The sequence below is a fragment of the Lynx canadensis genome, chromosome A3 (assembly GCF_007474595.2).
Source record: "Lynx canadensis isolate LIC74 chromosome A3, mLynCan4.pri.v2, whole genome shotgun sequence".
Taxonomy (NCBI): Eukaryota; Metazoa; Chordata; class Mammalia; order Carnivora; family Felidae; genus Lynx; species Lynx canadensis.
Window position 1 is genome coordinate 83,623,738 of NC_044305.1, and position 72,089 is coordinate 83,695,826.

General features: G+C 39.6%; 2 long non-coding RNA genes across 2 annotated transcripts; both read left to right on the top strand.

The window, feature by feature from the left end:
• The first annotated feature begins 26,210 nt into the window (after positions 1-26,210).
• Positions 26,211-32,413, top strand: LOC115510650. The gene is made up of 3 exons (XR_004343476.1): positions 26,211-26,318; positions 26,961-27,010; positions 32,280-32,413. It is a non-coding gene; the product is annotated as an uncharacterized LOC115510650 (long non-coding RNA).
• A 3,128-nt stretch (positions 32,414-35,541) lies between these two features.
• Positions 35,542-38,637, top strand: LOC116738007. The gene is made up of 2 exons (XR_004343477.1): positions 35,542-38,179; positions 38,284-38,637. It is a non-coding gene; the product is annotated as an uncharacterized LOC116738007 (long non-coding RNA).
• Positions 38,638-72,089: the final 33,452 nt, after the last annotated feature.

Genomic DNA, 72,089 nt, shown 5'->3' on the forward strand with positions numbered 1-72,089 from the left:
TTATCTTTATGTAGAAAGATTTCAAGTGATGTCATTCCAGACTAGATTTACTATAAACATTAGTAACAGTGTTATATTGTTTATTTTGGAAGTAAGAGGCAAATATGAGTAGCCTGTTTATTCCATGTCTTTTTCTTTAAGCTTGGTGATCCATTAAATTAGAATAATTATAAGTATGCTTGGAGAGGAAGTTAAGAAGAACTAATAATTTTGATCAAACAAGGAGTTACTTATGACCTTACCCAACAAAGAGAAGAAGGATTTGAGGAGTGGCCCGTTCTCACCCTCAATGCTGCCACATTCTGATTTTGTGGCGGAGAAAAGCCATTCAGTCTCTCAGGGTTTCAGTGTCTTCATCTGTAAAATAACAGGTTAGGAGTGACTGATTTCTAAAGTCAATTTTTTTTCTTTCCTCTAACTTATTCACTTATTCAAAACAAAATTATTGAAGGCATATCACGTGCCATGCATTTTTCTAAGCACTGAGTATAGAGCAGTAAGCAAAACAGACAAAAATGCCTGCCCCTGTGGAGTTTACATTCTAGATGGAGAAAGACAAACACCAAATACATAATAGAAAATATAATTAAATAGACATGCACACACATGTATATGTATGTGTATATTTCAGAGAATGTATCCGCGTGATCTAGAGGTTTGCCCATGATGCTTTGTGTAGCAGTATTTTGTACCTTTTTATTTTGGATTAGCATTGCACGTATAAACCTCCTTGGTTTTTAAATGGGGGTCTTGCAGAAATGAGAGCCTTTTTTTTTTTTTTAATTTTTTTTCAACGTTTATTTTATTTTTTGGGGGACAGAGAGAGACAGAGCATGAATGGGGGAGGGGCAGAGAGAGAGGGAGACACAGAATCGGAAACAGGCTCCAGGCTCCGAGCCATCAGCCCAGAGCCTGATGCGGGGCTCAAACTCACGGACCGCGAGATCATGACCTGGCTGAAGTCGGACGCTTAACCGACTGCGCCACCCAGGCGCCCCGAAATGAGAGCCTTTTTAAAAAATATGGATCCGAATCTTGCTACTGAAAGGAAAGTGTAGAATCCTAAAAGATCAGATAGCCTGTGTGGTGGCCTCATTGCCGATTACCTAACACATTTCTCTTGCTTCAGGGACACGCCTTTTGTTAGTGTCAGTGGGTTTCTTCCTCCCTCTGGGTGTCAACAAGAGGCCCCACCCTTGGCAGTGCTTTGGTCTTGCCCTGCAGACACTATTAATTCCAGGCTCCTATTCCTGTGGGCTGGACCCACTGGCCCTTCCTATCACCACTGTGTAGACAGACCATCCTCCAGCCAGGTCTTTTGCCTGATATCCTCTGAGATTCACTGGAGTGGGTGAGGTTCCCCCGCTCCTCTGTCAGCTCACTGCTCTTTTCCCCACTCTCCCACTTGTTGGTTTGAATGTCCAGAATGGCAGGGTTGGGTGTCTGTGGCTGGGGGGGGGGGGCAGGAAAGCTGCTTATGTTGGGGCCTGTCTTTGAGAAGCAACCTATCTTCCTTTCAATCCATTATTAAACAAAGCAACCCTGGATAATCCAGGGAAGTGTTTAGGATAGGAAAAGAGCATGCTTTACGGTTGTTTTGGGAATGCATAACTCCAAGTACACGGTATTAGTGAAGTGATATGATAAAATAAATGATTTTCCTAGAGAAACAGACGCTGCATTCTGAAGGCTGACTTGGCAGGGTGTGTCCAGTTGGTTGATCTGTGGCCCGTTATACGTATTACTTGGCATCCCTGGTGCCATTGACACTGGGGAGAGGCATGGGATTAGTAAGTGGTACTTGCCTGTCACCACCTGTCTTACACTCTGCTCGTGAGTTTCCTTAACAATTCTGCCTTAGCATTCCTGAGCTGCAAGGAGAAAAGACTCATGACCAAGCCCTGGTTTAGAACACGATGTGTACAACTGAAGGGCCCGTTTTACGTGATTGTCCTTTTCTTCCCCATGATACAAAGATTTCTTCTCCTCTTTTGAAAATCAGGCATTCAATGGATGACTATACTATATTACTCATGTGGTAGAATAATATGTGACAGTGAAAAATGAAGAAATTAGAACAACATGTATCAGTGCAGATATATTTTTTAAAAATATACCACAGTGTAAAACATGCAAAATGCTTCTGTATGTTGGCGAGAGAAATTTACATATGCATACAAGTATAAAGATATGCTTTAGGATGACAACCACAGCTGTGCTTGTAATATTTAACTTTTTAAACCTTCATGGCAAGCCCAAAAGAATTCTATATTGTTTTTCATACCAATTTCTATTTTCAAAAGCACTTTACAATAAGTGAATTAAAAATTATTAAAATAAGGAGTGCCTGGGTTGCTTAGTCGGTTAAGCGTCCAACTCTTGATTTCAGGTTGGGTCATGATCTCGCATTGTGAGATCAAGCCCAGCATCAGGCTATGTGCTGGGGGTGGAACCTGATTGGGATTCTCTTTCTCTCCCTCTCCCCCTGCCTCTCCCCCACTTGTGCTCTCTCTCGGTCTGTCTCTCAAAAAAAAATTATAATGAGATTATTACTGGGTTTTTTTTTTATTCCCTGACTCATTATATTTCTAAAGGTTTAAAGTTCACTCATTTTCACTAGTTGCCAAATTTCATAATTTGGCAAAGAAATGAACCTTAGGAGGAATGTTTTTTTTATTTCAAAACTTCTAAATGTGAATGAATTTTTCTTAGAAGTCAGTTTTACCCTCTGAAACAAATAGATGGTATTTTGTCAACCTAATTAATGATGTGAAACACAGGATTTTAAGTAAATATTGTTGTAACCCCTTCTCTCAAAGAATTCCATAATTCATGTATTCACTGATGAAGCATGTTACCTAGACTGCTATGTCTATTGCACTGGAGTAGGTATCACAGGGTTTGGGAGTAGAAACAATAAACAATTTCACTTTACAAAGTATGGAATACAAAATGGAAAAAACCACAGTGAATTCTAGCTGGTTTCCAAAGAGGATAATGCAGCAAAGTCCAATGGACATAAACCCATTTGGAGCATCTGTACCAGAATGAACGAGTGGGGTTTGCTGGGTCATTTCAGCCTTATACCCATTTGGAATGGGGTGGCAGGAGCTGAATTTGGGTCAGGGGCTTCTGCAGCTGAGATCGAACCTCTCAAACTCTGTCCAGAACCATCTGTCCAGATGGTTCTGTCCAGAACCATCTGTATCTTCCTTCCTTGTATTCCCAAGGTCCTGTGGCTGACATCCTATGAGAAGAGCCCTTTGTCCCATGAAAATCTCTGAAAGCCACTCAGAAGCGGGGCCCCCGCCAGCCCGGTCCTGACTGTGGGCAGTGCCGACATCCAGCACACTTGGGGATGCGTGTGGTGCCCTACCAGAATGGAGACGTAAAGGCAGAGGAGGACGGATGATGCAATTTCTTCCCCAGCTAGGGAGAAGGATAGCAGAAATGAACGAGATCTGTGAGGAAATTTATATTAGGGGATAAACAAATGAGTTTTGTGCCCGCCTCTTTAAGTCTCTTCAATGCCATGTTCATTTCTCTTTTTTGATTACCAGGTAGTGCTGTCCTCAGTCTCTTGGGGCATACTTCTTTCCCGATCTGGCACAAACTACCCCTCAGGGCTTAAAGACAAGCGGATGACAGATGATCAAGGCATGCGTCTCTTCATCAGGCTGCTGCATTCGCCCATCTAAAGAGCTGTTTAAAAAACACATCTAGCAGATCTCAGCCTCCAATGCTCTCACATCTTATTTAGTCCAACTTTCACTTTTGAAAAATCTAAAGAAATTCTCATGCCGTCTGTGACCAAAGGAGAGGGCAAGATAAAAATTTCCTATGCAGGGGAAGGACATTTCTTTATTTTAAATTCAGTTGCTGGGTTTATTAGCTGCTGTCTTGACCTTCTAGCCAACTTAAGGATTGTTTAGGTTAACACTGAAAATGCAAACTTGCATGGCCAGAGTGCTTTTCTAGAGGGTGCTATTCAGATGGCTTTTCGTTTGTTGGATGACAATGACTATTGTCTCTTTCTACTTCAAGCAGAAGGAAAACGCAATGGCACATTTTCATTCTCTGTTTACTTACTGAGCACCTACTGTGTGTCTGGCCCTGGGCTGGGCCCTTGCTACCCAATCCATACCCCTCTACCGAGAGAACAAAGATCACATTTCGACAATGTTATTTGTACATATCTGCAGACAGAAGAGACTAGTTAGTTATTGGAGATCATGTCAACACAAAACACCTTGAGTCCTGACATTTTATAAGCTTCAACTTGTTTTACTTTTGCTGACGTTTCCCTTTGGGAGAAGTAATTTCACAGTGAAATGCTATGGGTGTAGGATGGGACTCCACAAGTAGGAGGCAGGCCCACAGGTTAAAGACAGCAACAGGCCTTACCTAGCAAAGTTCCAGGTATGTCCCTCTAGAAGCATCCTGGGTGGGGGTGGTTGTGCTCTGTGGAACTTCTCCCTCACATATTCCCCTGCCAGATTGATCCCCACCTCTGGAAGCCACTGTGGGCTCCCTTTCCCACTCTGCGCTCCTGGGAAATGCAAAGTAGCTGTTCATCTTCCACCCAAGGTTAGGAGATCTCACTTAGGAATAGGAACATGGCACAAAATGAGGTATTTGACCATTACCTCCCATTCTTTTTTTGTTTAATATTAATCCTTTTATTTGAGTGTAGTTGACGCACAATGTCACATTAGTTTCAAGTGTACAACATAGTGATTGGACAAGTTTAAACCTTGTGCTGTGCTCACCCCACGTGTAGCTACCATCTAACTAGGAGCCTGGACCTTCCTCTCCCCTTCATGCATTTTGCCTGTCCCGCCAGCTACTTCCCCTCTGGCTGTCATCAGTTTGTTCTCTATGCTTACAGGTCTGATTCTGCTTTTTGTTTGTTTATTTATTTGGTTTTTAGATTCCACATGTGAGGGAAGTCATATGGTATCTGTCTCTCTCCTGCCATTCTTCCCAGTTGGAAAATTCAGATCTTCCTTCAACTGTTCATAGTGATGAGATGCCATAGTAATCTAGCTCACTTGGTGTTATGCATAATGTGCCTTACTGAGTGTTACAGAATCACTAATATATGCACCAAACTCTCCATCCAAAGCACATTAATTATCTAATGAGACTAAGATCGAGTGATCTGCTCCATCAAAAATCATTCACATCCTTGGAAAATAAAATTTACTGGTTTTTTAAAAAAATTTTTTTTAATGTTTATTTATCTTTGAGACAGAGAGAGACAGAGCATGAATGGGGGAGGGGCAGAGAGAGAGGGAGACACAGAATCGGAAGCAGGCTCCAGGTTCTGAGCCATCAGCTCAGAGCCTGACGCGGGGCTTGAACTCATGAACCGTGAAATCGTGACCTGAGCTGAAGTCAGACGCTCAACCGACTGAGCCACCCAGGCGCCCCAGATTTACTGCTTTTTTTAAAAAAATGTTTATTATGAGAGAGAGGGAGACAGATAAAGAGAGCGTGAGCAAGGTAGGGGCAGAGAGAAAGGGAGAGAGAGAATCCAAACCAGGCTCCAGTCTGTCAGTGCAGAGCCCAACGTGGGGCTCGAGCCCACGAACTGTGAGATCATGACCCGAGCTGAAATCAAGAGTCAGCCATTTAATGGACTGAGCCACCCAGGTGCCCCCAAATTTACCGTTTTAAACAATTTATAATAATTCTCTTTTTTTGGAGTAGTTGATATGTGTCAGGCCCTTACCAGGTGTTTTTCATATATTATTGCTAACTATTCCAACAATCTGGAGAGGTGGGCATTATCTATTCACAGATGAAGAAACTGAAGAGGAGAAACCTTAACGAACCTTCTCAAACTTTCGTAGACAGCAGCAGCACTGGGGTGAAATTGCATTTTTTATCTAATGCTGGAGTCAGTTCTCTGTCTTCTGCCATGTTCAAAACCTTCAACATGGTCAGCGGGTGCCTGGCTGCACGTGGCTGCTGAATCCTCTTGCCTCCTTTAGAACAACCAGAGAACAGACACACATTCCATTGCCTTGGCGAAGGATGAGTGCATTACAATAGATGCCTTTTATGTAAACGGGCCTTCTCTTCAGAGAGCATCTTTTCAAGGAAACTGGCTTTTTCTATAAAGCATAGGATATGAGAGGTATTCTGCCAAAATAATATACTTTCTAGTATTTACCCTTTGCGGAGAGTTTTTGTTTATTTCTCTTAAAATAACATGGGATATCAACCTGGAGACTTTGCTCTCTTAGCTAATGAATGCTTGGGCATTGTGAAGTTTTACTTTTCGGGCTCATCCGAGATGAAGGTGTGACAATTAGACCCATAAACGTTACACCTAACCCCTGTGGCACTTTCACTGGCAGAAGCAAATTGCTTCTTTGTGGTACAAGAGACTTCTATCTGCCACTTGGAAAACTTGTATAAAATAAGCCCCGATTTGGGGTTGTTTTTGGAGGGCAAAGGGTTATGCTGCCTATCTGATTGCACTTAGTGATACATTTTAATCTATGATTTATGCAACCTGACATTGACATTCATTTAGCTCAGATTACAAGTAAAGTAATTCACTCCTTAATGAACTGTACCCTGCATGACATATTGACCATGTGAGCTGACAATCATTGCTTTAAAACAGACCTAGGTTACATTTTCTTTTGCATTTGAAAGTAGGTTGTCAGTTAATAAACTTAAAACAAGGCCTGCTGACCTACTATTCTTCCAGAAGTATTTTATTGGACCATCAGAGAAGCACATATTAAAACCAACTACTGTAATGTAGGGAAAGAGTAAAATATGCATGTATTCAGTGTCATTCAGATGAAGAGCTTTTCCGTGCATTTAAACAAGTTTCCCTCAACTTAAGTTTTTTTTTTAATGTTTATTTATTTTTGAGAGAGAGAGCGAGAGCGTGTGCACATGAGCAGGGGAGGGGCAGAGAGAGAGGGAGACAGAGGATCCTCTGCAGGTTCTATGCTGACAGCAGACAACCCAACGAGGGGCCAGAACTCATGAACTATGAGATCATGATCTGAGCCCAAGGCAGGTGCTTAACTGACTGAGCCACCCAGGCGCCTCACATTTTACTCTAAGTTGGTGGCCATGTGGAAGTATCATCACCTATTCATAATTTTAAAAACTTCAATCTCATAGAACTATGATATGCTTTACCCTGTGGTTTCAGAACATTTGGAGGATTCAAGCCCCAAACCTAGAGGATTCATTCCAGCTCCACTCGCAAAGGGAAAAGAACAATGAACTTTCCTGCTTTGAGCACAGTTTTTCAGCAATATGTTTAGAATGAATTCTAAGTTTCAGATAATTGAGTTTCCTTCTAATTTAGACTTCTACTTATTCCTTTGAAAGCAAAATGTGTTATAATTAAAAATGGAAAGAAAAATTAATTTCAAAGCACATTCACTGGGGCAAATGATAGTTTTATTACTGCCGCGGACATTTGGAGATCAAGTTTAAGGGAATGTGGTTGAATTCAGTGTTGCAAATGCACTTCTCTTCTATAATTGTACGTTCCTAAGGTCTTGTAAAGTGGCTGTATAATTGCTTTAGAGTTGTGTTTAAAGGGAATATTGAGAGGCTGCATTTTGTGAATTACAGTTTGTGTGGATCATAGTACCCTATTTCATGTTGTGTTTTCATTAGCAGTGCAAAAGCTATTGCAGAAAATGGAAGAGGGAAACTGTGACCTTTTATGTTCACTTTGTGGAAGACAGCAACTTTGTTTTTAAAGGAGTAAAACAATATTCTCCTCTTTCTTTTTATTTTTTAATGTTTACTTATTTTTGAGAGAGAGAGAGAGAACGAGTTGGGGGGGAGGGGTAGAGAGAGAGGGAGACACAGAATCCAAAGCAGGCTCCAGGCTCCGAGTTGTCAGCACAGAGCCTGATATGGGGCTCGAACTCCCGAACTGTGAGATCATGACCTGAGTTGAAGTCAGACATTCAACCAACTGAACCACCCAGGAGCCCCTCTCCTCTTTCATATTAAATCATAAAAAGGCTTATGACAAATACAATGTATTTAACAACAACATCAACCCCACCTCCCCCAAAGGAATCCTTGTCAATTGGTGATTGCTATTGAGTTTTAAAATCAGCTGGAGGTTTCTTCCCACATTTTTTTTTTTTTTGATAGTAGGTAAAACATGTATTTTCAGCACACCTAAGACACATTTTTTACCCTTTTTTTTTTTAATTTTTTTTAACGTTTATTTATTTTTGAGACAGAGACAGAGCATGAACGGGGGAGGGGCAGAGAGAGAGGGAGACACAGAATCTGAAACAGGCTCCAGGCTCTGAGCTGTCAGCACAGAGCCGGACGCGGGGCTCGAACTCACGGAACGCGAGATCATGACCTGAGCCGAAGTCAGCCGCTCAACCGACTGAGCCACCCAGGCGCCCCATTTTTTACCCTTTAATACCTGAAATAAAGCCGCTTCTTAAAAGAGATGCTGTAAAATTTTTTAAATTAGGAGGTTTTCCCCCCCGTTCTTAGTGATATTACATAAAATCATTGTGCTTCTCATATGCCAGCAAAATAAGTCAGATAGAGAAAGGCAGTGCATGGTAACACTTATATGTGGAATATAAAAAGGTCAAACCTGTAAAAAACAGAGAGTAAAATGGTGGTTACCAGGGGGTGGGGATGGGCAAGATTGATGGTATTTCAGGGTATAACCCTGTGACGAGTAGTAGATAAGCCCTAGTGATCTAATGCACAGTATATGAATATAGGAAATAGTATTGTAGTTATGTAATTATCAATTAATTTTACAATGTAATAAATATTGCTACAATGCAATCATATTAGAAAGTATAAATTCATTAAAGTAACGCATTGTACAATCATGCACAGTGTTACGTGTCAAATTTGTTCAATGAAAAAAGAAAAAAATAGTAATTGTGCTTCTCAGAGTTGATGGCTTCTTAGTTTCAGTGACATGTAATACTGAACAATACAATATTATGCTATACTGTTATATACCCACCTATGTGTAATCCATAACAGAGGGGACATAGTTTTTTATAAGGGTTCCAGATCCGAGTAGTTGTACAATTGAGAAATTAGAATGTGGTCTTAAAGAACGTATATCACAAAGCATGGGATATCTTTGGATAAATCAACACACATTAAACTGGATTTACTCAAAAATATCAGTGGCTGATTTATCCAGTGCCTTTTTTGAGGAATATAATTTAATGGTTTTAATCTAGTCTGCTTCCGCATTTCTCTTTCTGGCTTTATTGGATTTATTAGAGAGCAGCAAGTTGCCATTCAGAGTGTCAGCCAGTTCTACTATCAGAAATAATGATTTCAAAGTCCAGGCAGTGTGGATGTCAGCCCGGTATCTACTTAGAGAGGATTGTTTCTGTAGACAAACCATTTTGCTACTGAGAGCAATCTTAATACTGGAAGAAATAATGTGTAGATTACTCTGAAGATAGTAAATTTGTCATCACAGCATTTCTTTCTACTTAAGAATGTTAAGACAAGCTGAATTCTCCTATTGGAAAATATGTAGCGGTTCAAGGAAAACAGCTGTTTCAATATTGTGGTTGATTCGGGTCACCCAGGATAACTTAGTGCTGCTACAGATAGTGGATGAGTTTTGTCGTGGGGTCTCCCCACCTGTTCTGGTCCATGGGTCTTCCACGGGTCCTGGTAACTAGGCACATGTCTCATGGAGTTGAGGGTTATTCTGACTTCTCAAATGAAAATTCTGTGTTTAAGATAGAGCTTCAACGTGCTGCATTGTCATTAACAGAACGGCAAAATTCTCACACGGCTCAGGTCAGCCTCGCCGAATCAGGTCGCGGCTCAGGAATTTTCAGCACACGCAGAGAACCTTAATCATTTCATGAGACACCAGCATTGTCCACACAATTTTTCTATCATGAATCCAGATCCTCCCAGAGAAACGTTTGCCCCAGACTCCTGGACTCTAAGGCTTGTATGTCAGAGGCTTCACTTGGTAAGAGAATTCGGATCTCTTTATTTTCAAGTAACTTTTCTCGAAGTATACCTATATACAGAGAAATATATAAATTATGTGGCTAGTGAATTTTCACACACTGAGTGTATCTGCATAATCAGCATCTAGCTCCAAACCCAGAACATTTCCAGCACCCTCCCTCATGTCAATCATTCAACTCGATCATCCTTCGGACATTACTGATTTTATTACCCATGAATGAGCTTGCTCTACATTTTGCTAGTCCCGTGAATCAAATGGCCACATGCTCTTCATTTCTAGTAACATCCTAAATACAGAAGGCATTTCCTCTGCACCCCAGCATTTCTCCAGGCTGTGTTCAAGGAGTTGGTAGATACGGCGATGCCTCAGTTTTTTCACAGAAAATTCTCAGATGCACATGTGGTTTTTCACCTTCGTGCTTGCCAGGAACTGCTACTTCATACTCTCGTTTCAGAAAGGGACCACGGAGAAAAAATGAAATACGATGTTTGGGGGCATCTCCCCGAAGAATTGTAATAGAGGCAGAAGGAACGGTCCTGGGGCAAGTACACTGTTGTATGGATGGAAGAATCTTAGTGATGGCAGAGGAAAAGCTAGGGTTTTCTGAGTTGAGTATGCAGAGTATTTAAGAGCATTAAATGCTGGGGAAATCTACAGTCAGGAGGAGACCTTGGATCATTAACTCTTTAAATGTGCAAAGGTAATGGGGACCACTTTCTGTATCCACTAGCTTATTGTCTACATGAGCTCCCGAATATGATCAGTGCTAGGATCAGAAGAATCACTCTGTGAAATAGCTGGGGTTCTCTTTCTTCCTATTAATGGGACAGCAGGACAGGTGGGGAGGCGGAGGGAATAGAGAGGTCAGTTAGTCTCAGCTCCGCATGCTGAAGTTGGTGATGTGGACGGAGGTGGACCGGAACCATCAATTGCTTGCCACGGGCTTATCAATACAAATTTTAGAAAAATAATTCTAGGGATGTTAATATTTGACTCCGGGGCTTTTGATTGTGTATGGCCTGGGAAGGGGGGTGGGTTGGGCATGTCACTGAAATTTGCCGTGGGTGCATGGCCACCGTTCTGAGAACTGTATCTCCTGGCTGTATGATTTAGCATGACAACCAGATTACATTTATACAATTAATTAATGTTTGCTTGACCACTTTTATCCAATTTCTTTCCATAGCACATAAAAGAGAACCTGACATAAATTTCTCTTTCAAAACAATTGACTTAGCAACTGCTGACCTTCTGTTCTGTCATTCTAAGGATTGATTGGATATTGTTGAATTGTTTCATTCTACAGTAATTAAACATAAAATTAATTATGCTAGTAACCCATTATTTCTCTGAACCAAGGACTAAGTCATTTGTTTTCGCTTGGTTACTCTGAGAATCTGCCATCAGATGAACAGGGGAAAAAAATCATACTGTTGCAAACAGAAGCTAAATATTTTAAGGCACATTTTAATGGCTAAAATATAATCTAAAAGCTTCTAATTTCCATATGCACAGCATATTGAATTTGTTTAATGTAATTTAGGCCATAAATCTTTTACCTTATGATGTGCTCATTTAAATATTTTCTCAGGTGGCTAATCATTTAGAAAACATGTCAAAGAAGAATATATGTTAAGAAAGAGAGACGGATGGATAAAACCACCAGCATCAGTAATGTCATCACGAATATATAATTCTTGATTTGGTTTGCTGCTCAACCGAAGTGAAATTTAGTTCACAAGTCATTTTCTTTGTTAGTTTTGTATAGAAAATGCTTACAATTACCCTGGTATTATGAACATTGAATCTGGGACTCGTGTGAACCGAGAGGCACACAAGTCTGACAGGACTAAATTATCAAAATGTATGTGCTGATAGAAACCAAAATAGGTTTTTGCGGTTTTCATTAGTGCAAGTCATATTAATTTAATTAACATGATTGAAGATAATATCACTGGATGAGGCAGCAGATACCTAGCCTTGACCTATTACTCACCCGTAGGCCATAAAATGATGCACCTGACAAATGGGTATGCAATCTCATATATTTCATATTTGGAATCGGCCTTTTGCTATGGGTTTCCCTGTGGCTTTGGGATACATTTTGAACTTCATCTGAGGAAATTCTTGGTGCTTTTCATGTTTATGATCGGTATTTTAAATATTGAACAGATTCTTGGATACAGTCTTGGATATAGCTGGTGCAATTTGGACTGTCATGATTTCTGTGGTTTCCCCTGCTGAGCTTCTGTCCTTTTTACCTGGCAACTGTACCTCCTCATTATGTCAAAAATCTTCTCCTAACCTTACTGTGGTTCTAGCCGGGGCTGTGAATCATGATATCCCACCACCCTGATCTCAAGGGTGGGTCTGGGGCCCAAGAGAGCCAATTAATGGCCCTTTTCAGGATTTGTCTAGTTGGAAATAAGGAATGTTCTGTGGTAAACAAGTTGCCTGCTCCATATCTAGTTTCCCCTCTTTTATTTTTAAGGATTTATTTATTTTTTAAAGTTTATTTATTTTGAGAGAGAGAGAGAGTGTGTGTGTGTGTGTGTCTGTGTGTGTGTATCTATGTGTGTGTGTGTGTGTAAGCAGGGGAGGTGCAGAGAGAGAGGGAAAGAAAGATATGTTGTCATTGCAGAGCCCAAAGGGGGCTCGATCCCATGAACCATGAGATCGTGACCTGAGGGGAAATCAGGAGTCAGACACTTAACCGACTGAGCCATCCAGGTGCCCCTCCACTCTTTTCTTACGAATAAAATTCTACCATTGTTAATTCATTGGTTGATTGATTTGAGTAGGAATGTTCCCAGTTGAAAATATCCATCTCCTCACACTCTCCTGGAGCCAAAGGTGACCTTGTCCCCCATTTCCAGCCAATGTGATATAGATGAAAGTCTACTGTGTGGGACTTCTGGAAAGTCATTGTCCTGAATAAAAGGGTCACACTCATCTGACAGGCGACTTTTAACCTTACTCCTTTCCCTTCTTCTGCTTGAAACATGGCCTGTCTGAAGCCTAAGAATGATAGAGTAGGAATAGGGAGAGCATTGAATCACTGAGACTGTCTTGAGTAGCTGTTCCAGCCTTAATCTGTTCAACTTCATAATTCTTGCTATGTGAGAAAAGTAACACCTGTATTCAGTTATGTTCCTGTGTGTGGGTTGCTGTTATATTCAGAATCACATGGTTATATCTGTGTAGTTTTTTCCCTATATTAGGGTAGCTTTATTGAGAAGGTCAGTCTGAGAAAGCAGAGTCAATCCACAAAAAAAGAGTCAAGAGACCAATAACAAGGCATGGTCTTCTAGTCTCTGGCATCCAGAATTTCTGTGCAGCCTGGGGCTGTATTATATGAGCCAATGGAAACCTGTTCCGTTCAAGTTTCCTAAATTTGTGTTTCTGTCATTTGCAGAGAAAAGAATTCCTGGGGATAGGAAAATAAAAAATGGCATACTTTCCATGCAACAAATATCCAAAACCTATTAGTGCTTCCCTTAACTCCCTATCTACTGGGATAGGAAGGAGGAAAGTTGGGTTCTTGGTGTGAAAAAAAAAAAAAACTAGTTTGGGGGCTTTGAGAGGTCACTTCACATTATGAATCTCAGTTCTCTCATCTTCAAAATAACAAGAGTGGGTTAGATGACCGCTAGGGTCCCTTCAGTTACAAATGATTATGATTCCACATTCATTTTCTGAAATGTGGGCTGGGAGGGCAAGTGTGGGAGACATAAGTCAGTTATGAAAGAAAAGTATTTAGGGATTTTCCATAAATGCCCACTCTTACAAATTAATGATAAAGAAAGAAGTTATGGCACAAGTAGGAATTTGCTATGGATATGGTCACATAGGCCCTACGTGTTATCTGTCTTGGAAGGTGGTAGGCATAGAGTAAAGGAAAGAAACAGGCTTTCCTGAGGATTAAATTACTTCTAAGCATCTAATTTTAGATCTGAAGAGGACTTTCATCATCACATACTCAAAACCATGATAATAATAACAATAATTACAGATAACTATGTCCTATGAACTCTGCGAGGTATTTTGCATGCATTATCCCATTTTATCCTCATAATAATGCTTTGAGATATATAATCATACTATTCCCATTTTGTAGCTATTGTGTGGGGTTTTTTTTGTTGGTTTTTTTTTTTTTTGGTTATAATCTGAATAAGTCCCCATTTGAAAATAGTTGGAGCTTAGTTAGTATTTGCTTTTTTTAATAAAGCGGAGAAATCTGAATACCAATGTTGACTCCAAAGCTATGTCTCCATTTTCTCACTGCATATTAAAAGAAATAATGGGCTCCAAAGGAAATGTTGATTAGGAGTTAATTACATAATTGCATCCAAAACAATTTAGTATATTAATGTACCAGTGCAGGAGAGGCTTTTTCTACCACATGGGTCAGTGAAAATTCAGAGGCATTCATTGAAGCAAAGTTGTGTTGACCTGGGAGAAAGATAAGAAGTAGACAGAATCTGTATACAAAATTGTCTTTGTAACAAGTGTTGAATCAGACTTAAGAGCCATCAGATGGCTCCTATCCAGACCATTTTCCCCTCATGGACTGGGTCTTGAAGGGAAACACAACTAACATTTGTTAATCTCCACCTGTGAGACAGGCACTGGGCTTGGTCCTCTGGACACCACATCTCATTTAATCTCCAAGGGAAATATTATTGACTCCATTTTATGGAGGAGGAACAGAGAGATTAACTACCTTGCTCAAGGTCACACAGGCAGGAAATGTGGATAGGGCTGTGAATCCAAGTTTTTCACCCACCAGAGCCCAAGGTCTTGAAATGCAGTGAGAGAGTGGTATGTCCATTTTCCCAGTTGCATGATGGGAACCATGGGAAAGTCCACATGTGTAATAAGTGAAGGGAAACGTAGGATGTAGCTTGAGATTTGTTTTATTCTGTGAGCTGGCCAACAGCTGAGAACGAAGAGTTTAACCTGAAGAAAATTAGTTGAGTAGGCTATATGACTAATCCTATTTTCATTCTCCAAAGGTTTTCTCAGGAAGCACTGGACCCATGTTGAAATCAACCTTTTGTAAATTTTACTGTGCTGATATCTGGGCTTTTTCCTCAAAGGAGATAGATGTAAACCTCTTGATTTGGTGCTTTGTAGCATAGGCAATAGAAAGTCAGATAAGAAAGATGCCTTGGTTGATCTTTCCATATCAAGGAAAGGGTATAAATTAAACTATTTCAATGTGATGTGGATCAGAACACTCTCCTTGAAGTGAGAGAAGACACAGAGAACAACTGCACATCACTCTGATTGGGGTGCAGAGGAAGAAAAAATATTTAGTTATCCCAGTTCACCAAAAGGTAGTGGAATGGGTTTGGGTTCACCTGAAAATAACTAGTGTCTCTTATGTCAACTCTTCTTCCTTCCCCTCCATTCAAGTTAGGTCTGTAAATTCTGAAAAATCTCCAGGGATGCTGATAACAAAAACTTCCTCTTAGTAACCCTCTAAGCCCATCTCAGGGCTTAATAACCCTTAAGTAAGGATGTTTTCCCTCTAGAGCAAACCTAAATCATTATGCTGCACGTTAATTCCATTTCCTCTCTTCTCTCTAGTGAGGAGAAAAAACAGCTGTTTACCATCTTCCCGAGAGTAGAATTGAAGACACTGAACAAAGAGGCACCAAATCACTCAGACTTCCATCATTTAGGCAAAATAGCATCGATATGTCGGTAGTTTTCAAGGTGGTTCTTTGACCATTGGCATCAGCATCTCCTGGAACCTGCTAGACATGTAGATTCTCAGGGCCCACACCAGACCTACTGAATCAGAAACTCTGAGTGTGGGTCCACCAGTAATTGGTGTTCTAATAAGCCTTCCAAGGGATTTTCATGCTCCCTGAAGTTTGAGAACGGCTGATACGGTAGCCATTTTGACAGATGTGGGTGATTATTATTAATAGTAATCTTAATTCAAAAGACATGTGATATAACAATGCATATATTTCTGTATTTATTTATGTCAGACTTTCTGGCTGGCAGTAGTTCAAAGATTTCTGTGTAATCTGACAGATGTATACGAAGGTACCCTCTGTCTAGGTGCAAACGTTTGGAACTGATAGTTTGGTTGCACCTATCTGGGTTTAAATAATGAAACACTAGCTGGGTCTCAACTTATGAAAATGAGAGAAAATATAGGTGGGAAAATAGAATGTAATGAGAAAGGAAAACCCCCTGAACAGATAACCATTATTCCCTTTTTTGTATTCTCTCTCGGACTTTTATTTTTTATGAAAACAGATGTGTTTTCCCAAATGGGGTCATACTATGCATATGGTCTTCCCACCTGCATTTTTAAGGTAAGAATATGGCACGAATGCCAATAAGACAAAATACACACACACACACACACACACACACACACACAGAGTCATTTTTAATAATTGTGTGACCAATTGCCTATTGACAGCAGTTTTTCTTTTTAACCATTATAGAAAACTGAAATTCTGTTAAGCACTGAATAAAGTGGAGATAAACATCAATATCCTTAGACTCGTGTGGCCAGGCCCTCACTGTTCTGTACCAGTTTTAGGAAAGTTAGAAAACCAGGTGTTATCTGGGCTTCCATTTCATTATAAGATCTTCCATTTCATGAGGGGTTTCCTTCAGGTTTTCTTTGGGCTTGTAATTAGATATGATTGGAAAGACTTTTCTTAGGGAATAATAATATGTGGTACATTCTACACACTGGCAGATCCTAAAGAATGTGTTTTGAAAGCTTTTTCAATTGATATGTAAGTTGATTTATTGGTATCTTTCCCTTGACTAGCGGTGACTGCAAATATATCATTTCAGAAAGATTATTTAGGTTTAGCATGAGTTGATAGCTTTGAGATATGGAAAAACTAACTAGACCAGTTTATACTTGTGAGATATGGCAAAACCAACCAGTTTATAGCTGTGAGATATGGCAGAAGCAGCTGGAGAGCATGAGAATTGCATCACTGACTTCCGTTTCATGAGTATGTGATTGGTGCCATCTTTTTTTTTTAATGTTTATTTATTTTATTTTCGAGACAGAGAGAGAGAGAGTGAGCATGAGCAAGGGAGGGGCAGAGAAAGAGGGAGGCAGAGAATCCCAAGCAGGCCCTGCACTGTCGCAGAGCCTGACGCGGGGCTCAAATTGACGAAGATCAATTTGCAAGATGGTGGCCTGCACCTAAATCAAGAGTTGGATGCTTAACTGACTGAGCCGCCCAGGTGTCCCTGATTGGCACCATCTTTAATGATTTCAGTTGCAGTACAACCTGTGAAGAAGAGTTATGGCCTGAGAGAAGTTTGGAGACTCTCCTGAACTTTCTAAATACTGTTGCTACAGTACATGTGCAGCTGGTAACACCCCCATTTTGATCCTTATCCTTTACAGAAATTTTCTCGATACCTTGATCGACAAAATGTTTAGCTGTTCTTGTACCACAGCCATACTTTATCTTTCTCTCTAACCCTCATTAGAATTGAGCTGTATTAAAGGACTCCCTCACTGTTTTTCATTCAAGCTTAGCCTTGGGAACTTGGTTATACTAAAGTGAGATTAATGTCTTGAAATGTTACCCAAATCTCCTAGTCAGAGTCCTCGAATACTCACAGATTGTGTTGCTCAGTCATCATAACCCGTATTCTTGAAGAGGCTGAGAAAACACATCCAGGCTGGAAGACTAGTGACAAGAAAGCTTTCCAATATTCTCATATGGGTGTATGTAGGGAATCTTTGCCAATCGTATGCTTGTGGGCATGGATTATGTCTATGTGGTTCACTGCTGTATAATAATATCTAGTGCAGGGCCTAGCACAGGTAGAGATTCAATGAATACTTGCTGAAAGAGGGAACGAAAGAAAATATTTTCATGACTATTTCAATGGGGCAACTGGGAGTGCTGGTTTAAATGATAGCTGGAAGGGTATATGAGAAAGCTTATGAAAACTTTATAGAAACTTCCACCCAGGTGCCATTTTATGTAATGCTTAAAATGATCATGTCCGTTAGGAAAAAAAAAAGCTACTAAGAATATTTGTTTTGGGATCTCAACTTAGGTTGTTAAGATGTCCCAAAATATGGCATTTATTTGCTCAAGCCCAGCTTCTAGTAATAAATATTTGCCAAAGTAGATATAGCCTAAATATACAACAGCTTATTTAACAAAATAACTTGCCTAGAATAATCAAGAGTTCTCAAAGCACTATTGGTTATGACTGAGGTAGGCTATTAGGACATGCAACACATCAGATCCTTTTCCGAATCCTTTGAACACTTAAAGATATATTTTTCATGTATTTCACATATTCACATTTTTTGGCTTACATATTCTTCCCTCTTCTGAGCAGAAAAAAAAATCTTCTCCCACTGTTTTATTTCTCTTCTTTCTATGTTGTCACCTTAGGATGTAGAGTGGTTTTCTTGGAGTAGAGTAGAAAAAGAGAGATCATATTTTCAAACTGACCCGGTAAGGTGTAATTTTTTTAAAAAAATCAAACATTCTGATAACAAACAGTGCTGTATTTAACAACTATTAATGCATTTAATATTCATATAAGTTGGGTATGACCGTTATTCTCATTTTGTAGGAGACATTGAGGCACAGAGAGATCAAGTAACTTTCCCAAGGTCACACAGCTAGCAAACAAAAGAACTGCGATTCAAGTACAGAGAGTTTGGCTATAGTTCTTGCTCTTACCCATACTATGTTGTATTACTGCTCTTACTTAGGTCATCTGAGGTCATTGCCTTCAACCTTAGGGTTAGGGTGGAAAGGTTCATGTTTGAGGATCTATGGATTAGGAGGCTGCAACAACTGCCCAGATTTTCTATTTTTCTTATATTAAAAGTGATGAGCTTAAAAACCTGAAAATTGTAAAAGATAATCATTTCTGAACTGGGGAGGGAGCCTTTTTTTTTCTTCACTGTTTAAGTGGGAATTATATGAGGATAAATGAATTTACTGAAAGAAATGTGATGTTTTGTAGCTGAATTCCAATTATATTTTTTTTTCCTAATAAAGGTTAACATTTCAAAGGGATGGTTGGCAACGAAGGCTTGAACTAGAATGATGATGTTTGCAGGTCCCTTTTCTTTTGCTTTTTCCCTTCACCCATCCCTGTAGAAAGTAAAAATGCCAGGAAGAAAAATGGGGAAAGAGATAGTATTAAATATAGTACAGGTGCTATTTTCATAGGTGTTTGAAAGTTTTAGGTTTCTTACTTTTGCATTCTCTATAAAACTTTACTGCCAGTTTTCACATACATATATATATATACTACAACAGAGCCCAAGATTTCTGGGGGAAAGCGGTTTTATTCACTTCACTTGTTTTAGGGAGGAGAACATTATGAAAGAGGAGGAAAAAAAGAGTGAGAATCTACTAGGTCAGAATCTTCTTTTTAATGTTTATTTATTTTTGAGTGCGAGAGAGAGCGAAAGAACAGGGAAGGGGCAGAGAGAAGGAGGGACAGAAGATCTGAAGCAGGCTCTGTGCTGACAGTATCGAGTCTGATGTAGGGCTTGAACTCATGAACTGTGAGATCATGAGTGAGCCGAAGTTGGACGCTTAACCTAACTAGCCACCCAGGCACTCCCAGAATCTATCTTGGCACTCAACTGAATGAAATTTTTGGAGTGAAGGGGTAGAGTTTTCTGATTTTATTATTATTTTTTTATGGTGACTCTTGTTCAACTTTCCTATAGGAAAAAAAAAAAAAAAAAGATAACTGCCATGAGTTAGTTTCAGCTTCCCTAAGACCAGAACTTAATTTGGCAGCTCTCTGGAAAATCCCCCATAGAAAAATTTAGTGATTCAATTTTCAACTAAAATTAGTAAAAGAAAGATCTCATGAAGTGTTGAAATAGGGTTTCATGTGATTCAACGTGCAGACTTGAATGCTTTGCAAATTCAGGCAGCAAAAAGTTGAAGCCTTTCAACTGTAGTTGATGGATAAAGTCTTCATCCTTAATATGTAATGAACATATGCAAATAATGTGAACTATTTTCTGAATGCTGATTCTCTTTTAACTGCGGCATGCATGTTAACGAAGACTGTTTCACAGTTTCAAACCAGTCATTGAAATTGGTTTTGCTTCCTTCTCTTACCTTAGTGAAAATATCCTGGGTTTGTGTGCAAAATCCCCATATCCTTTTGACTTCTGACTGAGAGTTGACAAATATTGCAAACAAGCAATTAAATCCTGTCCATTAAACTTTTTCAGGATACTGTTTGTGTACCTAAAACCTTCAAGGGTATGTGAGGGGGGTTAATCAGTCCCTCTGTTATGATCTTTATTTTTTCCCTTCACTTTTAAAAAGGAAGCTGACAAGGAATAGAGATGACTACAACCAGCATGATCGTGGACCAAGTTACCTGAATTTCCAACTGGCTAATATTCTGTTGAAGAATCATTTACAAGGGGGAGTCAAATGCACATGTTAATGGCAGTGTTGAGGAGGAGGTGGTCAGGAATGGGGAAGGGGGGTGGGTGGAGAGGAGAAGCAACACAAAAAGAGACCACAGTGTCCTACCATGCCTGATGGTGTTTTCAGATTAAGATGGGGGATTAAGGAATTTTACTCAGCAATTTGAGATGCTTTGTTAGGGACTGAGGAGATTTGAGCTGCTTTGTTCTCAAACCACATGTTAGTGAAAAAGCAAACAGGCACTTAATCCTGACAGACAGCAGAACTTGACATCAATTTGCCCCTTGGGAGGTGACCAGGAGTTCTAGCTGACGGGCTAAAATGGCCAGCCCTGGTTTTCCTGGAGCCTAATGCCAACATTCCATCCTAACCTGTATTTCCCAGCTGAGTAGCCATAACATAGATGGTTGAATGACCAAGAGTTTCTAGATATTAGAGACTCTTACATGTTTTCTAAAAAACAAAACAAAAAGCCTTTTAAATGCAAATAATCTATAAGGTACCAAATATTTAAATAGATTTCAAACAGGTCTAGTATTTTGGTCACTCAGTTTTGAAATGAAATATAGAGAGGCTGAGATTCTTTCCTTTTGAAAATAATGGATGGTTTCCTCTAACAATAAAATCGCAAGGCAACATATCAATTTTCGAGCCTATACATGATTGTGAAATAAACATCAATTCTTATGTAGATCTTTGAGGGAAATTCTACTGAATAACCAATTATATTTTAAGGTCATGTCCTTCAAAGTCACTGAAGTAGGACAAAAGCAAACAAAATGAAAAGGAAAGAAATTAATGGCTTCTTGAATTGGATTTGATACATTAGTAAACTTAAGTGTACCCAGTCATACAGTCTGGCACATAATCTGAAACTGTGGTGTAAAGGCTAATTTTGCCATCTTGAATTTAAGCCACCCTCAATTCGTTGACCTAAAATGCACTTTTAGTAGGCTCTTGATTTACTAAACTTTGGCATATGTAGGGAAACCATTTGAAAATCAGAATTGAAGCAGAAAATTTATAAAGCATATTTCAGAACAAATCTTATTACATTATAAAGATTTTCTGGTTGAATATTCAGCTAATCAATAGCTCCTGTACTCTGGTAGGATATAAAAATCTGCTACATCTTAACAACGAAGAAACAAGTTTTGTCACCAGTGCAAGGTTGTTTCATTTTTGCACTGTTTACTCCTCTGCTCCCACAGCTCCTACCCACTGCCCACCCCACAGGAAACTCAGGAAAACCTACGTCTTCATTAACCAACTACTAACTACTAAACCCACCTCTCCACTAACAATGTAGGTGTTTTTCTCCATTCTGCTATGAGTTCAAAAATTTATTCTTACGTAGACATGGATTTATTATTCAAATAGTCTTTCTCTTAGGAATGGTGAGACCCTCTATTATGTTTAAGTAGCACCAAACTCATTTTCAAATGATCGTGAACACATGATGATAGAACTTCTTGCAGAAGGAAGTTAATATCACTTCAGAGCACCAAATCTGGTTGTTTACAATTTTGAAACCTTAATTTGAAGGAATGATGTCTGCGCATTGGCCAATGGAATAAACATATAAAGGTGTTTGTATGCTTAGTTGCTAGTTCTGAAGGAGAGAGACCATTTCCACTACTCTGTATGTCCTTAATTATTTATTACAAACACCAATAGGAGAGAAATTCGAAATTTAAAATACTTCAGGGGGATGCATATTCATTCATTTCATTTAAAACAATATATACTAGCCTTTAGATGGCCTTTGAGTTCTCTGTTTTTATGAAGGTTTACCAGGCATATTATAAGGATCAAATGCAGGGTGAACTAAAATCAGAAACATGGTATTCATTCATTTAACTCTGGTACAGTAGAGCAAATTCAGGGTGACTCAAGGGACACAATGTCTTGTAAAACATATGTACTTAATATAAGGGTCATAAAACTTATTAAATTAAAAGCTAGGTTAAAAATAGGAAGAAAATTTATGCTGCTGTCTAAAATAGCAATAATTTCCTTTTGGCCTTTCTCTTTTCAAGTAATATGGATTCTGGTCAGGAGGGGGGAAAAAAAGCCAACTTATGAAATCTTCATTTTTGTAGGACCAAATGCAAATCTCTTTTAACTGCTGCATGTATTGTAATGGACAAGTGATATGGCTGAAAATAGAGGGGAAGGGAGATAAGATGTTAAATGTTGAAAGTGCACTTGTGTCTAGGTTTCAAGGTGACATTGTCCCTGAGCCTGAACAACAAACCCTGTTAGTGTTAGCAGGTGTCCGGGAAGAATAAAGGGTTATGAGTGCAATAGAATCAACAGCTTTTCCATGGTCCTGCTCTTTTCTGGCCATGGGGCAAGCAGTACAGTGAAGGAGCATGGAACATAGATGATCTATGGTTACTCAGTTGGGATGCAGCAAAGCATCCTGAATAAAACCTTCCATCTTTGTTCAAGCAACGTCTGGGTTGTACAAAGTCTATGAGACCAGAAAACTTGAAGTCGAGAATGACCTTCTGTTTGCACCTCACGCTGCCACTGGTAGGCCACACTGGGGTAGAAAATGACATAGATGGGGTAGAAATAACCCTGACAAACAACTTCAGGGGTTTGGGATTGAGGGTGCCCTCAACCTTTTAAGCACCTGTATCGCCTTTTAATCCACACAGGTGAAATATACTGAGTTTGCTCAGTGTTTAACCTCAATATGAGCTGTTTTCCTAGTGGGCACTCCTAGATATAGCACATTGGGAATTTGAAAACAAAATAAATATCAATGTTCTTCTACCGAATTCACACCGGGATTCATTTGGAATTTTATCTTCACACAAAAGTCTTGTTGAGAAGGAACATGCTTTGGGGCATGTATCTGTTTGCTCTTAGACCCATTCCTGCTCTTTCCTTGCTCTTTCATAGTCTAGGGGGCTCAGCCCTGCAAAGTACATTGCCATCTAGCTTCTACAAAGGTTCTGCAAAAGGACCCTCTGAGTAGGGTGGATGAGAGAGCTGGAATAGTCCACCCTCTGCCCCCATGTGCTTTGGAGGTGGTTCTGGCAATAGCTGGATATCCTCTGAGGTCCTGGAACCTGTTCCCTTCCTTCTGTCCCTTCCATCTAGGGATGGCAGTGGATTCCTGCTATTACCAAACTCTTGGTGGCTTCCATTTGACCTTTCAGTTCTTTCAACACCTTTGTAACTAGTTCCCTAGTTTAAATCCCTCTGTTGACTGGTGGTGATTCTATTTTCCTGAGTAGATCCTGACAATTACAACAAACAACTGTTTTTTTCCTTATAGGTTCTGGGTTCAAAAGGTAAGTGATTCTTTTTGAAGTTTTTTTTTTTTTTTTTGGGGGGGGGGGTCTTTATTTGTTGACCAATGGGTAGTCTGCCAGGTCCCAGTGATCACTTTGACAATTGTCATTCTCGTTGGTAGAAGTGGAACAAACATGTTGGAAGCAAAATGAGGAACTAAGAACCTCTAGGAACCTTATAACATGGATATTTTAGGGGTACAAGAGAAGGCACATTGAAGGGGACATGTGGACCTGTTGTTGACCTTGGCTAACTCTCCTGAGCTGGATAGCACTGAAAATGAAGGCTACCTATGGCCCTTGAAAAAGTCTCTTAACCCCTACAATACATTTTTCATTTGTCCTTGAATCTTTTTTTTTTTAATTCTGCAAGTATCCTGCCAGTGTAAAAATAGCCTCATTTGAACTAAAATGGGCAACACACACCTGCACACTCAGAGTCTCCTCTAACTTCCTCCAATCAATAAAGAAAAGCTCAAAATCACAAACCAGATTCTCTCACTCTTTTTGTTCCCCCTCTTTCTCTATTTGGTCACACTCCTAACAGAACTAAAAGTTGGTTTCCGTGATAAACTTCATAGGCTGCTATCTGAAATGAGTTTGCCCAAAATAGTTCTAACTGCTGGGGGAGAAAAATACCCAAACCCCAAACCAAACAGATTTGACATTCAAAATACCTTCTTGAAGATGGACATTTGCAGGGACCTTGGGAATATAGTATATAGGGATTTTAATCCTGTTTCTCCAGTGACAGCTGGGCCTGGACCAAACAGTTTTGCCACTAACATTGTCATTGGGTGGGATGAGTGGAGCTAGGGGAGACCATTATTTTTGCTTTTAACTTCAGAGCCTTTGGGCATCCATTCACCATTCACGGAACTCACACTGGCCTGAACTGTATTTTCACTGGGCTCTCAGTAAGGCTTGGGAAAGCTTGAAAATGGAATGCTTATTTTTTTTTTTGAAGTCTTTCTTTTGAACCCACTAATTTTATGAAATTTAAGCACATTGTTCATTGTGTAATTATAGATGAAATATTAGAGAAGTGGACTAATTATACACAATGCACTCAAGCCCAATTAAACTAGCATCTGTGGTGAATGTAAGGGTATTCTCTTTCACTAATAAGAAATACTTTCTGAACAACAGAGAATAAAATCGTTAAATTGGATATGCTGTGGAGATTATAAATATCCTATTAGCATATAAAATGAGGGTTAACCTTATTTAATCACTGCATGCCAGATCATCAAAAGTCATATTGAACCCCTGTAATGTTACTGTATCTGTTCTGGAAAATAATAATAAAAAACCCACTATTAATAAACATAGCTCATAGATGCTATTCTTGTGTACTAAATTAAACTGTTGGAGAAACTCAAGTATTCCCTTAATTGCTTAACAAAATGGCAAAACTACTTTTATCTATTCATTGCGATATTATGTCTGAATCAGATATCTGTCATCCCAGTGGCCAGAAAGGTGTGCAAGGTAGGCAAATTAGCCTACTTCAAAATAAGTAAAATATATAGTCGCTTCCAGCGAGCACCACAAGTGACCTTTTGAAAATGTAAATTAAGTGATTGCACACACCAGGGTGTGTTCAAAATGAAAATGTATGTGCTTGAGACATAGCGCTACCATTGCTTCAGGTATTAATTGGCAGACTATGAACCCAGGGATATTTGTGTTTTAATCTGGGTCACAGGACGTTCCGTGACTTCTGCTTTTGTGATAAATCATCAGATTGCTCTGCCCAGAGCAACCTCTGTAGTTCAGCAAGAACCAGGAGTTATCCAAATTTAAGCTACAGCTTATTAGAACTATTGGTTGTGTGTAGTAACCAGAAAATCATGGGGCGTCTGGGTGGCTCAGTCTGCTGAGTGTCCCAGTCTTGATTTGGGCTCAGGTCGTGATCTCGTGGTTTGTGGCATCAAGCTGTGTGTGAGAGCACGGACCCTATTTGGGATTCTCTCTCTCTCCCTCTCTCGCTGCCCTTCCTCTGCTCTCTCTCTCCCTCTCTCTCTCTCTCAAGTAAATAACTAAACATTTAAAAAGCAAGAAATTCATGACAGCAGAATTGAAGGCAGTATGGGTCACTGCCTACCACTCGCATGGGTTGTAACGTTCACAGTTGAAGGATAGAAATCAGTGAACAGGGATGGACACCTTGGGAGCAGGTCCTCGCTGGGACAGAAAGAACTGAAATCCATCTTCCTTTCTCGTCTTTCCTTCCCTGTGTTTTTCCTCTTCCCTTCCTTCCCTCTCTTCCTTCCAAAGAGTTCTTGTTTATATCCCTCTCAAGATCTGAAGACTGTTTGCCTTTAATTCTTGTGAAAATCATAAGGAGCCTGGAATATAAGCATATTTATAAATATTGAGAATGATTGTGGCTATTACATTATATTCCTAATTAGGTGCATTTTTTATTATTTTTTTAAATCACGTATACTTTTTTTTTTTAAGCGGGGCCCTGTCCTGCTTACTCTGCCTATGTCTTCTCCCTGAGAAAACAAGTTCAGCCCAAACTTCCGTGTAAAGCTCAGATGGAATTCCTAAAAAACTGAGAAGAAACTGGAGGTAAGGGGTCTGCAGGGGGCAGGGCAGCACATCCTGTAATGTCCCTCCGACAGGGACAGAACCCAGAAGCCCAGAAAGGTCTGCATGGGAAGTTGAAATTTGAAAAAGCAGAACAAAAACAAATCCAATGTGATTTGATCACATTGTGTTTCAGGATGCCTATGCAAAGAAAGCCAGGTGTATGTGCAAGAGAAACTATAGGGAACTCCTTTTGTGTCCTCGGGACCAAAGTCTGCTGGCCGAGGAAGGAGCTTTTCTTTCGGTTCAGTGCCATGCACTGGTGGAGTTTTTCTCCAGGTTCCTTGGCTTCTAAGGCCACTTGCACAATAAAAAAATATATATGTATTTATCTAGAAAAATATTCTCTGGCTCCTTTCTGCTACATAGAGGGCAATATAGAGTGAATAACAGCTACTTTGGCCCTTTTTGAGCAAACGGAGTAAGAATTTCAGCTTTTATTTTTGTTCCTCTTAAACCCAATGAAAAGGTGCTCTGCCTTTCAGGAGCCATTTTTACAATTCATTGGCAGTGCTGGGTGAATTAAAGCCGGTCCTGTGCCTACACGTTTTAGGTGAGGTTGGGGGTCTGTCATGATAAAATCACTTTAAATTGACCTTTTTCCTTCTTTTTTTCTCTCTTCAGGTCCAGCTTGCATAGCAATGTAGCCAGACCTCAGCCTCATCACATTATGGGTAAATGGTTTGGTTGTGGCACAGGATCGTTTTGACTTCAGAAAAGCAGTAGTCAGTGTGTAGAAGGGGGGAGGAGCTCTTTATTGAGAAGATCAAAAGGGACTTAAAGGCAAAAACTGACTTTCACTGCAACAGGACTGAGGACCAGGCCTCCAGTGTCCTTATTGTAATTCATTGCTTGTTTCTAGGCCCCATGATAGAATTCTTCCATAACAGACAGAGGACTTTGTGAAATTGTAAATGAGTATGACTTCAAGCACTCTGTGGAAATATATTCTCCCCCTATAGCCCATACATTATTTCTGCTTAGTTATGGTGGCTCACATTTCCCGTAACTATCAGAGAGAACTTAATTCAACTCACACCACATCACTTTAAAATTGTGCAGCTCTCTTAATCAACCTTTGTATCAGCCACAAATGTGCAGTATGACCTAATTTGAAAATGTCTCAAAGTGCTGACTCAAACTGTTAGTGAATAAAGGCTAGTCATTACCATTATGACACTAATGTGATGCAATATAAAATTGAGGGGCATCAGCTGAACATTAGTTTGCAAAAATATTAGTGATTGAAGCCATTTTCTGTTCATATTTTATTTATACTTACATGTATGTATATATACATACATATGCATATATTTATTTTTTGTTTTTCTGAAGCAGCCTTGCAACACAATTTTCAAGTATAGAGGAAGGAAGCCACGTTTTTAACACGGACAAAGCCGCTAGATTAAAGGTAGATCATGTGTACATCATGAGCTCCCCTCTATAAGATGAAGACAGATCATTGCTGAATTCTTATTTGAATATTTATATACATATAAGCATTAACATATGAAAATTATCTTCTTCCCTGTACTTTGGAGCCAGATTCTAAGATTTCCAACAGCTCTGGTCCTACTTATTCCTTACTACTTTGTATCACTCACAAATTCTCTGACTTTTATGTTTTGTAATAACAAGGACTCGAACTGGTTCCTTTTATGGACTCTCTTTCCCATTCCTTTACTTGACCAAAAAAATTGAGATAGAAATACTCTTAATAAATATTGTCATTAATTACTTTTGAACAAAATAAAGTAGGATACAGGGCTGGAAATTATTTAGCCTCACCCCTCTTGATAATAATTTAAGGAAGGCAACCTAAACTATCTCTTTTCTTCTACCGTTTAGCTGGTTTTAAAGAAAAGTCCATGTGCTTATTTAATACTTAAACATCCTAGAGCTAGTATTGGTTTCAGTCTGTAAACTGATCATTAGTAGTTGAAAAGAAATCAGCACGAATCTTTCCTAAGTTAGAGAAATTGTCCCAGCGATCACTCAGAAGGTCCACTCTGCATCCCAGTTTGGGTCTCTTGAATTCTGAAAAATCTGAGCAGAAAGTTATGTGTTAGTGATCAAGTACTCCTGATTTTATTCATTTAACAGTGAGAATAAGCCAACCACATAAACACAAAGGAGATAGGTTATTCTTTAAAATTTTCAAGGATAAGGAGTTTTGGCTATCAAGAAATTATTTAACCTGGTAGAGTGGCGAAACACACACTCTCTTCGTAATATATCACTACCAGCAATTGGTAGAAAATACAACTAAATTAGAAGGCTGACAAGCTTAGTTTATCCACTTTTTAGAAAAACAGGTCAAGCCTTCAAGCAAGATGTGTAGAAATTCGCTACTATGTGATGACTTTAGTATTTCAGTCCTTTTTACATTATGTAATATGTGGTTTGGGCTGTTTTTATGACCTATGTTTTATTTCCACATTAAGATAATCCAGATTTTAAAAAAGTAAGTTTGAAAGATCTCAAAGCAGACTTGCCAAAACCAGCATTCAGAAGCGCGGGTGCTTCCAAGCACACACACACACACACACACACACACACGCAGGCACACTTTCAATTTACCTAAAAAGGAGGAGCGCCTTTTTTTTTTTTTTAAACTAAAATACAATTGTTCTTACTTTTAGGTTCCAGGGGAAAAAGGGATGTGGGTGTGATCGCTGTAAATGGATTGCCAGCCTCTTAACAGTTCATCATTCTTAAATGATAGAAGTAGAGCAGTACCCTCTGAGAAAAATCTTTCCTGTGGATTTGACTTTGTCCACGCTAGGACAAATTGCGTGCAAAGTTGGAATAATTCTGAGATGTAAGACACCTCCATGACTGTCCTTGGCATACTGAGGAGCTGACAGTCCTCTCTGGAAGATGAGGCGAGAATGGCCCCTGCCCTCTTAATTGATGATTTACTGTGCTCTCCCCTGGGGCCACAACTGATGATCTGTAAGCTTGTTGAATTTTGAAGCAAATACTAAATATAATCAATATATAAAAATAAAAAAAAGAGAGAGAAAAAATGCAATGAAAATTTATGACCTTAACATTCCTTCAGGGTCAAGCAATTTATCAAATTCTCTCACTTTCTGGTTTCAATTACACAGCCATTGTGGAAGGAACTTATTTTAGCAGGTTCATTTGCCTCAGTGGGGAATACAGGACTTTGGCCTAATGCTTCACCTTTAGTGCAGGCCATTTGAGCCTTAGAACAAATACCAATCATCACTCTTTGGGAAAAAAGAATCTGCATCGGCGTGGCCTATTGGAATGGGGTTTCTGTCAAGGTAAACGGTTGTCGGCAATGACTGTGGTAGAGTGGCGATAAATCCCATTTTATTGCTGAAAAATTCCAGCTTCTCTCCATGCCTGACAGCTCCCCACATTCTCATACCCATTTGGGCAATTTCTGTGCTATGTCCATCTGGTTCTCATTACCTCTCAACCTGCCTGCGTCTGATCCAGAAAAAGTGCAGGTCAGAAACAAGGGAAAAGAACTGAGGTGATGGACAAAACAGAAAGCAGGGGGGTGGCCCTTGGGGGTCGGGGTGGAGGTGAGAGAACAACAGAGAAGTGGGGATCCCAGCTTAGCCTTAGACCAGTTGCTGTAAGGGGCCATTTAGATACATTACAGAATGATAATGACGGAGCCCCAGTCAGGAGGCCAGAGGAACCTGTATTTTTAAATTCAGGTTTTTAAAAAGCACCTGTTTTAAGGTGGTGGAGGGAGAGAGGATGTGGTGCGTGGACAGGGCAGATTAAGAGAAGCAGAGAAGCAGGCCCATGGCCTCTACCAAGGGCACTGTGTCGTGGAGTGGAGGACCTAGTCTAGAAGGAAAAAAAGCATCAAGGAGCTTGGATCGCCATACTCACAGTTGGCATGCTTCTAAATATGGGGATAAAATCCTGCTGAAGATTCAATTTTTGTTCAAGAGTATAATTTTTTGAAGAAGGAAACTCCAGGGCCTTCTATGGCGTTGTCTCCCTTCATTTTTTTTTATGAGAAAATTAATATTTAGATTGATTGTCCTCCTCACTGCCTTTAGGATAGAGTCATTCATGGAATGACAGGACTAGCACTGAGTCACTTGGGTATTGATAACCCTACACACAATCACTTTCAGAATTGCTGTGCCTTTATGCTTTCAGAAAGTTGGCCTCATTCTCTGAAGCTCAAGTCCTGTTGATCATAATTGCTTCTGACTTAAAATTACCTATAGTCACCATAAGATGCCTCCTGGGGACAAAAGAGAAATAAATACCGTAAATATCTGACAATAGGTATTAACAATAAACCCACTTAAAGATTAACTGACATTAGACTAAGACGAAGCTGCATATCTATATATGAATAAATATAAAATGTAATTATTGTGCTGGGATAATTATAATTAATACTAAAATAAAATTTATGGCCAGTATACTGAAGTATAAATGATGAAGATCTGCGAACTTTTAATCAAGGAAAAATAGAATTAGCTGAATGGTGAGATGGATTGTAGTTATTTCACCACCTGTTCCAAAAGCAAATTCTACATGCAAATATTTTAAAACCAAATTGGTGGTGTTTTCTGAAACACGTTGGAAAGTTATGGCTATGGGTTGAAGACCGTCTACTGTGCTAGGTGTGTTTGGACAGACAATACCTCTTAGGCACCTTCTGCATCTCAGAGGTGCAGGGTACATTCCAGGTCCTCAAAATGCACTTTCTGGATAGTAAGACCCCTAAGTGTGGCCATGAATAATCTCGGTTTTATTGGCTGAATTCTAATATCAAAATTACATTAAAATTTTAGTGGCTGAGCTGGACCTTATAGACCAGAAACACTGGCTTCCAAAATTTGAGATTTAATTTCTAAAATTTTAAGCCATGCATGCTCAGAAGAAAGTCTATAAAATGTACCCGAAGTTGGAAGTGAACGCCACGTGGGACATTTAAGTGGAGAAAGAGATTGTTTTTAAACAAGATTTAAAATTCAAGTAACTGGCTAATTTGGTCTGAAGTCAATTACAGGTGATCAAAGATGGAAGTTTGTTATTTGGCAGCTTTCAAATGAATAGCTTTAGTCAACAAATACAATTCGAAAACATTTTCATGTGTACGTATTGAAAGGCATAAACCTTTGGCTAGTACCATGTAGCCATTGAAATGGCCATAACAAACGGCACCTTTAATTTGCCAAGTAATTTCAGATTCTTAGTCAAAAAGAATCTCTCTTGCTTGAACTTTACTTCTCTGGACTGTACATGTATCAGAGATGTGATCATTGAAACTCTAAAAGATTATTTGTTTCTTTTAGTAGCATAGCAGAAAATTAATGGCGTGGGGGAGGGGGAAGTGACAACTTAAGTTGATGCTTGATAGCTGTTTACTTATAAATGTGTGTCCAGATTTCAGTGTCCTGTAAAAGAAAGGGAAAATAAAGAAACCAAAGCATTCATGTGGCTTTTATGCAACTTAGGACACATGGAAGAAAGTGCTTAGAAGGCTAGTGAAATATTTACTAAACAAATCATTTACATTAAACTTTTGTATATGCAAAACCCAGAGCACCTACAAAAAGAGAAACAACTTTAGCCATAAGGAATATTTCGGCATCAAAATGGTTAATAGTATTATAGCTTCAAAAGAGCCTATTGGCTCACCCTCAAGGATGCCCTGCAGTTGTTGTGAAAGTCATCAGATGAAGCTAGCCTTCTCAGCTAGCCTTTAGATTTGTCTGCTAACAGTAAAAATACTATAATAAATCGGTAACATATGTTGCCAGGCAAGGAAAAGTGATATAAATAAAGAGACTAGGAGACCCAAACCAAGTACAATGTGAAAAGAATTTAACTTTCAATCTATGCATTGGCTAATTATCATTTGAAAAGTAATTTGAAAGTGTTACAGTTATTTGCTTATATTCTTCCTCATTTTTCTTTTTTTCTCTTCAGATTGCATTCTTACCCAAATACTCTTCGTGATTGCCTGCTTTGCGGCTTTGGGGTAAGTCCCAGTTTTCCACAACCTTAAAGAAAAAAAAAATGCATAACATAAAAGATGCCAAAAAGACTTATGTGTCCTGATGTGCGGGTTTTGTGAAATATACATGGGTTTGTTTTTTTTTTGGGGGGGGTGGCGGGGAACGATGTTGGTAATGAAATAAAGAGAAGGGGTTTGTTTCTGCAAGGATCAAGAGTGTGTGAAAGTGTGCATTGCAAACGAGGCTCCCATCAAGAAAGCCACCTCTGGAATGGAAATGACAAAGCTTGGAACACACACAATCAATTATTTTCACTAGCATTTAAAATATAGAAAACAAAATCTGCTTTGGGAATTGACTGAATATTTTATTTAGCTTTTTTATTGAGACATCCTTTGAAAAATGGCATAATATAAATAGTTTTACAAAGCAACAATATAATCAATCTCTAAACTAGAATATAAATCAAGGATTTCATTAACTGCTAGTAGCCAGTTTAAATTGTAGTCTTGTCCATAATGTCTATCTATCTATGTATGTCCAAGTTATATTAAAAACCTTTAAATGGCTTTGTAATATCAGCTACATCTAGCTATTATAATAATTAATGGTACTGTTTTATAAATCAATACATGTATTCTTGATAAATTCATATCCAGTTAATGGTGTAATTTAAATAAAAAATTAATGTAATAAAGGACATACAGAAACAGGCAGGAAATCTTTAAAGGTTAAGAGACAAATTTGTCTAAATTCATTTTTAAGCCGTTTTGAAAAAGTTTATACTTAAAATCAGCTGAGATTTACCTTGTTTCTGTAAAACTAATTTTGCTGTGTCTGTTGGTATCCAGTAATGAATCTGTGCATTATTTTCTTTTTTAACTGTTAAGTTTTAATTACATACTTATGATACTATGAGATATGTTACTACCGTTATACTCTTTTGCAATTATTGAATATTCTTTAAAAAAATAGAACAAAACTAAAAATCTCAAGCCAGTAATTTATTTTTAATACATGAATGAAATGTAAATGCTCTCTCTCTATTTTTTATATCTATAAGCGAACGGTTCTGAGAATCTCCAAAGCTATATACAAATTTTATTTAAGGTGAAAAAGGACTGATTAGCTCAATAAATTTGCATGCGCAAAAGCGCAGCGTTTTTACTGCTTTCACTGAATGAACATCCTAGGAATTTGAGAAAGAAAAGAAAAATGCTTTGAAGAGTCTGAAATGTATTTTAACGCTGCACACGGGTGGAGAAACATGTTACAAAGAGAAGAGTGTATTATTGTTCTGATTTAAAAAATACATACCAAAGGCATCTTAAGGAATAACAGGATCTAGAAAAACAACTGAATGTTGTATGTTATCAAATACAATCTTAAATCTTTCCAAATAAAATTTCATTTGGTTTATAGAGTAAGCATTTTACACGAGATATCTTTCAGAATTATGCAGACCAGTCTGCCCTGCCATTCTCCGTGACATGGTGCAGAAATGTTACTTTAATCCACTGAGCTTTTTCTGACATTTTTCTTAACATTGCTGAGCCTTATTTAGAGCAGCAAAGGAGACGTGTGCAGTTTCCTTTGACACTGATGGGTGTTTCAAAATGTTACGAGAGAGAGAGAGAGAGAGAGAGAGAGAGAAAGAGACAGAGACAGAGACGGAGAGAGAGCGCGAGAGAGAAAAGATTTGCTGCCAGTCACTTTATCAATAGAGCTACAGGAGCAATTACTATTTGTTAAAAGTTTACATTTCAAATGAAGCTAAATTTTAAAGAAGGCTCATCCTTTTAAAAGCCTGCTGCTTGGAAGAGGGGGGAAGAGAATGCACGGTAGTGATCACATGTTAAAGTGCGCTCAAGTACTGGAACCATTTAAAATGTATTGTGTTTTTAGACGAAGCCTACAGCAAAACCACTCCTAAGAGGCTTAATTTAGGTTTTATAGGAGGAACATAAAAAAGACCAGGTTACAGCAACACGCTGAAATATGGGGTACATTTTAAATATCTTCATTTAAAAACGTATGTTTATTTTCCCTCCTGGGATCACTAACATGTGTCTCGACAGAGAAAGCAAGGACATGCTACATTCTTAAAAATTATCTGTTAAAGGGATCACATTCCAAGACAGGTTTGAGCATTTTTATTACTACCGATAACCTCTTAATTATGTCACTGCCTTCCACTTGTTAATCAGGGACATTCAACATGGTTAACCAGTGAGCGGTTGCCTTTCGTCGACTTCATTATTATTAGGAATTAAAAACTCATTCTATTCCCATCATCATGTTTTTGCATCTATGAGTTTAGCACTGCTAGAAACTTACCTGCTTTAAATACAGAACACCTAAGAAAAGGTCTAGATGCCCATAACAATGTTGTTAATTACTTCTAGGTGCAGCTCATGGAAAGCTTTAAGAGATGGATAATTTTACTTTTCCTGTCTTGCCCCCCTCCCCCAACCCCGCTGCCTCCCCCACATCTCCCACAATTCCTATTTGAACCAATTTTAGGTTCCTTGTGCAGCCACCAGCGCCTGAGATACTCAGAGACTTTTTTCAGAGAGCACGGTGTAAGTGGAGTAAATAAAATCATGTTTCACTGTTGCTTTATCAACCCTCCTAGGTAGTTTTCCTGCCAGCCAACCTGCACTGTTAAGACCCAGAAAATTATGCAATAGTGACTTCTTTGAGGTTCTCTAATCAGATGATGGCCAGTGTTAGGAGGGGAAGGGCCCAAGGCAATGTTGCTGGCACTTAATGCTGGGCTTGGTCATTACTTGTCTGGTAGAGACCAATAAACAGATGATTACTATCCTATAAGGAGCCAATATTTTACATTTATCCTAGTTATATCTTTTCTTTTCAACGTCTTATAACAGAAAGTATTTGTCAAGATCTATGAGGAATAACCTCACAGGCCCCTTAAAAATAAGAATTTTCCTAGCGTGAAATGATGCTTTTTGTGCAATGGTGAGAATGATTTTGGTTTTTATAAGAGCAAAGGTTTGATTACTTTAAAGTAGTTCTCTTTCAGATGTGGACAGTCCCAGACCCCATCCCCCACTCTCATGTCCCCCTCTCTCCTCTATGACAGGTTCACAGGCTGCAACCAAGGGGTTTTAAAATGCAAATATTTATATTGGAGCTCTGGCAATAACAGAGTCGTTTTGCTTCCTCTGTTAGCCTGTGATAATTGATGCTTCATACCTGGAACTACGTTTCATTTATCTCTTTACACATGAAGATATTACATAAATAAAAGATAATTTATGGAAAGGAAACAGCCATTTGAAATAATAATCCTAAATTTCATTGTATAATCTTGAAAGGCTTTAAGAGTCAAAGATGCAGATTTCTACAGTTTTAAAGAAAACTTGATCGCACCTGGGAAATTTGTGCATTTTTGCACACTTACTGAATTTGAATGCCTGCGTGGATCAAAAACAAAAAAGAGGGATAAAAGGAAGGCAGGAGAGAAAAGGTGCGGATTTCACATGTGCTTTAAACTAATGCATTCGCCCACACGTCCACAGACTTCTTGTTACAATTTTATTGACTTTTTCTTTATATCCGAAAATAATTTCTAAATAGCTAATGCAAATTGCAAAATAGTGAGTCTTCTGAAGGGCCTTCTCTTCCCGGGGATCCTCATCTTAGAATGAACAGAGGTATTCCCAGAACCGGACCCTGATCTCACAACCTCATACAAAGCCAGGCAATTCTTGAGCCAAACAAACAAAGGGTGTGTAAGCGATTTCATTTATTTTGATAATCCTCCTCTTGCACAGGAGCATCTTGCTGTCTTTGTCAAAGTGAATGACAACAATTTGGCTAACTCTCTCTGAGCTGCGCTCAACAGTGACAGGCAAATTATCAGAGGCCCTGCACTTCTTATTATCAGAGGAGAAGCCATCAGGGGGACGCATGGAGGATACCTCTCCCTTGTCACTATTTGTCAGTGGGACAAGGGCCACTGCTATGGGTAGCTGACAGGTAATTTCAACAATAACAATTACTCCTATTACTGGTGTCATAAACAATTCGCCCAAGGCATGACAATAGCAAAGCTTTATAATTCAATGCCATATAAATAAATGCCAGCAGGTAACAAGTAATTTAGCTCCAATCAAGCTTTCACCCCGGCATTAATATTGTTATTGCAAGAAAGTAGAAAATTGAAAAAACTCGATATGTTAATGAATTAAGAGAGGTTCAAGGGCTAGACAGAGGGGTTGAAAAAGGGAAACCAAAATTATTATGGGATCATATTTGGTGCCATCCTGAGGGCCAAAGAGCAGCATCATTACTATTAGGTAAGAAGGGGGACCAGAGATGCTGTTGCCCTCCACTTCAGACCTGGGAAAAATGTGACATGGCCTTTCAAAATCCCCTTTCTCTGATTTCTGAAGACTGTAAGTAGAAATATGAGAAGGTGTCTATAATGCAGCATTTCACTGGTTTTTTTTCTTCCCACCTGAAATATTTCATATGCAGCAGAGGCATGAGTATCAAAGGAACATTTCCGCCTGTTTAAGAAAATCGCATCAGCACCTACTTCCTTTACATTAAGTCTTGTAACAGAAACTGTTTTAACAAGCCTATTTTTATCTTTGGTGAAGGTAATGCCGAAAACCCCTCTTTGCTCTCCAGCTGTCCACCTTTTGGAAGTAGACTAGAGGACACGGTCCAATCTTCCTCCATAAAACTTCCCGATGAAACGAATCTGCAATTTCAGTATTTGTCCAGCAAGACAATGTGCCATCATGGTGACAGCAGTAAAAGAATTTGAAAATCTCTAATTAGGAGAGCTGTGGAGCAATTAACGCATGTCAAATTTTACTTCATCAAGTGCCACTCTAATTTTCCTCTAAAAATTAATGGATTTTTTTTTCTTTTGGTATGTGTGTGTGTCCCCTTAAGGCAATGTTGATTCAAATCTGCTCAAGATGCAGTGTTGCACAGCTAAGCATCTTCTTGATTACAATCCGCCACCCTTCTAACTGCGCTCATTCTCACTGCCACGGATACTTTGTCAACAGTCAAATTACACCACGCTGATAACAATGCATAATGGTGTTCCTCCTCTGAGGCCCCTGGCAGGAGATGGGGTTCATAAAAATGTGATGTTTTCTTCTCAACTGTTTCTGAAGGAAGTTTGTATGACCAGGTCAAAGTCAGGCGTTAATTTTTTGAAATTAATTTGTTAATTTCAAGAAAGGGAAGATAATGATAGAATATGAAAATACCTCACTGAAAAAAAATCAGAGGAAGAATGAGGAATTGAGAATATCTGTGGCCAAAGTTTTGCTTAAACACTTTGTTCGGAGACATTTTCAAGAGCACTACTCTTGGTAAAATACCAGAGTTTTTTTTTTTTTTTTCTTTACTTATGAGCTATAAACATTGGAAGCCTCTCTTGAACAGACAGTATTTAGATTGTGAGAGAAGTTTGTTTAACTGCCATATTTGCCAGAATCTTCAAAACATCACAGGACACAGAAGATAAATGACTCTTTTTTTTTTCTTTTTTTTAAGGGTCAGGACTGTATCTTCCAGATAAATGTTGATTCATTTTAACTATTTTTTATCCTACTTGCTTGTTGCCGATTCGTGTGCTTGAGTCATCAGCACATATGAGGATTGTTTCTCACTGGAAAATGAGAGAAACAGCAATTAGATGATTTTACATTCAGTGTAAAATCATTTACAGATCAGTCAGATTTCATATTTCTAAAACAATCAGATCCAAAACAAAAATGGACATTTAGCATTAAACAAAATGCTAAATGAATCTCTTTGCAGATTCTTTCAGGGAATGGAGACCATTCACATGGATTGACATGCCAATTTTCTCATCGTGTAAGTATATTTTTGATCGGTTTCTTTAATCCAATTTATTTAGTAAAAAAAAAGAAAATCTAAATTCATGGTGTATACGCTTCCTTTTTTCTTTTAATTCACAGGTTGAATGTGGTCTTTTCACTTACCTACAACTAACTCAAAAATCTTACATTTGATATTTTGAGGTTTGTATTTCCAAATATTAAAAAACTCTTCCCTTCCTTATGGCCACTCCCCAGCATGTTCTGAAGTGGTCTCTTTCAGACAAAAGAGAATGACATCCCCCTTTCAACTAGCAAATGTTGGATTCCCTAAACCAACTGGGGGTAAACTGGAAGTTTTGCAATTAGATTCACACAAGCTGAATATGTTCATTATCTCCAAACATTCTCCTTCGAACTTTACAAATATAACACTACTGAGTTTAGAGTTTCCTGTGGCTTGTTTACAAATAAAGGTATCTTGATAAAAACCAAGCCCTGTGTATTTCTGAAAAACAAAAAACCATGCAACAATCTCATATGAAAACACTACAAAAGGATTGTGAAGGGAAATTTAAAAGGAGAAAACTTGATTATATAATGCAATCCAGCAGTAATCAATTTTACCTTCAATATCTTGCTTTTGTTTTCAAAATGCTAAATAAACAATACATAATGCATCCCTCATCAGCCAAACCATGGAGGCTCTGTGCTCAAATAACAGGAAACATATTCAATTTTCCTAACAGAAGACAGTTCATTAAGCTGTGCCACATCAAATAAAACTTTAATTTCTCCAGCATCAGAGTCGCAATGAAAGCAATTGAAGAAGATGAGCCATATGGTACTTCTATCAGCAAACACATATTGCTCATTCCCCCAAAGTTTTCTAATTCTGCTCCCCAGACCTGTGTAATATAGATAATGTGCTCCGAGAGCAGCAACCATGAGCTATCCAGTGTATGCTTCTAATACTGTATTTAATGGGAAATAATGAATCATAAAAGCCTGGAGAAGACGGCTTTTGCTAACCTAAATCTCAGCTGTAATTTCATTGTTCTGTGCCTAAGATGCTGTTCGCCCTTTCCAAACAACAGCAGTTGAACATAATTATGCTGCTTCAAACCTGGGCTTGGAAAAGCATCCCTAATATAACCAAGTTTCTATTAACTCCTGAAATCCTGAATTTAATGATGCACTGATGCAGACATTGATAGAACCAAGCATGTGTCATTTTAAAACCCAAATAAGCATTTTTCTCCTTCTTCTTTTGGTCAGACTGCTCAATGCATTTATGTTCCGTCCTCCACCCCCTTTTCCACCCCCCCACCCCCATGCAACAGGAGTGGCATGATTAAAAATGAGGAGATTTTCTTGTTATTAGCAAATTTGACATTTGCCTGATGAAATGCACATAAAATGTGAAAGCTACACAGTACTCAGAAGAAATGTCTCTACTCCAGTGCAAGCAACCGAGATGAAATAATTTAGGCAAAGGAAATGTAAAGACCCTCGTACATCTCTACCGCAGAATGCTAGGATTGTATTATAAATGAAAGAACCAAATCTTGCCGAGCTTTTAGGGCAATAGTGTTTTGACACATGTGAAGTGTATAGATAGTGTTTCTTCTCTCACCTTCACCGCTTTGATTATTAACCTAAACGTAATACGTATGCTCGAACGCAGCAATTTCCGTGTCATGGTCCAGCCTCTCTCTGGCAAGATCCTGGGGCTGGGGCTTAATTCCTTTTTAGAGGAAAAATGTTCCTTTTTCCCCCAAATAGGTTGATGATTTTAGCTCTTCCATTTTTAAAGCTCATCAAATCAATATTTTACCAACACAATGCTAATTTAAAACACTATCAAATAACACTGCGGATACATATTGAAAACATATTTTAATGGTTTTGTTTGTTTTGGCATCGTATGAACCAAGGACGATTAAATTAAAAAGAGACTTTTAAAAGTTAGAGATTGCCTTTTGAAAGCTTATTAAAATCAGCATGTTCCATGCCTGTCTCTGAATTAGCTCTACACACTTGATTGCCATCATTAAAACGAGTTGTTTGGGTGCTGCTCCGTGATGGTTCAAACCCTTCCTCAAAGCCGATTCTTACTAGTTATTAACTTGAAATCTCTTTCCATTGAAATAAAAAAAAAAAAAGTCATTCTAGCCAGTGGAGGGAACAGTCACCGAAAAGTGAAATAGCATAGCGAGACAGCAGCGTTAAACCCCGAAAAGACCAACAGGTAAAATAACTACAGCAACATCTAAAACACACTCAGAAAAAAAAAAAAAAAATCACAACAACAACAGAGAAGCAGTCCATTGATTATATTTCATGAATGCCTTAAAACAAATGTTTAAACAGTTTTCTGAAACAGTGCAGAAAACCTCTGCATGCTCCACTGGGTTGCAATGACAATGGTCTATTGCAATGTAAAACACGCTGGAGGATAAAAAGGTGCTTTTTGTTACCATTTTATCAAAGCTGTTCATCTTCGAGCTGCAGGCAGCATTTTGCTGGAATTGCAGATATTTCTCTGTCCAGGCTCCTTTGTTTGTGCATCTCATTTGCATATATTTATCTCCAGCTGAGGGTGCTTTCTGCTCATTAAGGCCTCCCTTCACATTATTTCATAAGCCAGCTGCTAAGAGGGATTTCACCTGTGGTGACTGAGAAAAGAGGGGTGAAAAACTAAATTCTTCATAAAAAGGAAATCTTCTGAGTCTCTTCCCCTATAAATGGGCACCATTTGTGTTAAACAGCCTCTTGTCATGATAGATGCCTCCAGAGGTCAGGGGTTAAAGTTGATTTGAAGGTCAGCAGTAAAACAACAGACAAACCAGACGCCAAACTGGTTCCTTAGCTGTCGGTGGGAGCTGTGGTACAAACAGGTCTTGAACCTTTTTCAACCTCTAATAAAACAGGGGATGAATCTGAAGTGGATCAACCAGGCCCCTGAGGCAGCAGCACAGAAAAACACAAATAATATCAATATCAGGCAGCCACAGGAAACAATGGGGCATTTCTCCGTTCTACGTGCATGCTGCTATTGTTTCAAGGGCTGGGGAATTAATTCCACTTATTTATTTAAGGCGTGTCAACTCACTGCCTAAACCTGTTTCAGTGTCAAGATGAATAAAACTTTTATGGCTCATAAAATAGAGCCATTCATCTCAATGTTCTTTGTGGTGCGTGTTTTTTTTTTTTTTTTTTTTTTTTCTGGCATACTGAGCTAGGCCTCTGCTCCTAAATGGTTACATCTGAACCCACTGTTGCTATGATCCACACCATATTAGAGAAAAAATTATTTCACCAGCAAATGGATCTCAACAGAAATGACAAGGAAAGGATTTTAGCTGTGATGTAATTGTCCCAAAATTCCTCCTAAATATGCCTCATGTGATTGCATCTGTTTTGAGCATGCGTTATTTACAAAGCAGAAGTTTCATTATTTAAAGAAAAGTTCAGACACAATAGCAATAAAATATTAGTTTCCTAGACTATTATGTATTTCATTTTACTTTAGAAATGCAACCTGGTTAGGGTAGTCCTTCCCATTCATCTTTTTTTTTTTTTTCCCAAGTTTTCACTGTTACATAGTCGGCTTGCACCCAGGTAATAATCAATAGTTACCCAAGTAATAATCAAATACCTTCTTTAGCTCCAGTGCTTTGACTATTATGTGTAATTTTTCAACATTAAATGCCAAACATCAATGGAAAGGAAAATGCATCGAAGTGCCTTTTGTGTGAGTTTTTTCAAAGTTCAGTTTTAGAATTTACTTTGGATATCTGACTGGTGATTTTAATAATCATAGAGAACGTTAGAATTATATGAGATAACAAACACGTTAACTTTCATGAAGTGCCACACACAGTGCTAAGTACATGCATTTTCTCATGCAGTTATTAGTGATAATTCAGTCCAAATCACAGAAACCTATGTAGAGTGGGCTGTAAGAATAACCCTCTTCATTACCCAGAGCATAACTTAGTTAAAGCAAAAAATTCCAAACAGTATCATCATTCCTGCAGACGCGTTAATAGGTAACATCACGGAAGAACGATTGAAAAGACATCAAAAGTGATGATGAGCAGAAAGACACAGTTTGAGGACATTTCACAAATTCTCCAATCACAGCAGCTTAATTCATGTCTGTGACAGCCCTTTGCACCATCCCAGTGTAAACTGATTTGTAGAGGAGTCACTTACTCTGTTGTCCCAGTCGCTTTGCTCTTGGGGGCCTCCCACGAATATGATACTTTACTTAGGATGCCATAGTATTTCTAATTTAGTCGCCTTGTGGGTCAGTTTTTCCACGTGAACTCAAGTTTTTCAGCAAGTAAATTATTTGGGAATAGCCCAAACACAAGTTGTGCCTTCACATTTTGCCCGGGCACAAAGATGTGGCCCTGGGGAAGGAGGGGCAGTTTTTGGGCGCCAAAGGCTGCTCAGGATTCAACCGATCTGTACTTCCTATTTGAACTGGTGTGTGTGCCAGCGGCTTTGCACAGGGATGGCCCATTTACCAGGCGGCCCTGTCTGAAAATGGAATTGCTTTCAAGTGGCCACCAGGCGCTGAGAAAAATATTTCAACTCAAAATTGATTGGGTTTTGGTAATCTATGGCAATGTGTTCTCATTTAAGCACGGAGTGGGAGATTTTTCTTCTCTAACCAATTACAGTGTAAAAAATGCAAGCAGCCCTGCTTCGCACAAGGAGTGCAACTTGTGGTTGGAGACATTTTCCAACTTATTAAATGTTGTTTATATCCTCATTTTTGTAGACTCTCTGTCTTCCCAAAGCATTTTATAGCTCCCTCTGTATCTGACGTATCCATTTTCTTTCGGACCTTCCACATTAAATCCAACCCCACTCCTATCCACCCCCTCCCCCCACCCAGCCTAGAACCTCCAAGTAGCCAGACTAAAGCAAAAATACACAATTGACTCCCCCCAACGTCTGCACCCATATCTCTGGGTTTTCTTGCTAATCTAATCGCTAATTCTTAAGCTTGGCCAAATAGTTAAAAATGTTAAGTGCTAGCAAAGCCTTTTACCTCCCCCTCCTATCTGTCTCTGTTTATGGAATGGGCCCAGTTTCCTCCTCTTCTCTTTCAGCCCAGGGTCCTCAGGTCAGAACACTGTAAATACACACAGCCCTGGCCCGACCCATAAATCTGAGCAAAGGGCAGGCTTATATATTCAGATAAGCGTGGGTGAGGGCGGGGGCATGGAAGGTGCGAGAACCAGTGGAATCTGATGCTCCACAGCCGTGTTCAGAAAAGAGAACTAAAAAGGCCAAACATCTTTAGTGGGGAAAGAAGAAAGATTTTTGTCTCAAACTATCTCTCCTTATTTCTAATAGAAGAGGTTGGCACTTCTTTTCTCTTTTTTCTTTTTTTCACTTTTTCTACATTGCTTATCTTCATGTCCTTACCAAACATATTATCTTAGACACAAACAAATTAAACAATAAATTTCATTTATTTTGTATGTCCTTTTTTTCTTCTTCAGTGTATTTGTTTGTGTTTTGAACTTTGTGGGGTGTGTGTGTGTGTCTGAGAGAGAGAGATGTGAATTGGAGTCATTTTACCAGAAATTCTTTTCTACTGTAATTTTTCAAACCCAAGGTCTTTGACTTAAATAACCATGTTGTTAGTCACCACATTGAATCCCAAAGAAAAACATGTCTGACGAAGTTGGAAATGACAAAGTGATAAATAAATGGTTACGAATCCTTCAGTCTTCAAGGCTTCTACTTTATTCCCAAGTCCAAATCTTTTCTGCTGGATTTTTAAATCTCAAAATTGTCTGTGACTCCTGAAGGACCGTCCTCTGTGGGAGATGTGGCCCTTGTGAACATGGATATTGTCACAATAGAAAATCCTGGGCAAAGGGTGCCTGGGTGGCCCTGTCGGTCTGATTTTGGCTCAGTTCATGATCTCCCTTGTTCGTGAGTTCGAGCCCCGCATGTGGCTTGCTGCTCTGCCCCCCGTCCCCTGCTCCTCCCCACCGGTTCTCTCTCTCTCCTCTCTCTCTCTCTCTCTCAAAAAACAAATAAACTAAAAAAAAAATCCTGAGCAAGGTGACCATGGCTGACAATGTACTTTCTATCACTCCTGTCCCAATTCTCCATTATATGCAATGAAATGCACCACGAATTCGCCTGTCATTTAAGACACTAGGAAAATGTGGCTCTTGATTTGTTTTCAATCAATATTTTTATATTTTATCACATAAACATATATGTCATCCTTAGCTGATTTTTCCAGGTTTTTCTTTTGGCTAATAGAGAACTGGTTTTTCAAAAAAAGGCCGACTCATGTTCCTCAAAAGAGCTTCTTGGGTGGAAAAATTAGTGAAAATTCCATATAGGTAGGAGAATTTTATGGGAAAAATTATCAAGAGAGTAATTGGGCTGGCAGCCCAGAGCATTTTCTATAGCCTCCTCTTTAACAAACCCTTTAAATAATAATGATGACAACCATCACATTACCATTACTTGGGAACTTACTTTTGGAAAGCAATTGTACTAGGTGCTTTAGATACATATTACTTTTAATCCTACAACAAGGTGGCAAATTAAATATTGGCAGGCAGTCTTTATTTATAACTGAAAATCTCCGGTTTGAAAAGTGAAGAAACTTGTCCCAGAACATGCATCTAAGGCCAGAATTTGAGCGCGAGACTGGCCCCAGAGCTGTTTCTTCTGAGTTGCTTCTTGGGGGCTCAGGTTCTCTGTCTTCATGGTGAGGATCTTGCGTGGAATGGTGTCTCTTTAGTGGTGCTCTGTGTCTGGGTTGGTTTTCTCCGGCCCACGCCCTTCCTGATGCCTGGGCCTGGTGTCTTCCACAGTCCCGGCATCTCGGCTTACCTCTCCCAGTCCTTCTGGGCCACACGACTGACGCTAGACTCATTGGTCCCTCACCCGACCTACTTCTCCTCTGTGGTACACCTGCTGTTTAACTGGGAGCACCGTCACTCCACACAGCATTCTGGGCTGAGGGCTTTCTGCCTGCCTCCACTCTCTCCCACCTCATCTACCTCGATGGCCACCCAGCCTGGCAGAGCAGAGACGGGTGCAGGGGTGTTACATTCCCACCCTCTGGGTGTGAATCCTGGCTCCTGTTTGCCAGCTGTTTGCAGCCCTGGAGAAGTGACTTTACTCCTCTGTGCCCTGATGTTCTCATCTGTAAAATGGGGCTGGAAATATCACTTATTTTATAAGGTAGCCTAGTTCAGACTCCTGGTTTTGCTTGACTGAACTATAGCCGGGCTCTCCCTTCTGTAATCCAGCCTCCTTTCTTCACCAGAGTTATCATTAATAAGTAATAAACATGATTCTTTTCTGGTTAAAACTCTTTAAGACTCCCTGTTACCCTCAAGTCCAACCACTTAGGCAAATGCCCTGCTGATTGGTCTTTTCCATCATGTCCCCCTAAGCAATTTGCACTCTGGCAGCAAAAAATTATACAGGTGATACTCTCATATGCCTCCAGACTTTTGACGTGCTGTGCTCTCTACTGGGAATGCCCTTCCCTTCCTTTCCCACCTGGTGAGTACACTTATCTTGCATGGTTCAGTTCAAGTCACCTGTTTTTTAGGGCAGCGTAAATGGAGTTGGTCACTTCTAGAGTACATTCCCCTGTTTGAGAACCTCAGATGTTGAATGGTCATTATATGCACTGTAATTATTTGTCTCCCGCTAGTGTGGACCCCTGTGGGCAGAGATACTGTCTTTTTCAACCTGATATCTTTTGTTTGAGAGCTTTACATATAGGTTAGATTTAGACTAATATATAAAATATCATTCTCCACTCCTAAAAAAAGTGACTTAAAGTACATGAGCATGACATGCCTGTGGATGCTAACTAGTTGAATTAACTCTTGTTAGCTTTAGATGTGTTAAAGACAGTGAACTTGTAACAAAATTAAATTAAAAACTCAAGCGCAGTTATATTGTTCTTACCACCTCTGAGATGAAACCGTCATGTTTTTTTCTTAATACACTAGTACATGTTACAATTTTCTGACACCTTAAGAAAATCTGATAATGGAAATTCTTTAGAACATCACTGAGGTCTCTCTATTTGATACAATGTTTCTTTAGAAAAGGAGCCAATTTTTTCCCCCTTATTTGCCTTTGCCCGAAGCATAGTATTTCATGGGAGGCAGTGTATTAGTGAGTAGGATCATAGGCTCTGGAGCCAGAATGCCTGGGTTTGAATCCTGGTGCTGCCACTTAAAAGCTATTGTAACTATTGGCTCATTGTCTCGGAGCCTGTTTTCTCATCTGTAAAACGGGTATCATAGGAACATCTACCACAGGCAGTGGTTGCGAGGCTCCAATGAGTTAATGTATCTATGAACTTAGACGAGTTATAGTAGGTGACTTCGAGTAGATGCTCAGTAAATGTGCCCTATGACTTGGTTGGTGTTTACAAGAGAGCCATCTGGAACCCTTGTAGGAAGGCGAGGGGTATTTCATCATCAGGGAACAGTAGAGAGAGATGGGAGAGCCTTGAGGGGTCGTGAGGGTGGGCCCATTCACCGGTGCAAGGATGAGCTATCCATTCAGAGGTCATTCCAACACGTAAGCAAGTTAGCAGTGCATTTCATCATTTTATACATGGAGTTAAATCTAGGAGCAAAGCTCAGTTTTTAAAACTGTTTTGTAATGTTTATTTTGAGAGAGAGAGAAAGAGAGAGAGAGAGATCAGAGGACAGGCACAGAGAGAGGAAGAGAGAGAATCCCAAGCAGGCTCTATGCTGTCAGCCCAGAGCCCGACCCAGGGCTTGAGCTCACAAACCTGAGCCGAAATCAAGAGTTGGATGCTTAACCGACTGAGCCACGCCAGTGCCCCATAAAGCCTAGTTTTAATGTAGCGCTTAGGGTGGCTGGCTCTAGAACTGTCCTGCCTGGGTTTGAATCAATCCCAGCTCCACGACATGCTGGTTGTGTAACTTTGGTCAAATGTTTTCATTTCCATAACTTCCAAGTTTTCTCATTTGGCAAGTGAGGGGAAAAAGGAATAAAGTTTACCTTCCACCTGTTGTGAGCATCAAAGTGAAAACAAAATCACACAACAGGCTTATCACAGTGCTTATTACATAGTAAGTGCTTAGTAGGGATTAACTACTACTTTCTTGTTGGAAGTATTCTTGAAATATTTTTACTACACAATGTGATTCAAAAACTTACTTTATTGTAAAATATATCATGCCTATGGAAGAGTGTAAAAACATTTCTGCAGATTAAAAAAAATAGGGTGAACACCTATATTCTCAGCACCCCAGACTAAAAACTAGAACACTGCCAGTATCTTAGAGTTCCCTGTAAGCCTTCCTAAGCACATTCCTGTCCCTCCCCTCAGGAGGTTACTGCTCTCCTGACCTTTGGATCATTATATACTTGCTTCACTTCATCATTTCAGTTCTTATAAATGGACCTCTTCACCATATGTTACTTGTTTTTATCTTTCAGGAATTTTACATTAATGGATTGTAGTATAATATATTCTGTGTCTTGCTTTTTGCATTCAACAGATGCAACTAACTGTAGTGAGGTGGGCAGCTCTTGTCCATTCAGTGTCACTGCTGTATAGCATTTTATTATATCAATACCCCACCATTTATTTTATTTTATTTTTTCTATTACGGGAATCTGGACTGTTATTGATTGATTGCTATTGCAAGCACTGCTGCCCAGAACATTCTTCTACATGAGCCCTGGCGGACACACGAAAGACTGAAAGGCTCTAGTAAGTCAAAACCAGGACTAGAGTTGCTCAGTTGTAGGATATTCGGATATCCAAATTTACCACGTAATGGTAAACTCTTTTCTTTTTTTAATTTTTTAATGTTTATTTATTTTTGAGACAGTGAGAGAGAGAGAGAGAGAGAGAGAGAGAGACTGCAAGCAGGGGGAGGGGCAGAGAGAGAGGGGGACACAGAATCCGAAGCAGGCTCCAGGCTCTGGGCTGTCAGCACAGAGCCCGAAGCGGGGCTCGAACCCACAAACTGTGAGATCACGGCCTGAGCCAAAGTCGGTCGCTTAACTGACTGAGCCACTCGGGCACCCCCCCCCCCAAACTCTTTTGTAAGTAGAGGCACATGAAGACAGTTTTGACAAAAGATTATTGCATACACATTTTGGGTCCTCACAAAAATTGCTCTATGTGGTAGTCAGTCTCCAAGATTTTTTGGTTTCACCATAAAACCCAAATGACCCCATTCCCTGGTATTCACACCTTTGTGTGGTCCTCTCCCACACTGTACTGAGGTTAGCCTGTGTGACCAAGAGAAGAGAGTAAAAGTGATGATATGGTTAAGTTACACAAGACTGTAGCTTCTGTTTGGGGTATCTTCTATCTTTATGTCTCTTTTGGATCTCTCATTCTGGGGAAAGCAGTTGTCATGTCATGAGGACCTCTTTGGAGAGGCCCACAAGGTGAGAAACCAAGGCCTCCACCCAACAGCCAGCAAGGAACTGTGGTGTGCCAACTACAATTTTAGTGAGCTTAGAAGTGAATTTGAGACACTAACTGCCAGTTGATAGCCTGGCAAGAACCTCGTGAGACACCTCCAACCAGAATTGCCCAGTAGTCTGTACCTGGACACCTGGCCCACACAAATTGTGGGAGACTATACATGTTAGTCTAAGCTAAGTTTGGGGATAATTTGTTACGCAGCAAATAGAACTAATACATATTCTAGTAAAGAAGCAAAAACTTTAAGCTCCCTTAAAGAATTTATGAAATAAAGCAGGCAGGATATCAAAACAAATAGATTGATGTAGGTGTTATTAAATTAGTTGGTCGTGTGAAAAACACCATAAAGGTGGGAAACCAAAGATGATTTGTCATTCATAACCTGTAAAAACATGTATCAGTGTCTTCAAACTTTTTCCTTGATCTTGATTTATGACTATTGAGTCCTTTAGATGTTTATATAAGCTATTCTTAATGTAAAACATTCATTATAACATAATAGTAAAATAATAGAAGTCATCTAAATATACAGAAATAAGAAACATTGCTAAGTGATATATTCACTCGATAGAGTATTATAGTCATGAAAAAAAAATTTTTTTAAATAATGACATGGGGCACCTGGGTGGCTCAGTCGGTTGAGCATCTGATTCTTGATTTTTGGCTCTGGTCATGATCTCACAGTTCGTGAGTTCAAGCCCTACCTCTGGCTTTGCTCTGACTGTGGAGTCTGCTTGGGATTCTCTTTCTCCTTCTCTTTCTGTCTCTGTCTCTCTCTCAAAGTAAATAAATAAATAAATAAATAAATAAATAAACAAACATAGGGGCGCCTGGGTGGCTCAGTTGGTTAGGCGACCAACTTCAGCTCAGGTCATGATCTCACAGTTTGCAAGTCTGAGCCCTGTGTCGGGCTCTGTGCTGACAGCTCAGAGCCTGGAGCCTACTTCAGATTCTGTGTCTCCCCCTCTCTCTACCTCTCCCCTGCTCACACTCTGTGTCTCTCTGTCTCTCAATAATAAATAAACGTTAAAAAAAAATAAACATAAATAAATAAATAAATACATACATAAACATAGGGGCGCCTGGGTGGCTCAGTTGGTTAGGCGGCCGACTTCGGCTCAGGTCATGATCTCACAGTTTGCAAGTTCCAGCCCCGTGTCGGGCTCTGTGCTGACAGCTCAGAGCCTGGAGCCTACTTCAGATTCTGTATCTCTCCCTCTCTCTACCTCTCCCCTGCTCACACTCTGTGTCTGTCTCTCAATAATAAATAAACGTTAAAAAAAGGTAAACATTAAAAAAAAAAGTAATGACATGCTTCCAAAACACTGTTAAATGAAAAGCTCAGGATACACTACAATGAGGATAAAACCAACTATACAGGGACTTAACAGTAAAAGTGGGCATTTCTCAGCTGGATTATGTGGGATTTTGTTTTCTTTATTAAACTTTTTCTGGACTTTAAGTTCTAACAAGCATGTGTTATTATTTTATTACTAGGAAACGTATTTAACACATGAAAAAATTATTCTTGATTAACTTTTAGCACTGCAAAGAAACGAGAACTATAATTTTTTCCTTCACATTGGAAAAAAATACTCTACCAAACAGACACCAATAACAGAGCATCTGCAAAGGTTCTGGTTGTTGCTTCAGGTTGGTTTCCATCTAAATCATCTTGGTCTTTAGACATAATCATGATTTTCTATTTTGTTATAATTGCTGATGCTTTTGATTTTTCTTAGACAAATGAATGTAATCTGTCGTTTTGTTGACATCAGAGGTTCTGGGGAAGGAATCAGAGGATAAATTTATGGAATCTCTAAAATTTCATGTGACTCCAGCTTATATTCTTTGGTTTCTGCCCATGAAGTTGAGAGCTGGAAGGAGTTAGATGAGATCTCATGGTCGGGGGCGGGGGGCGGGGGGCAACATGGAGGTGAGAGCTGCCTGAGACCTTTTTAAATTCAGAAGGGTGTTTTGGGGCGCCTGGGTGGCGCAGTCGGTTAAGCGTCCGACTTCAGCCAGGTCACGATCTCGCGGTCCGTGAGTTCGAGCCCCGCGTCGGGCTCTGGGCTGATGGCTCAGAGCCTGGAGCCTGTTTCGGATTCTGTGTCTCCCTCTCTCTCTGCCCCCTCCCCCATTCATGCTCTGTCTCTCTCTGTCCCAAAAATAAATAAACGTTGAAAAAAAAAATGAAAATTTATTTTGATATACAAAATATTTTTATCTATTTAAAATATCTTAAAACTTAGCGTAGGAATAGACTAAAAATATATTTTCTTTTTAGAATTCCCTTTATAAAAATATTTTTGGCCATTAAATAAAACTTGGAAAAGACCTTGAAATGCAAGATTTAACTGCAAAGAGTTAACTGAAGTCCCACCACTTAGGCAGAACTGCTCCAACATTTTGATGTGTTTTCCTGGTATTTACACTCTTTATGCATTTCCATTGCATTCTGGGCTTCTATCTTTTATGCTTTATTGTTACTGCATCTTCTCATGAGGACTAACCATCCTTTTCTCAGTCCTTAGAGCACAGTATTTAACAAACACTTGTCGAATGGCTAAGTTGTTTGGACAATACAAGGAAAAGAGAAGATCTGTAATAATTGAAGCTCCAGGATTCGGCAGAAAGACATCATGGCTTCTAGGTTTCTTTGAACCATAGTACTGGATCGCATTTGCTTCCCAAAAGAAGGAATTATTTTGTTTTATCATGTACAAAATACTGATCACAAATATTTCAGGCGATAAGAAAAAAATATTACCAGTTACGGCAAGTGCTGGAAATTTATAATTTGGTGACTTCATAAAGATCTAATCAATCCAATATCACGTTCCCAAGCATTATTTTACTAAGCACTCCATTTATAGGGAATCTTGTAGCCAGGATTTATTGTTTGTTTAGATTTTTCCAATGCCCTCATCACTGAGGTCCTTGGTTGCATGTGTAGAAGATTAAGAGATACAATAAACTCTGAAGAATAGACCGAGCGACACATACTAGATGTAGGCCAAACTAAATAAATATGTCTATTTCTAAGTCCTGGAGTTCAGCAAGAATAAAAACAAATTCGTACATGTAAAATAAGTAAAATTTTCATAAGGAAGATACTTCAGCCTTAAATTGATTTGAATTTGCCCAAGTAAGCAATTGTTTAATCTTTAAATCAGTATTCATAACTATTTATATCTTACAATTACACTTTTCAAAACAATATGGGCCACAAGGAAGTACAACCAAGAAATTATAAATTCCCCAAGGTATAGATTAAGGACAAGGCATTTCTTTCTAACTCAGAACAAATGATTTTAACAATCCTGTTCGAATCAGCTGTTAGGAAGTTGACAAGAACAAAACACAGCTAAGTGCAATTCCTCCTAATGTCAGGTTAAAAGCCAAACTCCCTATGTTCAATCTCTAGGTGTATGATGGTGGCTGACTTGCTCAATCTCTTTGTGCCTCAGTTTCCTCACCTATAAGGTGGGACAATAATAGTATCCATCTCAATGTGTTGCCGTGAGAATCCCGAGTTAATGCGCGTTAAGTTCTAAGGACAATGACTGCACATGGTAAGTGGTACATAATTATGAGCTGCAATTATTATTAGAAAGTGAAACAAACCACTTGCCTGTTGTCATCTTTATATTTGGTGAGAGAACGCCTTGGTCCAGCTCTCCAGCTTTGATCCTTCACTCATTCTTTTTTTTGTTTTGTTTTGTTTTTAAGTTTATGTATTTGAGAGAGTCAGGGAGAGTGCGAGTGAGGGAAGGGCAGAGACGGAGAATCCCAAGCAGCTTCATGTGGTCAGTATGCAGAGCCTGATGAGGGCCTTGAATCTGTGAAACTGCAAGATCATGACGTGGGCCGAAATCAAGAGTTGGACACTTAACCGACTGAGCCAGTGAAGTGTTCTAGTCTCACTCATTCTTATCTTAGTTTCCTCCTTCCCTCCTTTACAAGAATGCTTCCCTTGTTCCCCTGTTGACCAGATCCCATCTTTTTCGACTTGCCACTTATAAGGTAGAATGCTACAATATGCTGCTAGGGCCAGAATGGCTCAAGGCTCATTCCTTTGGGAATTTGTCTTTGTATTTCCTGACATTCTAGAATGAGGCATGGTGCTTGAGAAGACCCAATATGCTTAAGAAATCTGTAAGAAAATGTAAGTGATTTCTTAAAATGCTTCTCTTCTTAAAGTAAACCTCTTCAAATTTGTTGTTGTTACAGAGTGCAGGTGACTACCTCATTAGGCTATTATTTCAAAATGGAGAATAAAACAAAAATTTTCTGTGTGAGGATCATCGTCGACATGTCTGTGCATGAAGAAACCAAATATAGTTTTTCTTTCCTGGGAGATCTGACGTGAGAAGCCAGTTGTCCATTTCACTGCCTCTTCACTTGTGGCCACCTCCGTGGTGACAGTCCACGGTGGACAGAGAATGGCAGGTACATCAGGAGCTGACACCCTGGCGTTCTACCCACGATTGCAGATTGTATTACGTGGACCAGTCACTTCTCAAGCCTCAGCTGTCATGGCTACCTTATGCCAGATGTACAACGATGCCTGCATCGAAGCAGGGACCCGGTCTAGGTGGCAGTGTGATGTCCCACCCAATTCTTAGGTGCATGACTCAGTTCGCTTACTTTACTGGGAGGGCATTGTAACCTCTCCTATCAGTTGCAAAATCTTTAACATCCAGCAACAAAGAAATGTGCTGTGGACTGTCTTCTGGATTTTGTGCCTTCATATATAGGACTGCAAAGCCTATTAAAGAAGAACATTTCTCTCCTCCCACCAAGGCCCTAGGTATCTTTTTAAATGCCATTTGGATCATGTTACTTCTCTGCATAAAATCTTTCAATTGCTCTTCCTTGTGTATGGGATAATAACAACAGTATTTGCGGGGCACCCATGACCGTTTGTGGTGGGTCCCTGGGTCCACTGCCCCCATGGGTACGCTGGCCTCTGACCCTAACAAGATTGACGTTCCTCTTGTTTGCCATCCTCTTTCTTCCCCATGCCTTGCTCTTCAATGGACCATTTCCTCTGAAGTTAAGGTGCTTCTTTGCTTTCTCTGCTTTTTATACATTCAGCTGAGGCATCTTGTCCTCTAAGAAGCCTGTTATGAACCTCCAAGGCCCTTGTGATGGCCCTCTTCTGTGCCCATCTGACCCTCATTGCTTCCCATGGCAGCCTTAGCTGTGCTGCGTTGTGTTGGCCTTTGGTGGTTTGTCTTGCCCACTAGTCTGGAAGCTTTTGAAGACAGGGACTGGACCTTTCATTTTGGCAGTTTCTGCACTCAACCCAGAGCCTAGTACATGGGTAACAGGGTCAACATGTGTTTACCAAACAAGTAAATGAAGAAAGCCTACATTTGACAAGATCTCCTGTATGATAATTAGGGATACCATAAACCTAGAGATTATAATTAGGTTGATATATGGCTGGTAGAAAACTGTCTCTAAAGAACTTAGAGCAGGCCTAAATCAGACAATAAATGTGTGATGATTTATAAGAAGGAGGAAGGGTGTGAGCTGAGAAGCAGAGGCTACCAAACCTGAGTGGGATTTCTTCAACAGGTAACACCCAAATGATTCAGCTCTGAAACCAATCAGGTATAAAATTCTGCTTTTTGTACTAAGAAGTTCATTAAACTAATGCAAGTTGTGGGAGGAGAACTTATCTGAAAGTGACTCAAAATGAGCCACTATTTATTGAGCACCTGCTATCTCTTGGGCTTTTTCATTGGATGCTCTAAATTCATAGCCTCATTTAATTCAACCCTCACAATATCTCTATGAAGCAGGTAAAAATAGCCTTATTTTGTGAACAAGAAGACTGAGGCTAAGGAGGATTGATCAATGTGCCACAGGCCACACTGCTTTGAACAGACAGCACTGACTGGGCTGTTCCAAAGGCCGTGAATCAAAGGAGGAGCACCTCAGTTATTCTGTACTGAGTGCTGATTTTAAGGTGCTTAAATCAGCTAGACTTACAAGCTAGAATACATTCTGAGAGGCGAAGCCGTTGAGGATTTAGAGGTGATAATTAGTCACATCTTCATCTGTTCCAATTTCTGAATCAACCAAGGAATATGCAAAGAAGTCAGATAGATATCCAGATGTCAGGGGTGCCTGGGTGGCCCAGTCAGCTGAGCGTCTGACTCTTGATTTCGGCTCAGGTCACGATCCCAGGGTCATGGGAATCCTGTCTGTTTAACCCAACCAAACCAAGTGCCAAGTGCAGCTTCCAGAACCACAGCCCTCAGCCTGGAAGGGGCCTGCCCCCGGAGCTCACCACAGGCAGGAAGAAGTCGGACTCGGCAGACAGGCGATTCTAAAGTAGAAGGTCTTGTGTGGACTTAGCCTCAAATGTTCAGTGAAGCCTCCTGGATTCATCACTCAAGCCAGTCAGTGTGACTCTACATCTCTTCAGAGAAACGTAAAGCCAAAGAGCCAAGTCTTTGCCCCTTCACAGGCCAGAATGCTAATTGACATATCAATGTGACCAAAGCAGGGGACGACCGGTATGATGGTTCATTTTATGTGTCAACCTGGCCAGGCTATGGTGCCCAGCTGTTTGATTAAACACTAGTCCAGACATTGCTGTGAAGGTATATTTTAGATGTAATTAACATTTAAATCAATAGGCTCTGAGTAAAACGGAATATCCTCCCTAATGTGGGTGAGGCTTATCCAATCAGTTGAAGGCCTTAAGAGCAAAGACAGGTTTCCCGAAGAACAAATTTTCCTCAATACTGCAACATCAACTCTTACCTGAATTTCCAGCCTGCCAGTCGGTCTTATAGATTTCAGACTTGCCAGCCTCCACAACTGTGTGAACCAATTCCTTGAAATTAATCTTTCTCTCAATCTCTCCCTTTAAGCGTGTGTGTGTGTGTGTGTGTGTGTGTGTGTACTTAGGTATATACACATACATAAAAAAGGATTCTGCTAATACAACTGGAATTGTTGAAAGTGCATCTGAGGTGTTAGGGTGGAGGCCATGAAAGCTGTGTTCACGTTTCTATGGGTTTCCATTGGATGAGGTATTGGCCTTATTCAGTGTATCCCATCAGTATGGACTATCTGGAGATGTTTTGAGCATGTGAGCTGGTTTAAATAGCCCCTAATGATGCTTGTCAGTGGTGCTGTGGAAAAGATGCTCATGTCATAAGAAGGCTGACTCAGGTGGCTTGCTGTTGGGAGTACTAAAACTATTTTGAGAGCAGCAACATTATTGTATGCTTCTATTAAATAATAATGCAATTTTTTCATATTTTAAAATTTGTGAGGTTCTTTCATGTCTATTTATTGGTTTTCCCATAGGGCCTAGCACACAACTAGGCAATTCTGGAATTGAGTTGAGAGTGTAATAATGGCAAATTAAGAACGAAATTTCAACTTTAACCTGTATTTCTCTGTTTTCTTTACAATATCTTGTCCCTATGAGTTTTTTTACAGTAGTCATTTTTTAAGACCAGCGTATTAGTAATATTCTATTATTACTTGGTTATTTAATTATAAATTAAAATGCATAGCTCATAGGATTTTTGACCAGAACTAAGCAAGAAATTAAAATACAAATGAGAAAATTACCTAATTTGTAAATAACATTTCTCTGAAATCAATTATCTTATTTTCATAGGCAGCACAATTGGAAGAGAAATCTGTCTGTTAAATTCACCCAAAAGAATAAAAGAGTTATTGGAATATAAAAAAAATACTGCCTCTTTAAATGTTAATGAACACCAGCTTTATCATTTCTGAAGAGGATTTTGCTTTTTGTTTTCTCTTCCGGTGAAGAATTTTACTGCCTCCTGTCTGTCAAAGGGACACGGGCTTGAACCTGAGATTTGAGATCGTATAAATAGCTGATCTGGAAATTTCAAGACAAAACCATCCGTTACCCCTCAAGTGCCATTAAATTTTCTCCTTGAATTATTCTGTCAACATTCTTGGTCTTGCCAGCGTCGATATAGTCACCATGTCATGCCCAGCTGCTTAACTTTGAACTCTATGAGGAAGAGATGAGTCTTTTTGGAGCCGATACCAGTTCCCTGTTTGGATCATTTGCAGAGCAGAGAACATGAGCCTGGGCAGACGGTATCACAGGAAGGCAGAGGCTGAGGGTATTAACAAGCCTTGTTCTTAATATTTCATGTGGAAGACAACTCAGGCAGAGCACCAAGGTGAGACATCATCTCTTTGGAAGGGGTGTTAAGCCCTGTTGCATTGTGAAGGCGTGCTTAACGGAGCCAAGATTTCCTAGACATAGTTTATTGCAGAGGCCAAGTGCTGTCCTTGGGCCTGCAGCATCAGCACACTTGGAACTTGAAAGAGATGCAAATTCTCGGGGCACCTGGGTGGCTCTGACTCTTGATTTCAGCTCAGGTCATGATCCCATGGTTCGTGGGTTTGAGCCTTGTGCCTGGCTCTGGGCTGACAGTGTGGAGCCTGCATGGGATTCTTTGTCTCCTGTATACCTCTCTGCCCCTCCCCTGCTCTCTCTCTCTCTCTCTCCCCCTCAAAAGTCAATAAATAAACATTAAAAAAAAAAAGAAATGCAAATTTTCAGGCTCCACCCCAGACTGACTGAATCAGAATCTCTGGGAATGGGGCCCAGCAACCTGTGTAACAAGCCTCCAGGGGATTCTGATGGACCCTCAAGTTTGAGAACCCCTAGTGCTTAGCACTTAAGCTCTCACAAACTCAGATATGTGCATGTTTGGGGTTTTCAAAATAAGATGAAAATCACATTTTCATGGAATAGTTTCTTAGTAAAGAAGGCTCTGGTCACATAAAAAATAATGAAATAGAGAGAGACAGTGTGTGTGTTGCTCAGGGAATAGAAGTGATCATCTGGAAGGCCCAGTTCAGAGATCTTTGAGGCCCTGACTGCAGTGACTCAGGGAGCATGGGCAGAAGCAATTTGTAAGAACAGTTTTCATCAATTTATGGACTTATGCCTGGAATATCTTCGTTCTGGATCCCTATGGCTTCATAGAGCAAGGATGGCTCAGGCTAGGCCTTGGCACAGTGTGGCCTCAGGGTGCCAGGCTGAGGGTGAGATGGGTGGCCTGCTCCTGCTTGGCTGGGACTGGGGACACTGATATACTCCTGCCCCTTCCCCATCAGGAAGGACTGGGCTGGGGCTAGAGGCCTGAGTGGGAGTCCCATACCCACAACCACTGAGCTGGGCAAATCCCATCCTGTCTGCACCATCTTGGGTAAGTCGGCCAGATGAGAGCCCATGTTGGGGAAGGGGTCATGATGGTGCTCAGTGCACTGGCCTCCCCTCTGCCCTTCATTTCCTGTATGCATTGAGGACTTCAGCAGAAGATATCTGTCCCCCTAGGACCTCTCCTACCAGAAAAGAGGTTTCTGAGGTGAGTGATTTCTAGGTTCACTTCCAGCTGTAGAAATCGACAGGCCGGCCTTGGCTCCGCATCCTAACTTTGAAGCCCTGTGGTGATAGGTTTTATGTATTGTTTCAAAGGGCTGGAGCCCTCCTCTGAAGGTTTGTTTTCTGGTGGTGGGCTTAGCAGCTCTATTTCTTTTTTCTTAATCTACTTTCTTTTACAAAGAACAAATGCCCCAAGTACAATTTGCACCCAGATTACTAGACTCTCAACTTAAACATTACCAAAAGCTATAATTTAGAAATTCTTTTATCTATCCCAAGCTAATAGCAGTTTTGCATGTCTTTATATTGTTTTCATCTGTTTCCTCAAACTCCCTCCCCTTTGGTTATTGTCTCTGGAATATGTGCGGGCTTGTTTAATTTTCGTGCTGAATTTGGGATATGGAAAAGATTACTCTTAATTATATTACTTATTTATTGGAATGTAATACTTTTTATATGGACCTTCTGTGCTACGGAAGCAGTGTGCTCTTGAGGACATTGGAGGAAGGTTACTGAGGCGAGGATCTTAATTAAATACGGTCTGAACTAAAGCAATTCAGGAATGATCTAGTCTTCCTACCTGCAGACCAACTTCTCAAATGCTTCCTTCATCATGAAGCATTCACCCTGGCCTAGTAGCCAGCCAGTTCAGTGCTGTGTTTCTCCCAACTCAGTGAACCAGTTACGGCCCTTCTAAAAAAATCACCCCAGGGCCTAACCAAGATTTCCCTCCCAGGAAGGTTAATGCATATTGAATTGGGTTGAGTTGATGGGGCATTTTCCCTGTTGTTGGCCTAGTGATTACAATCCGGTCTCTTAAATTGCACCAAGTCAAACCACAGCCACAATGGCTTTTAGAAAAAGATAGAATTCCAGTAAAGAATAGAGAATAAATCCTTGTCAGGCTATTACCAAGAAGAAAAAATATTCTATCTCACTGCATTTCTTAGTTAATGAAAGTATCTACCTCGACTTTCTCCATATTTCTTTGAGCCTGCTGGTAAGTCAGGAGCCAGAAATCATCAGCTTTGGACATGGCGACAGGGTCCAGACGCTGTATGCTGTTCTGTAGGAGAGCAGGACTGGCTACCTGATTTGTGGGGCTCAGTGCAAAATGAAAAGGTGAGGCCCTGTGTTCAAAACTTATTAAGGATTTCAAGGTGGTGACAGTAGAGCGTTAAGCCAAACCAGGGCCCATCTGAGCTTGGTGCCTGTAAGACCACATAGGTCATGCGTTCGGGAAGGTGGCTCTGGCTCAGGGGGACACCCAGTTCAGGAGGGGAAGCGGTCGGTCGTCTCCTGCTCTCCCTGTGTTCAGTGCAAGCCACTTGGGTTTGGGTGAGTCTGCACTCAGTTCTCCCAGCTCAGTTAGCTGCCTCTCTCTACCTCGACTCCACGCTTGACATGGATCTCTGAGCTACGTGTATATTGCTGGCCGAGCAAATCACGTTGCCAAGGAGTCCTCAAAGGCCTGATGAAAGCAGTCAGAGGGTGGCGTGGAAGGGCAGCCTCACGGCTCCCCACCATGGCTGCTCTGCTCTCCCTGAGGCAATCGGTTCGAAGAGCCTCAACTACATCTCCAACTATGGAGTTTTCTCTCCCTTTGAGTCTGACAAAATCCTTTGTAATACTCTTTAAATATTCCAGGCTTTTTTGTTTTTTTTCAAGTAATTGTTGTCAATGCCTGCCAAACGCCTTAGATCTTCCCCTCCTTGTCTTTACTGTAAATACTTCCCTTACTCTGTAGCAGCAACATTATGGCTATACATAGTAGCAAAATCTGTACAGCTATCTGTTTTTCTTTATCCTTATGTTCTCAAAGAATTCCAAGTCTTGCTCTATTGGTGTTTACGTAATTGTTCTAAGATGAATCCTCTCCGAAGGGAGCCTGATATGCACTCATAATCTCTCCTGGAAAAGGTTACCTGCCATTCCCACTGCTAATTGTATTTCTGGTTTCTGCTCATACAAACAAAACAAAACAAAACAATATTGTGATGTTCTAAACAGGGACTCACCGTTGGCCTCGTGATACTTTGCCAAAAAATGACAGCATTTGGAAATTGCAACTTCTAAACCAAAGTGCTACTACGTGCCCTGCAAACTGGAGGTTGCCAGGGGAGAGGGGTGAGAGGCACTTTTATACGATATTCCTGCTGGTGGTAGTGGCCATGAGGCAATGAAGATCACAGACATTAGCAAATGGGTAGTTTAACTAAAATCATTCATAAATCAGGCTCAGGACTTCGAGAAGACCTCACCAAAGACAAATTGACAGACGCACTGAAAATGAACATGCCAGGGCCGTGCGGGCTGTGTCTCTGTGTTCTGTTGAGTGCAACCACTTATCTGGAGTATACCTGGAATTTCCATTTCTGCAAGTGGGGCCCACCTCTCTCTGGGCCATACTTCCTCTTACTGGCCAACCAGTGTGCTGGCAGCTGTAGTCCGGTGCAGGAGGATCAGAACACTTGGGTCCACTTCTCTTAAACTTTCTTGGCCCTTTAATTCCCCTGTGACTGATTTCATGGCCCTTTAATTCCCCTGTGACCCCTTGATTTCCCTATTGTAACAATGATAATTGTATCTGTAATAGTGGGCGATTTTTTTTTTTCTTTGCAGGGAGGCGACTTACATGGATGTAGGAAATATCTGAGAACATTAATCAGTACTTGAAATTACTCTTCCTTCAAATGTGTTTTTTCCCACTGGTTTCTTTGTTCTTTTGAAGCCCAAGGCAGTGGGAGTCACTGCTTTGAATATTTTCTCAATGTGTGTAAGGAAATTTGGACTTAGAATTTGGATCCACGGCTTCTGGAAGAAGTGTCCTGGTAGTCTTGGAGGTTGAGTTCTCAGTCTAGGAAGCCTCCTCTTTGGTGTTGTGATTCTGGTATAAGAATGTCTAGCTGCCACCTTGATTTATTCTTCTTCTGGAGTGTGCTTCATTTCCTTCTACAGGTGCCCTAGGTGTGGGCCTGTGTGCTTCATTAAAAAGTGAGCCGATGGAGTTGAGGCCACTGGACTTTTATATAGATTGTTCTCTCATGCCTCATCATTGTTATGCAATTTATGCTTGATATCAAAGTTGTTCTTCTTAATGAAATGATATCGGAAGGAAATGGCCCTTTCTGCGAGGCTATACGCGTCAACAGCCTCCTACCGTTTGTGTTCCATGGTTCTCCAGAGCATCAGTGCTCTCCAGAGCCCTGCAGAGCAGGCCTCCCTCGGCCAGACCTTCCTTCACCCCATCGCGCCACCAAATACATTGTGCTAAAGCGGGGCAGTTTCAGTTTGTTTCACCAGAAAATAAATCTTTGCTTCAAAGCTTCACAGTGTTTCATCCTTTCCATGTTACGCCAAACACATGTTCACGGGGTTTCCATAGGCTCATCAAATAATTTCTTGCAGACTCTTTCCACTTCGTAAGATTGCTCTTTCCTGTCTTCCTTGACATCTCTTTCTTAAGCTCTTTTTGGACTTATGGAAATACTCGCTTCCTGGGAGAAAGGACTGTGTAGTAAAAAAAAAGCATGCATGCGATTGGGAATTTTTAGGTTCTGGTATTACCAGCTTCTGGAACTCACTTGCTGTGAAGATGTAAGCAATCTCTCAGTCTCTGATTCCTTCGGTGCAAATGGGCATAACAAATGGCACTTTCCCCGCAGAGGCACTGTGAGAGTAACTTGAAATAATACGGGTTGAAGTTGTTTTTGAGTATTTTTAAGTGTGTGTTTTGTGTTGTTTTTATTTTGATTTTTACTGTGATAGAATGTCCCAATTTAAGAAAATAATACATAACTTGTTTGTAGTTTAAATTTAAATTGTTGATTCACAAAACATGTATTTACTTTCTTTTGACATTAATTGCTGTTATCAGGCCAGGTTTTGACTTTTTTTTACCCAAGGAATTTAGAGTTGGAAATAAAAGGAAAAATTATAAGGAAGAGACTTAAGTATAGTTCAAGCCCTAAAGTATGCTAATTAACACATCTGTTTGCCTTTGGAACATCTGGGACAACAACTACATACTAATTCTCTTAAAAATGATTTATTTAAACATTTGTGGAAGATTCAGGTGTGTGACTTTAATTGCACAATTAATTAATTATTGGTAAGGTCCTTTTATTCCGTCCTAGTAATCAACATAATAAAACACTGCAGTGTAAATTATGGCAGAAAATAAAATTAATAAACATAATTACAGTTTTCATTTTTATTCCGAAAGTCTGTTTAAACAATTTATTTTTGGTATTTCCTTTCCTTCGATTTCTTCCTCCTCTCTCCCTTCCTCCGTCTCTTCCTTCCTCCCTCCCTTCCTACCTTCTTTCCTTCCTTCCTTTTTTCCTTCTTTTCTTCCTTCCTTTGGTTTCTATAAACAAAAGACAACAATGAGAACAGTATTATATGGAAGAACTTAATCTAAAAGTATCTAAGCTGTGAAAAGATGAAAACAAAGGAATGGATACCAATGAGCTCTACAAATTAATCTGAGCTCTACAAATTAATCAGGTGAACAGGAAAAAAAAAGGATGCTTCTATTGTATATATGTGATATATATATGTATATGCATTTGTTTGGTTATTTATAGATAATCTGGCACATTCATACCCAAAGAAAGGTTCATTCCTTCTTGACATTTTTGTTGACTGAAATGTGATTCTGTTACTAGTTATTTCTTATCTTTTTAGATCAGCTATTTTCTTCTTTTTTTTTTCTTCTTGATTTTTGCCACACTTTGAATGAACTTATCAATTTTCAGTCAATAAAATGTGAGCTTTATGTTATTATAATCTGGCTGGTGGTAAAAGTCATCCAAAGAGAACTATTTGAAAATTACATCTACTCATTTTCCAATGTACCCGGTACCTTTAGAGTCCTCCCTTAGCTTTTCACTCGAGTGAAGACTTCAAAGGTTTCTGGTAAAATGCAGCTATGCTCTTGGAGAAAAGCATATCATGAAAACATGTTTGCCCATTCATAATTTAGCTTGAATGGGTATCCAGCAGCAGAAGAGTGGGATGCGAATCCAATAAACGTGAGACTACAAGAAGCTCAGAGATAAAGACATGGCTGCCATTTGGACCCAGTTCCTCTACCTTAGGTGGGGAGGGAGTTTTAGTTGAGGGCCTGTGTACCTCTATGGGAAGAGGGTTCTGGTAGTGCAAGGCACTAGAGACAAGTCTCACCCTCCACAATGTTGTTTAAAGTGATGGTAGGCTCAATAAACATGTTTATTTGAATTGAAGCTAGAGGAGCTATGTACTTCTAAGCAAGAGTTTGGAGCTATGCCATCGCACCTCCCCTGTGGATTAACTGCATAACCTGGACAGTTACTTAACATTTCTGAAGCTGTTTTCTCATCTGCCAGATGTATGTGGTAGTATCCATTTCGATGGGTTGCCATGAGGATTACAGGGGGTGATGCTTATAAAGCACAGTACCTGGCCAGTATTCAAGAAACATCAATAAACTGTGCATTTACCTGAGTATCTATTGTTTATATCTAATTCTGTGTTTCTTAAGATGCCTTAAGGAACGCCTGGGTGGCTCAGTTGGTTGGGCGGCCGACTCTTGGTTTCTGCTCAGATCATGATCTCATAGTTTGTGGGATCGAACCCCTTGTTGGGCTCTGCGTGGACAGCCTGGAGCCTGCTTGGGATTTCTCTCTCTCCCTCTCTCTCTGCCTCTCTCTTGCTCGTGCTCTCTCTCTCTCTCTCTCAAAATATATAAGTAAACATTAAGAAAAGAATAGTTTTAAAAAAATACCTTAAATTGCATGCAACAGAAAAATATGATTCAAACTTAAGACTTAAAACCATAAGGTGACTTATTGGCCAACCTAAATAGAAAGCAAAGTTGGGCAGGCCTTCAGGTTGGATTGTTTCAGTGGTTTAAAAATATCATTGAGGACCCTCAAACCATCTTTCTCTCCATCCTTCCTTTCTGGTGTTAACTTTATCCAAAGGCTGGCATTTCTTTGGGATTGGGAGATGGCCACAAACACTTCTTGGGTTTGCATGTTTCCCCCCCCAGGAAAGCCTCTCAAAAGAGTGAGAAATCTCTTTCACAGAGCTTTTGTGTCTTTGTGATCCAACTTGGTTTGTACCTATCCCAGACCTGAAAACTGTGACCAGGGCAAGGGATTATATTGATGAAGTTAGGTGTGAGGCCACATTTAGACCTTGATATCAGCTTCCCCTAGAACAAAGAAGTTGTAAAGGGGTGATGTGGATATCCAAGAAAGGGGGCATGGATGAGGAGCAACCATGGTGTCCATTACTGTGTTAATTACATTGAAAGCACTACCAGTACATCCAATGACTGGAGAATATTATCTCCCCTATAGACGTTTTTGGAGGAGGTAGGAGGTCTCTGAGATCATTTAGACTTTGAGAGACTTCATTATCACAGATCTTGTTAAGACCAGAACCCAAGTGTCCTAATGTGACACTGGATCTCTTCCCAACACACAGTCCTACCTCTTTAGATCTTCCTACAGTGTCATTTTCTAATTTTACATTCATTTCAGCATTGGTTATAATGTCAAATTCCTAGAAGCTACTTAAATGACCGCTAAAGGGGAAATGGTAACATACCTTATATTTGCAAAATTTAATACAATGATGTAGATCTATATGTGATGGAAAGCTTTATACAAATACTCACCCAGCCACAGGTTATTCAAAGGAAAGCTTTGATCAGAAGAACATGGTATCATGCCCCACTTGTGTGTGTGTTTGTGTGTATGCTCATATATACATCTTAAAATTTTTAAAGAATACTAAAGAAACTAGACAAAGGGCTGCTGGGTGGCTCAGTTGGTTGTGTCTGACTTCAGCTCAGGTCATGATCTCATGGTTTGTGAGTTTGAGCCCTGTGTTGGCTCTGTGCTGACAGCTCAGAGTCTGCAGCGTGCTCCGGATTCTGTGTCTCCCTCTCTCTCTGCCCCTCTCCCATTCATGCTTGATCTCTCTATCTCTGTCTCTCAAAAATAAATAAACATTAAAATATTAAAAAAAAAGAAACTAGACAATAGTTGTCTTGAGGATGGAAATCAGGGATCTGATTGAGACAAAGACATTTTCACTATGTGATTTTTAAAAATACAACTTAAGAAAGGGCTCAATCTCTTTGGTTTCAGAACTTGGATATCAATCCAGGATCTATGATTTTTATCATTGTGATTTTAGGCAAGGCACTTCATTTCTCTGAACCGTAGTTTCCCCTTCTGCCAAATGAAGATGATGGGTTTATCACACAAGATTTTTATGCAGATTAACTGAAAAAAAGGTCTTTGAAAGTGCTGTTTAAGCTCTCATGGGCCATCCAATTACTAGCAATTACCATGTTGCATTTTTCCTGATGATCATTTCCCTCTGCTTTTCATCCTACTGCTTCAAGGATGATACCTTTGGCATCCAAGGGTAAATAATCTCCTTAGAGTTTCTGACCAGCCAGGAGTACTTGCTGAGAAGAGAGATTGAGGAATTCAGGGAAGGTCTAATTAGAGTCTATCAGCCTTTCCCCTTCTGCCACAACTTGATGAGCATTTTATTTATAGGTAACTGAACCCAGTTTTCCTGGATCCTCACTCTTTTCACCTATCCAGAAAAGATGGAGGAGAAGTTTAACTCCACTTCAGTTATTTGTTCAAATCAATAATTAGTGAGCACCGATTATGTACTAGGCACCAGGCTGGGTGCACCCCTGGAATTTATAGTAGAGTAGACTTGACAAATACTTATTTGTACTTAGTATGCACAACTATTGTGCATAGTCACAAGCATTTATTTTAAAGAGAGATGAACAGAAACACTGATATCCAGGAACTTCTGGGGCTGCAGTTACAATAATACCCAGGAACGCCAATTTCCAGCTCTTCATTGCTAATACGAAAACAAAGCACCTTCCAGCTCAGAGTTTGTACCCACCTATACATTCATCCTGGACATAGTTTTCCAAAATGCAACAATGGTCAAGAGGCCAGTAGGAGCCAGACATGTATTAGGTATTCCAAGGGTTTCATCATGCCTTCTAACCTGGGTCTAGAAGTTTGATCTGATCCTTGCATCTTCAAGTAGAGGGCTGTGAAAGCTAATAAGAGAAGCAGAACAAGTAGAGACCACTCAGAGACAAGAAAGACATCTTTTCAGGACTCAACATTATTGATGAGAACCTGAGAGGAGCAATGGACCGTGAATCAAGTTTGGATCTTCTTTCATAAAAAGATTGTGATTCATGTACAGGCACTTCCTTCCTTCCCGAGCCCTCCGCCACTCATCCTCCCCCACAAACTTTCCTACTTCGCAATAGAACTTCCCAATCAGAGAGCTTGAATTCAAATAATTCAGGTCTGAAAAAGAAACCTCTTGTTAGAACACAGACATCATTGACAATTAGCCAGGATTCCAAGGAGAAAAAAAGGGAGGCCCAGGCAAGGTAAATGCATTTGTGTTTATATAGTGTGTGATGTGTTCTGAAGTTTTCCCCAAGGAGAAAGGCCCTCTCTCCTACTTCAAAAGCCATTTTCATGTTTTTGAAATTACTAGAAATTATGGGCTAAACCCCCTTCACACGTAATTTATTTCACCCAGTATCTCATATTTTGTGATAACATGCAAATACCATATGTTGCACTTTCTCTTTATGGATGGAGGAGGGAAGGAGGGAGGACTGGCAGAATTATCACTAGGCACTGCAAAACCTTCCATTGAAATCCACATTCACCATAGTGACGTTTACTAGTTATGGCAGAGTTGATCAAGTGCAGATTTTCCTGCTGCTGGAGCTAAATTGCAAGCTGCTCATAATGCCATCAGATGCTGCTGGGTTTTCAGCCAATGAGGACTTCAAGAGTGCTTCTCTCCCTCCCTACTTTCTGTTGCAGCCGAGGCCCCATGCCTGGCCCACTCTCTACCGTGTTTGAACTTGACTGACCTCATGCAGTACTCGCCTGGAATAAATGCACCTCCCATCATCCTATGGGTTCCAAATACTCAAACCAGAAATCCGAATGCATTCCCAGGGCCTTCATTTTTATTTTCCCTAACAGATACTTATTTTCTTAAATGAAATGGTCAGTATTTGGAGTATATATTATTCATAAGACTGAAAGAGGGAAAAAACAACACATTATGTATTTTCCTATTCTATTTCATCGGAGGCAAAATGTTTTACGCCAGGCCAAGTGAGTCAAAAACACGAAGCTATTATTCAACTCATAGCTGCTTCAATCATTTCTCTACCAACAATGGTGTAAAGATGTGATTTTACAAGCAAACAGGAAGAAAAAGCTTGAACACACCCTGGGAGTGTGTTTAAGAAGTTGATTTATGTTTCATGCTGAGTCTTACACCTGCAGTTCAAGCAAAACCCAACTTGGCTGCCCCAAAGAGTCTGGTTTATTAGGTATCAAGGAGTCGCAAGAAGCCATGTAATTAAAACTGCAATTAACTGGAAAAGGAAAGTGCCACCTGAGTTTTGAGAGGCTGTCAATTTTATTTCCATTACAGCCCTCCTGGTTCTCTCTCCGACTCCCCCATTCCCACCCCCTTTGCTTGATAAGAAAACAATGTATACATACACACTACATACATACATGTTTTTAAATATATTAAAACATGTATATAGGGCTGTTGCTTCTGGAAAAAGTCACAAGATTTATTACCTATTTCAGCTTTTCTAGATCAACTTCTTCATCAGGGAAACGTTCTAGAAGTGCACTACCCAGTACGACAGCCACCAGCCACAGGTACCTATTGAACACTTGAACTGTGGCTAGTTCGAATTAAGATGAGCCATTAACATAAAGCGCCTGTCAGATTTTGAAGATGGAGTGCAAAAAAAAAAAATGCGAGATTTCAGTGATATTTTTAATATTGGTTACTTGTTGAATGGTATTGTTTCGGATACATTCGGTTGTGTAAAATAGTATTGTTTCATTTCAGCCGTTTCTTTTTGCTCTTTTGAGAGTGGCTACTAAAAAATTTAGCATTATGTACGTGGTTCACACGGTATTTCTCTTGCACAGCGCCGTTGTAGTGGTTGGGCACTGAGTTTCCTGCAGAAGCGTGGAAGAGTGCAATGGAAATGTCTCTTCTGGTCCTTCCTGCCATCCCTAGGGCCGTGAGGGCTGGCGGGCTAGGAGAAATGGGAGCACTTGGTGGCAATGTACAAGGGTGCTGGAACAAGTTATTAAGGCACATGTTTGTGATTGCCAAATTGTTCAACTCAATTTCTCAATAAAGAGCTCAAAGGGAGATGTCTGAGCAGCATAAATGGAACTTCAAGGGTCCTTTCTTCTCTCACTGCCCCTTGGCCAACGGAGGTTCAAACGCACTGTGAAACGTGTTAGCGCCAGAACGAGGAGCGCCGCGAACTTCAAATGAAGGTACTGAAAGCGAGTTCAAAACCAACACGTGTGCCTTAATTTGTGAATTCAAGTGCTGATAAAACAGTCTTTTGAAAAAGGTCAATCCATTTACATTAGATTCCGTAAACATCCATCTCATGGTATTACACCATCTTTCTGAACCACATCCTTTGAGGGTAATAAAGAGGATTTGTAATAAAGACACAATTATGTAACAATGTTGAAGGTGGCTAGGGACAGAGGCTTTTTGGCACTTTATATCAGAAACAGGCACAAAATTTTAGATGCCTTAGCCTTCTTTTAGATTTTAGTAATTTTGGAAGTAGGGTGGTTAGCAGAGATACTTAGTTTGGACGACTTCAGAAAGGAAAGCAATGTCTTGTCTCTCCGTTAGCACAGTAGTGACAAACATCTTGATGGAAGCTGCCCAAGGAAGGGAAGAGACTGACAGTATCTTTCTTTGGCTGGATGGGGAAAAAAATGACTCTTCCCAGCCCGTGTTTTTCCACCTTTGCTCCAGTTGCGTATTTTTAAAGTTGCATTCGTTGCAAGGTAAGGGTCTGTGGAATCTTCCAGTTCAGAACAGAAATGTGTTGGCGCGTAATTTTGGGAAGTGAGCCTGAGATACCCAGAGCAGATGACACACGGGGCTTAGGTCCTGATTCAGCTACAAGTCAGCGGGGCACCCCAGGACCATCTGCGTCCTATAAATTACAGTAATGCCGGCACATGCAGGCTGTAAATCACTGGCGAACAGGCTTCACCTTGTGACACACGACATGAACCCTGTTGTATATTCCAATAAACTCCCATAAACCATCTGATATAAACTCCGGATTATATTTCTTTAGGGGTTGGAATACTTAGGCTTTTCTTTGCTGCTCTGATTCCCCTTCAGCATGTGAATTGAATGCATACAGGGTGTTCCCTTCTCTTTCCCCCACACTAGGCATTTTTCTGTTTTTCAAGTCCAGAATCTTACTTAGTGGCTGACATGTGCAATTTGGTGAACTTTAAAGGACAGATTTTTTTTCCCCTTCGCCTTCTTTAATAAACTTGTTTCTTTCAACACGACTGTGAATGTCAAAGTCTTGTGGTTACTATACAGGGAAAATACGATTTATAAACAGCAAATTAATGGCCAAATTGTCAGTAACCTACCTCACTGAATATAAATAAACGCGTATCATAAAGGGTCATGTCGCTAATATGGCTTTGCTGGGTTTCTGGCAACATATACAACTGCCTTCTACAATAGTTGTTTTGTGTGCAGGAGTATGAAGAGGAAGAAAAATGCGAGTGGAGATAGCATTCAACTCCATTTATGGCTCATCCATAAACGTCTCCAAGCAATTGGGTTTATTTGGAACACAGTGTTAACCCTAGTCACCGAGCTCTTCCTCCATCTGTAGGGAAACCCCTTCTGAGCAGTCACTTCTTAGGGTTGTGATAGCTGACTTGCTGGCCCACAATATGGACCCAATATGGAGTCCTTCAGAAGATGCCAAGCTTTGCCTCTATTAGGAGAGATGGTAATTTTTTTTAAAACAGTAACAACAAAAATCGAAATTTTCAGTTTTCATTATGAACGTATTTTGTCTCTTAAGAAAGTTCTTTCAGTTCAGTGTCTTTGATGCAACATTAAATTATTTCCTCTATATCGCTTTTTATAGATGTACAGGTATAAACAAAAAAGGTAGAGCATAACTACTCTGTGTGGAATTTAAACTAAACATAAAAAAATTCAAACATTTCAGTAGCTTCTAAGGAGTTAAAGTGCAAGATAATTAAGAATTAATTTTATTGGTCTGACATATCCTACTCAAATTTAGCTGAAAGTTAGGTTAAATTTCCACGTTCATTGCCCGAAAAATGCTTTAACTATTATTTTATATACATACAAGCCTGCATAAAGAAAACACAGTGCTATTTTTATTTATGGTTGAGTCCGGGTTTATAGAGGATTCATGTACTCAATGGAAATTAGATAAATTGCATCAAAGTTTATGGGAATTTCTTCACATATAAACATACTGAATGTGCATAAAGTTTAAATATTCAGTTTCTGCTGAGAGAGTGCCCCTGAAGCTGAACACAATTACCTTGGTGGAAAAGAGGTAAAACTAAATTTTGCTAAGATGCACAGCATTACTACTGGGAATTCAAAAATACAACTTTCAGGAACTTCTACATACATAGAAACATTCTTTAATTAATACAGTTTATCCTGTCATTTCAGGGATTTATTGATATTGGCAGAAACATTTGCAAATAACTCAGAAAATTTCATGACATATTATGCATCTCAAAGGCCTTCATTCATTTTTTTTCTTTTTTAGCTGCAATCAATAATTTCTTTCAAAACTCTTAATATGCTAAGACAGCATAGTTAAAAGATTGTTGGAAATTCTTGAAAGAAGGATTTACGAAAATAAATATGAACAATGATGAACTTTGTAGCATTATGTTATTTTCTTTCATTCATGTAATTTTTGAACAAGTTCTGCCTCTGTTTTCCATTACACCTAAATAGTTCTCATTTTTATTCAACATCGAGATATTAATGTGGGTGCATCAAATCAGAGTTTGGGTTCTTTGAACCTATCAAACTATTTTTTTTCCAAATATCTGGGGTTTGATAAAACCCCAAATGCATACTAGAAGCACTTTTTCCATTAATTATTAAACCCATGTGCATTTTGAGGAAAATTTGATCCATATGGGTTCTGGTTCATTTATGCTTTACTCATCAAAATACTTTTTCTTAAAGTCCATGTCCAAGAAATCTTTTGAGCCCCGTTAAGTTTTTTTGAGGTTTGCCAAGAACAAACAAAGTCGAACACCAAAAGATTCAAGTTGGTTTGTAACCTTATACCTATGAAACATTAGTGGGTTCTAAACTTGGAGTAAACACATGCTCTCATCCCTAGTAAGTAGTTGGATGTACCTCCAGAGGGAAGCTGGCAGCTTGGTACAGAAAGCAAAAGTTAGACATACTTCAACACAGACACCAGATAACCCCAGAATGCATCACAATTCATTAAAAAATTACTTTGATTATATAATTTTTGGTACACATATGCACAGATGTTCCCTGAAATTTGAGCTGGAAGGTTAAGAGGCATCCCAAGTAGGTAACAAAAAAATGTATTATTATCTAAAATGTGAAACCCTAGGTTTTGAATAACAATTCCTAAATTATGGGACTTGATTAAAAATAAATAATGGAGAACACACAATTGCCTTTTGGTAGGGAGAAATGGGAAGAGAGCCCATGATTTTTTTAAATTTTTATATCTCTTCCTTTTCAAGTGTCTAATTAAGAGGTGAGTTTTTGTTGTTTGTTTCGTTGTCATTGCATGTTTTTTGTCTTCTGCCTTTTTGCCTTTTTCTCCCGCTGGAACCAACAGGCCAAGTCAAACTGAAGCCTTAAGTAAATGTAGATTGGATTTTAAGGTACCGGTCTTTGATTAGACTGGATTGTTAATCTCAAAAATCCAGAAAAGGACAAAGATGATTACAAGTAAAATAATATCCTATTTCAAGATATTAGGGAAAATAAAATCTAAGGCTTGGAGTTATGTTAAAAAAGAGTCTTCATCTTCTAGAGATCCCCACTGAAATACGTGTAGATGACATGACATGATTTCTGGGATTTACT